This window comes from Myzus persicae, unplaced genomic scaffold, assembly GCF_001856785.1.
Source record: "Myzus persicae strain clone G006 unplaced genomic scaffold, MPER_G0061.0, whole genome shotgun sequence".
Lineage (NCBI taxonomy): Eukaryota > Metazoa > Arthropoda > Insecta > Hemiptera > Aphididae > Myzus > Myzus persicae.
In genome coordinates this window covers 1-64,760 of record NW_019103947.1, presented here as the reverse complement: position 1 = coordinate 64,760, position 64,760 = coordinate 1, and the positions used below count along the sequence as shown (strand labels likewise).

At 28.8% G+C, this 64,760-nt stretch overlaps 8 protein-coding genes across 10 annotated transcripts; 5 read left to right on the top strand and 3 right to left on the bottom strand.

The window, feature by feature from the left end:
* Positions 1-8,850: 8,850 nt before the first annotated feature.
* Positions 8,851-34,968, bottom strand: LOC111036754 (probable ATP-dependent DNA helicase HFM1). 3 transcript variants are annotated; one of them, XM_022318905.1, is made up of 29 exons: positions 34,884-34,961; positions 34,704-34,803; positions 32,222-32,287; positions 31,944-32,027; positions 31,095-31,223; positions 30,662-30,897; positions 30,526-30,603; positions 30,334-30,449; positions 30,088-30,232; positions 29,872-30,007; positions 29,299-29,418; positions 29,040-29,215; positions 18,267-18,495; positions 17,387-17,532; positions 16,213-16,403; positions 16,018-16,115; positions 15,723-15,937; positions 14,550-14,770; positions 14,337-14,455; positions 14,109-14,236; positions 13,798-14,023; positions 13,655-13,718; positions 13,463-13,569; positions 13,271-13,325; positions 12,574-12,740; positions 12,350-12,401; positions 12,094-12,252; positions 11,146-11,672; positions 8,851-9,203 (listed from the first exon to the last, which is right to left on the bottom strand). In XM_022318905.1, exons 2-29 carry the CDS (start codon positions 34,780-34,782, stop codon positions 9,124-9,126), a joined length of 4,149 nt encoding a protein of 1,382 aa, XP_022174597.1. In that variant the 5' UTR covers positions 34,783-34,803; positions 34,884-34,961; the 3' UTR covers positions 8,851-9,123. The 3 variants fall into 3 exon arrangements, with proteins under 3 accessions (XP_022174597.1, XP_022174596.1, XP_022174599.1); XM_022318904.1 differs by having other exon boundaries at positions 34,704-34,968; XM_022318907.1 differs by lacking the exon at positions 31,944-32,027 and having other exon boundaries at positions 34,704-34,968.
* On the top strand, positions 25,046-27,929 carry LOC111036757 (pro-resilin-like). The gene is made up of 2 exons (XM_022318910.1): positions 25,046-25,328; positions 27,271-27,929. The coding sequence occupies exons 1-2, from the start codon at positions 25,215-25,217 to the stop codon at positions 27,505-27,507; spliced, it is 351 nt and encodes a 116-aa protein (XP_022174602.1). The 5' UTR covers positions 25,046-25,214; the 3' UTR covers positions 27,508-27,929.
* A 244-nt stretch (positions 34,969-35,212) lies between the features above and the next one.
* Positions 35,213-41,301, top strand: LOC111036755 (WD repeat and HMG-box DNA-binding protein 1). Its single transcript, XM_022318908.1, has 17 exons — positions 35,213-35,319; positions 35,376-35,525; positions 35,709-35,820; positions 35,900-36,051; positions 36,113-36,221; positions 36,291-36,536; positions 36,662-36,910; positions 37,130-37,393; positions 37,491-37,675; positions 37,745-37,992; positions 38,061-38,275; positions 38,351-38,485; positions 38,547-38,690; positions 38,772-38,992; positions 40,354-40,439; positions 40,826-40,983; positions 41,067-41,301. The coding sequence occupies exons 2-17, from the start codon at positions 35,443-35,445 to the stop codon at positions 41,196-41,198; spliced, it is 2,739 nt and encodes a 912-aa protein (XP_022174600.1). The 5' UTR covers positions 35,213-35,319; positions 35,376-35,442; the 3' UTR covers positions 41,199-41,301.
* Positions 41,302-41,403: 102 nt separating this feature from the next.
* LOC111036756 lies at positions 41,404-45,871 on the top strand. The gene is made up of 6 exons (XM_022318909.1): positions 41,404-41,650; positions 41,719-41,881; positions 41,941-42,124; positions 43,660-43,816; positions 44,067-44,221; positions 45,002-45,871. Exons 1-6 carry the CDS (start codon positions 41,555-41,557, stop codon positions 45,033-45,035), a joined length of 789 nt encoding a protein of 262 aa, XP_022174601.1. The 5' UTR covers positions 41,404-41,554; the 3' UTR covers positions 45,036-45,871.
* A 1,692-nt stretch (positions 45,872-47,563) lies between these two features.
* On the top strand, positions 47,564-53,531 carry LOC111036760 (isoleucine--tRNA ligase, mitochondrial). The gene is made up of 17 exons (XM_022318919.1): positions 47,564-47,974; positions 48,039-48,161; positions 48,221-48,380; positions 48,482-48,633; positions 48,696-48,745; positions 48,812-49,128; positions 49,190-49,359; positions 49,432-49,668; positions 50,221-50,384; positions 50,446-50,569; positions 50,634-50,794; positions 50,869-51,003; positions 51,077-51,403; positions 51,474-51,616; positions 51,683-51,876; positions 53,113-53,353; positions 53,425-53,531. Exons 1-16 carry the CDS (start codon positions 47,813-47,815, stop codon positions 53,332-53,334), a joined length of 2,841 nt encoding a protein of 946 aa, XP_022174611.1. The 5' UTR covers positions 47,564-47,812; the 3' UTR covers positions 53,335-53,353; positions 53,425-53,531.
* On the bottom strand, positions 53,332-54,341 carry LOC111036761. Its single transcript, XM_022318922.1, has 3 exons — positions 53,846-54,341; positions 53,657-53,766; positions 53,332-53,595 (listed from the first exon to the last, which is right to left on the bottom strand). The coding sequence occupies exons 1-3, from the start codon at positions 53,864-53,866 to the stop codon at positions 53,421-53,423; spliced, it is 306 nt and encodes a 101-aa protein (XP_022174614.1). The 5' UTR covers positions 53,867-54,341; the 3' UTR covers positions 53,332-53,420.
* Positions 54,342-54,885: 544 nt separating this feature from the next.
* Positions 54,886-59,202, bottom strand: LOC111036762 (src substrate cortactin). Its single transcript, XM_022318923.1, has 10 exons — positions 58,830-59,202; positions 58,642-58,761; positions 58,458-58,578; positions 58,162-58,327; positions 57,978-58,099; positions 57,805-57,919; positions 57,417-57,655; positions 55,899-56,622; positions 55,561-55,616; positions 54,886-55,066 (listed from the first exon to the last, which is right to left on the bottom strand). The coding sequence occupies exons 1-10, from the start codon at positions 58,988-58,990 to the stop codon at positions 54,986-54,988; spliced, it is 1,905 nt and encodes a 634-aa protein (XP_022174615.1). The 5' UTR covers positions 58,991-59,202; the 3' UTR covers positions 54,886-54,985.
* Positions 59,203-59,377: 175 nt separating this feature from the next.
* Positions 59,378-63,067, top strand: LOC111036763 (cuticle protein 1). The gene is made up of 2 exons (XM_022318924.1): positions 59,378-61,762; positions 62,337-63,067. Exons 1-2 carry the CDS (start codon positions 61,748-61,750, stop codon positions 62,760-62,762), a joined length of 441 nt encoding a protein of 146 aa, XP_022174616.1. The 5' UTR covers positions 59,378-61,747; the 3' UTR covers positions 62,763-63,067.
* Positions 63,068-64,760: the final 1,693 nt, after the last annotated feature.

Here is a 64,760-nt window from a genome sequence, read left to right as displayed (position 1 = left end):
AAAAAAAAATGTATATAGTTCTGAATTTTTATTTCTTTCTTTTTATTGTATGTGTGAGCAAAATGCTTGATTTTTACTTATTTAGACGATTGAATGAAAGCTCAGTGCCCAATTTTTCTTTTTTTAGTACGCTTATTTTCTTATAATTATAATTTTTATTTTTTTTTTTTACGATGAAACCGAATCATTACACCATAAACCACGTATTATGATATCAAGCTCTGATGTTCGATGTTTACCAATATTATATAATCACATACCTATTTATAAATATGAAAAAAGTATACTCGTTTTTTAAAGATAACTCATCCGGTAATGATATCAACAGCATATACGTACACGTTAAACGCCATTGATTTAAAAACGTAACATCAGCTTTAAACGGTCGTAAAACGTAATGTATCGGAAAGACGTGTATTTTTATTTTTTAATTATATATGTATTATAATAACGCGGTAAAAGACAAATACGACAACGCGCTCGTGTGCGTGGAAAATAAATTTTGTAAATAACGTGTCTAAGTGATTTTTTTTGTATTGTAAATAATTATTTGTACAATTTTAATGTGTATTATAATAATATGTGAATCGCACTTAATTGTCATGTACTTTTTCGCGAACCCGAAAAACTACCACGCTGTATTATAGTAATAATGTCACTGTTTTTTTTTCCTCCATCCATTTCTGTATTGTTCAATCGACGTATATATTATTTTGTTTACAAAATACGCGTACATAACACATACTGCATACATTCGGAGTGTTAGTTTTTAAGTAATCATCTGTACGGGTCGGACTATTATTATTATATGATTTCACAGATTTTTGAAACATGATATTTGTAATAGCTGTGTGAATTATTATTTTAATATTTTTTTTTTTGTTAACATAAATAGAGCGGGTGATTTATTAAATTTTAATAATATATTACTGTTTTTGTTTCTTCTCGAGCTGCAACACCAACGATATTATTTTACTTGTATTCATGCAAACTTGTTTGCAAAAACTATAAGATAATATATTATTATGTACCGTAAAAACCGCGACCATATTATTTCAACGACGCAACGAATAACCAATAAAATAAAAAATGTCGTTTTTAGCTGATTATTTCTGTAATCCTATAGTGGAATTTTGCTGCGGTCGTCGTAACCAATTTCTTCTGTTCATGTGTTCATTATTTTTTTATACATTTTCTCGACGATCGAACGGCTTTTTTAATGGCTATTTTACACTTTCATTTTTTATGTGTAATTTTGGTCATGAAAGATTATTTATTTTGCTCGCCTGACTTGGCTTGCTCGCACGTATACAAAATGATGCCGCGCCCTATAAGAGACCAACACCCTTCCCCGTGCTGGGTTATTAGAGGGGTTTCTCTTCCGGACACGCTTCGGCTTTTGGCATTTCATCCCCACCTCGCTCACCAGAAAATCGCACAGCCGTCGCATTCGGTCTTTCGGCTCGATATGTGGAATCGCACTGATGCTGGCGAATAGTTTATCGTTTGTTTCTTTATATTTATTAAACTTTTAATATTTGTATGGAAAGTCGATGTAAAATATTCTTAACACGGGGGGAGGAGGGGTAAAATTTAAAATACCAATAACCATATGTCCGATTTATATTAAAACCAAAGCTATTCGAGATAGTGTATATCGGTGCAATACAATAGTACCTATAATACTATTACTATACCTACAAATGTAGGTATGTTATAATAAGAATAGTTTTGTTCGTATTTCGTTTATTTCCTTTATAAATTTCCATGCGGAAGGTGAGCCACCGACTTCTATGTGTTCGACACGGAACGGAAAAAAGGTCGTTTCACCGTAACTCGGATGGACAATATAGGTCGTCGTCTCTTTTTTAACTCTGACATACCGTTCGTCACAACAACAACAAATTATACCTACCTATTATTGTTGGATGGATGTCCCAATTTCTCTAACCGCACACTTTCACTAATTCACTTAATTCTCGGTCTGCACATGTGAAGCTAGGTGGAAAAAACGTAAGAACGAAGGACAAATTTGGCCCTCTCAAAACACGCACTGCAGGCGCCCCTCTGAAAAATCGAAACGAAACGTCCCAGCTTTGTGACGTCCATACTCGATAGAGTATAAATAGATCAATTCGTATGCACCGAACGCTCTGGTGATTTTTACAGACTATACAGGGGGATTATTTTAACATTCACTAACTCGAAACGAATTATAATACCTACGTTTACTTATAAAGTATACTCATAACTGTTATATGAGTTGTAAAAATGTCACGTATTTTTTTAGAACAAAATCCAAATCTTACAAGCGTGGGATATATGAGTAATTTGAGGGGAGGGGGTTAAACTATTTTTTGGAATGTATTATTCATAATTACCACGTAACTTAAATTTAAGATCCATTTTGTCACTTTCGTTTAGTATATAAAGTTCAGTAAAGCATGACCCAAAAATAACACAACTTTTAGTTTAGTTATGTTGAAAAATACGAAATAACTTATTTAAGCGTTCAACTCTCAATTGTGCTCCCCCCAAAAAAGCCCTTCCGGCTTTAGATGTACCATTTTTTTTACCTACGCGCCCTAGCCCTGCAGTGTACGCGCTTAGGTATATAAAAATATATTATAAGCAATATATCGAACAAAATCCACTACCAATTATGCCTCGAGTGTATTAACACGATATTAAGTAAGTTAGATATTATTATGTATAGGTAGGTTTTTTTTTAACATTGTATAATTAATCGACCCGTCGCGAATTCGTTGGCCGGACGCGCTATCTCCGGATCTATATATATAAACATATTATGTACGCACATCACAATACAATATGTTGTATAATCTATTATACGGCGGTGGTGATGAGATGTAATGAATTCCTCTGCCGATGGTACGCTAATAATGGTGGTTGTGTATAGTATATTACATGTGAAACCCCTTTTCCTAGGTATAACATAGTGTGCAGTAGTGAGAGATTTTCCGTTCTCGGGGGTCGGGAGGGGAGAAACAGCAATGGATTTACATAGAAGTATGACCATTGATTATAAATATTTATTGTTTGCTCTGTTTTGTAAATATTGATCAATATTTTACTATAATATTTATACTCAATTATATGACGCATTTGGTTAAATTTATACAAACTCGCGTATTGCGCGTCTCATTATATATGCCGATAATTATTCGAAATGTTTTATTATTTTGTATTTTTTAACATATTTCTACGTAATTATCATTTTGATTATGTGTCTCACTGTACGCTCCGTATTTTATTCCTTGATACGATATAATCGTCAAACCATTATCTCTCCGCAGTTTTCCCATGTAAATCACGTTCTATGTATCTATTATCTTTATTATTCACATATAATTTCACGAAATTGTATAGGTTTATTTGCTATTTGGATCACAATGATCACATAATATTTGTATACCCTGCAACACCAGCGTAAGAGCTCACTATAGTTTTTTTTCTCTGTATATTATATCATTATGAATATCAAAGCGGTGTTAAAAATTGTCGGAAATTAAATCAAAATCACATTTTCCAGGTACATAATAATATATTTTTGTTTATTATATTGCATTTATACATATAGTATTAAACGGCGTAGGAGATAGGCTACCTGTGGTGCACCTCAGTCGGGCGTAGACTGTTAGAGCGATTCGACACAAAATGTGATCTGTTTGTGTTATGTACCGATTGGGCGAGTGTTTATTCCACAAAATCTACTTTTTGGGTGAATAAGTATAAATAGGTTCAAGGGTAAATGGATTTATATATTGAAAATGTTCTATACTGAACATTGTGAATTAAAAAATAAAGCCACATAACAAATACATAATAAATAATTAATAATGAGGTCTTAATTTTAAAAATATAGGTTTAGTAATATAGAAATACACAGTCAACATTAATAAATATTTTGCAACTAATTAAACAAAATCATATACATAATAGAAATAACTAATAACCAACACTATTTATAAAAACGTTCGCATTAAAGTCATCGGGTTTCTATCTTGCACAAGTAAAAATAATTTCACTTGCGTAAAGGGTCTATTAATGGTTTGGTAAAAATTATTACCTTCACTCAAACGACCACCACCGCCCCCACTCGCCAGTACTTTTTCAAAGAATCTAAAATTATTTTAATATTTGTTTGATGCATTTCAATTGTTAAAGGTTAAACCACGTTTTCACGGCGTCACAAAAAACTAAAAACCTATGTATAAAAAAGTTGTATGAAAGAATTATAAATCTGTGTTAGTAGGAACTAGGAAGTCGTACGATCGTGGTTATTAAGGTACTTTATCGATTTATCATATAACATATATATATATAAGTACAGAAAAACTTCCCCTAATGGACACCTCCCAACAATGGACTTTTAGGAAACAAGGAGATTTTCATTACTATTTCCTATGAGGAAACCATCGAATAGCGGAGACCCACGTATTAAGTTTAATTTAAAAATAATGACAAAATGATGTCATCGACACCCACTCACACTGGATCTAGATGTATTTAGGAATTAGAAAATCGAAAAGAAGAAAAAAGTGGAGTTTAAAAATATGTCTTTAAATGCCTTTAATTGATTTAAAAGTCGTCTCGCATATTGATTTTTAATAACTATATGAGATGCATGCATATAGTGAGAGAGACCTTAGGTTGTGGGTTACTAATACATCTTCTACACTCATTCAGTGTTCCAATGTTTATAATAATAATCTGGTGGTTCCATAAACTATAAATTCATGATAGATACGAACCGAAATAGCGAATATTTCGAAGAGTTCAAACGTGTGCATATTGAGTTGACCGCGGCAACAAGTCTCGTGATGTATAAGTATAATATAGATAGGATCATTTAGTCTAGATGAGAAACGTAGATGAGTACTCAGTGGCGTATTAATTGCGACACGGCAAAGGTATCAATATCTCCCCCCAGAAGTGCCACTTTTTTATTAATGAATTCTCAAGTACCAAATATTAATTATTGTTTATCAAGATGGGTATTGGATACCTAACCTACTATACCCACAATTTATTTCTAAGCCATAAAATGAGTTTTAAGACTTGTGTAAAAACAAACAAGTACGTATAAATAGAATAAAAATGTATTTAAATTGTGGTGGGAGGGAGGGCTCGGGGTTTTTATTTTGGTTGGTAAATTATTTTTTATACCCCTAGTTATTTACCCAGCTACTCCACAGTATATGTATGCAGACCGTGTACACCGTATTGAACAGCAGCCACTGTACACTGGCTTGAAGACCACACAGGTCCCCTGAGGCCTGTAACAATAATAAATTATCGGGTTCGGATAGTTAATCTGATAAAGTAAAGAATACGTAAAGCATTCATCGAATTATTCAGATCCATCGATGGGCTTAACATTGTATGGTATCCGAGCCTTCAAAGTATAACTATAAATATCCACCGAGCCGGACCTGACTATGTACATTGGGGAGGGGGGGGGCTTAGTGCCACGGCCCCATCCAAGCCCGTATTTAAAAAAAAGTTGTATATTTAAAAAAAAAAATACTATAATGTCGAAAGTTTTCTAAAAATTATGACTTGCGTCCCCTCCTCCCAACAATGTCTCTGAAACCGCCCCTGACTGTGTATCATAATATTATATGATGTGGACGGACGGATAGGTGAATGCCACTGTGGACATCCTGTATAATATGTAATCGTATGTGATACGAAGAAAAATATGTGATTTTATTTATACACCTACCTACAACAGGTGGGCCCGTGTCTGTGCCAGCCAATAATGCTGCGATCGAAAACGTCCACTCAACTACGCCGCCACCGCCGTCATACACTCGCACACATTTCACAAAACGTTCGCGCGAGCGAATCATATAGGTAATATGATTATGTGCCTATAGGTAATATTGAATAATATAATAACGCACATTTTACCAGCCCTCCTGCCAATGTATTTTTGTCGGATTTGCATAAAACCCGTTATCTCGAAATTGACGAAAAAAAAACTTCTAACTTTTCCAACTTGGGGCACCCGGGTATAATGTGAAATTTACGTAGGTATATTAATAATCACCGATGGAATATAATGATACAGAATACTGTGACTGAGACTACAACAGGAGTGGGCTGCAGCAGCAGTGTATGTTAATTAATTGGAAAGCCAGGCACTCTATACCTACCTAGTTCACGATATTGTGTGAATATTTAAATGCAATATGAGTACAAAAGATGCCCTCCATGATTTTACCACGACTCACAACAAAAATCATTTTTGAATAATATTTTTTTGTAACATGTTATAATATAACAATCATGGTATCAAATTATTATATGGTTTTATCTTACACGCAGCTGCCAGCTGACGTATTCCTTATGATCTTTCGATTCTTTCAGTTGTTAGCTATTTTTAAAGTCGATTGGTCGATAAAGAACAAAAAAAACTTGAACGACGCCCTTATTGCAGGACTTGCAGCACTGTAGCAGCAGTCAGCAACAGGTAGGATTGTAGGAGGGTGCGAGGCACGCAGTGCGTTCGTCAAACGAGAAATATATTATTTTGTCTTTCGCACAGCTTTACCTACGATGAGCGTCTGTAATGCACAATATAATTATTGATCAGGTACCTATAGAAAATGAATACATTAATCGTTGTCATCATAAACGACTGCAGTCGAACACACTCGGAAGAGCAAAGACGTAGGGCGATGCTGAGAAATGCTTATCACACCTAATATCACGTTTCGTTTTTTTTCTTTTTTTTTTTTTTATAACATGTAACAACCATCGTATGGGGGGGGGGGGCAATAAAGATGGGTTTAATGGTACCTATACAGACACCGCAATACTCACGTCGTTTACTATATGACGGTACCTAGTATACAGTGTCAAGCGGTGATATAATAACGATCACAATTATTATTATTTCATTTTATAAACGACGACGACGACGACGACCGAGACAGTGTTGAGTGTTGCGCTATGGTATAGACCGCAGCAGTCGTTGTTGTTGTGTAACGATATATTGAATCCGACGAGTCGGCACGCAATATAACAATATAACATAATATTATAGCCCACGAGCGGTATCCCACCGGTATACACCTATATACCACCAGTTTACCTCTGTAACACGTTGGCACCGCGTCGCGCACAATTATACGTGCGTCGTCTTCCAGCCATAATAATATAACGGTACATCCAACACATAGTGTATATGTGTTATTGTATTTCCTATAATATAATGTGTATATACGCACGCGCGTGTGTGTCGTTAATTTTATAATAACACGCATAGGTATAATGTGTGTAATGTATTACTTCCGAGGTCCCTTCGCGGCGAACCTATCACCCATATATAATACCAAGTGCATATACATATATAGTGCATAATATACCTATATATGACTATAACTACACGCGGAGAGTTGAAAGGTTATTGATTGTTCGTGAGCGATATCATGCAGCACTATTATGTATCCCGACGATACAATATTTATATGTATATATATATATATATATATACGTGTGAGTATATAACATACGAGCGCGTATCATCATACACCCACTGCAGCAGTAAATAATATATTATAATTTATATTGTGAGCCTGCCCGCCATTTTAGACGGCGTTTTATTATGCACGCCGCGGTCGTATAACATTGACGTGTTGTAAGACGTGTGCGGAAAATCGTAAAAACATTTTTTCGGCGCTCCGTGTCGGTTGCGCGGGCGAACAGGTGATTGTTCCCGACACGAGCGGCTGCAGATCGGTGGCTGCTAGCGGTCAGTGTTCGTATGACTCGCGGACGCGACTAACGAGTAAAATAATAAGGCCGAAACGATGGCGGTAAAAACAGTTAGTTAGCTGCAGGTATAGTGAGTACGGAAGGACCAAGACACGGACCGAGCAAAATGATAGAAGGTTTTAAAAAAATAGGACGCCTCATCGCTCTGCTGACAATCGTACGATATTAATACATGTCGAGTTTACCCGTCATTTAGCATAAATGTGGCGGCTGTAATACACAGGGTTGTGTTGAATTTGAATTCGATAAAAAAAACAATATTCACTGTAAGTTGTCCGGTAAATAATAATTTCCGTACATAGTAGCTGGGTACCGAATAAAAGTTTCAAGTCCCTACGAATTATATTTTTTGAATTATAATAAAATAACAGATATTTATCATTATTATATATCAAATGTTGCCAACATTTGTACCCAGAATGCCTTTAAAAAAAAATTATGCATTTGTAATGTTGCTATTTTTAGGTATCTGTAAAATCAACCTTAGAAAATCCTTGTATTGGATTTCCGAGCCTTGGCTCATCAATAATTACCTACAAAATAAGTAAGTAATTTGTAATGTTCTTGATTCTGACAAAATGTATCAATATTTGAAATTCAAATTTTTATGTTTTGAGAGAATATTGTGCCTGTGTATTTTTATTAATTTTAAACCACTATTATGTAGAACTTAGGATGAACCTTGTATTCAATTTTAAGACTTTTTGACCAATCATAAATATGTTTGACAATATTTAAAGAAAAAATTGAAATAAATTGAAATGCCTTTGAATAGCTTAAAATAGTCATACGTTATTGCTGTTGGTGTACATTTAGACCAGTGTTTTCGATGCAATGTGAAACATAATTAACTATATAGGTATTGATCATTCATTTTTTTGCATAACACAGTTTATTTATATTTATATAGTATTTATTGACTAATAATTATAGTATAATACAATGTATGCTTAATATAGTATACACTTTGCACACAATAAATTAAGAACTAGTTTTCTTTATGTCATAACATAATTATTCCTAGTAATTTTAGGAGATTAAAAACAAAAAATATGCATCTTTTAATAACTTTTAAAATGAACTTGTGATGTAACAAAGTACACGAATAAACTAATTTTAAAAGTAATTATGTTAATATACAAACAAACAAACAATCTGCTGGTAAAACTTTGTTCACGTGTTTTACTGAAGCTTCAATATACTTGTAATAATATTACATAGTAATATAATTATTATATATTTAAAATATATTATATTGTCAAAATTCTTCACATGTTAAGGGGCAAATAAATCCGGTCAAAGGCACGGGTGTTATTTTCATAAGTTCTTAGAGGTCGACTGAAAATAACAACGTAAATGCTGTGTGGTACTGGTGTCACGCGAGTCTTCCAAATTGTCTAAAACAATACAAAAGACGATTATTAATTAAATAATTAATGTAGTACTATACTTAACACGCGTTTATGGTTGAAAGGTACATGCCCATGTTCTTCATCGACTGAAGAGCATAATCTAGGGGTGGAACACTGATGTTTTATTTTGGTTTAATTATTTATTGATTCGTTTTTATTTTTTCAATAACGCGTACTATTCTATTATTATTAAGCTTTTATATTCTATTAACATTTCAGAAGCACACTTTATATTGACACTATTGTTGTTACTCGATATATGTTTATGTTAATTTAATACAATTAAGCTACCTACTGTCTGATGACCTTTACTTTTGTAAATTAGTTAGGTCTTAGGTCTTCATGCAGCGTCTGGACGCAAATTCTTGTCAGCGAGTAGATGCGGAATGAGAGTGGCTGTATTATTTCACTATCCGTTGCAAAAAGACGCCAAAGGGGAAACGGTAGCAGTACAATATATTTATAAACTCGAATGTATATTATAGAAGATAATATGGAACTTTATTATTTATTTGAACGAGCTAATTCAATTATTATAAACAACTTGAACGATATCAAAAACGATACAAATATCAATTACAAGTATAGGGACCTAGAGATTGTAAAATATAACAAAATACAAATGAGCCCCTCCCCCCTCGGAATTACGAGGTAAATGAGCCCCTGACATAACATACACGTTTCAGCACTACATCACATCATAATCGTCAGTTTGTGCACCAGCTCTTTCCTCCTATGTATACGATGAGTATGATCCGCACAGCTTGTAAGAACGATCAGAATACATCCGTCGCGAGAGAACGGTTAAAAACAATATCGGAGATGCCGCAGTCGGAGAAATGATGAAAACAATATTCATCGGGGCGATGGTATCGCGAAACGTTGTAGAGTAATATAAACATTCCTTTGATGTCAGTAAACCGGCGGAAATAACGTTACTATTACGGCGGCGAAGAGTTATATACGTGAATTACATAATCGATACAACTATGTGTATAGTAGTCTAGCTGAGTGTATGTGTGTCAGTAAATTTATTTGACTTATTATTATTATTTATTATTATCATCTTACACCTTTTAAACGTTATTAATGTCATTATAATGGTATGTGCTGGAAAATAATAACCACTAAATTATAATGATGGAAACACGCCTGCGCCTGCGTCATGGATTATGGATTATTGCAGGCGAGATAATAATACATCTGATCACTCAACAGTTCAACACCCATCAAATCAATTTTTTTTCCTTGTGACACCGCTGCTTGGAGATTGAACTGTTTGCACATTGCTTGGCCCCCAGACAGCATTGTTTATTGTACAAAAAAAAAACGGTGAGAAAAATACAACCCGTACAACGGTGTATTTTACCTCCATGCCTTTAAAATACTTATTTGCTACCTACATAACATTGAGAGGTGATTATTGTTTATACAGTCCGATTTTAAATTTCAACACGAAAATTAAATAATCTTTTATATCAAATATGTTAAGTTCGTGCCAAGTAGTTCGAAAAAATGCATGTTCAATTCGACATAATTTACCAAATACACTCGCAACAAGTGTTGATATTTTATGCATTTATTCAAATATATAGGCAGTGTGCACAATCAGTGGCGGGACATAAGGCTCAGTGTTGCCGCAGCTGCAGTACCTAGTCAAAAGTGAGGTGGCAGCGGCTAAACGGCACCGAAGCCTATGCTAACCGATCTCTTTCGGTCACATTATATTTACATTAAATTTTCGTTATAAATAATATTATATATTAAAGTATAATATTGTGGAGTGCCGGGCTTTGGTGGTGGTAAATAAATAAATATGAAATTGTGCAATTTAAAAATTTAAGTTCAGTCCGCAACCGTGCACAATGACGAGAAGTAACGTGTGATTTTTAAAACGGACGTATAAAATATAAAACATAACACTCACTGTTGAGAAAACTGTTTGGGAGAAATAGTTTTTCGTCCCCGAGGCCTGCAGTCCTTTGTTGCCCTGCTGGGTCGTACGACGGTCTTTCAACATGAGTTTTCACGTTTGGTGTTGAAAACCTTCTGAAATTTAGGTCCCGTAGCCGTCGTGAAGTTTTGGCCGCTCGGAAATACTTGTCCAGCGTCGTTTTACCACTAAGTCGATCACTGCATTTGGGCGCACGGGCGGTCGGTACCTTGAAAACTCTTACTTCCGGTCTCGTCTGCTGCACGCCACCATGATCGACCGGAACCAATGTGTCTGATGAATATTCGCTGCGACGGATTTCAGTTACTTCAGGCAGATTTTCCGAGCCCCGACCAACTCGAAAATCAGAAGGGGCCTTCAAATTGTTTTCTATTTGGCGGGACAATCGACCCACAACCGCGTCGTCCCTCCGGATGGAGTCAAGATTTATCGTTGAGAAATTCCGTTCAGATTTCCAGTCCAACGGATTATCCCACTGATTCCACGTCGCCGGCGGCATCCTAAAAATGAACATCCTTACATTTAATAATAAATATATAGTTTTCAAATGACGGAAAAATAAAAATTTCTTATTTCAAACAAATAGATATTTAAGGAAAAAGTCCAGGCTAGGGCAGAGCAATAATAATAACAACAACAACAACAACAACAAAAACTATGCATTAATTTCATTAGGTAGCTAGTCTATTCATATAGTATAGCATCTGAAAACTATTTTTTTTTAAATATTTTGATTTTCCAACAAAATAAATGTTTGTGCTATCGTTCCTATTCGTTATATCCATAAATACTATAAAGTGCTTTTGGGCATACTTTATAATTTTAGAGTATATTCACTCCCCAATATGCACTGAATTTAAACACCATTATTTTCTTATTTTTTTGATAGTATTGGTGTAACACCATTATGATAAAATATACCTGGAAGGTGACAAGTGACATTTTTTATTTACACTTTTTGAATCTTCAATAAATCTCTGTTTCGCGTCATATCCAGTGGTCGACAGTACGGAAGAGGTTTCACGTTTGCCCTCATCGTGATATTTTTGTAGAACACCGAATGTAAAGCGTTTTTTCGTGCTGAAACGCAGTGATAAAAAAATTATGTTATTTTAAACAAGAATTAAATATATTTATTGTTTTTATGAGTTTAGAAATAATAATAATATATCCTTACGGTGGTTCCAATTTGTAAGGATTAATGTTTTCTTTGTTTGTCAGCAATTGGTCTGTTGGAACATAAAAACCAAATATAATCTATGAAACCCTCAAACTTAAAAAATTAATAGTGGCACTAGGTGGGTATTCATTTTATTGAACTCCATACGAGCTTTTGAAAAGTGTACTCATATTTCTATTTAATTCACATTTTTTGATCTTATATTTAGAAAATAACTTTACCTTCCCTGTAGTATTGATTTATATTTGAACGAGCGATTCGTTCAGATTTTGGGAGACGGACACCTACCACCGTTTTAGTGTCTCCCATTTTTTCTTCTACTGTCGATTTATCATATTCAAATTTCTCATTCGAACAACTGTCTTCTCTGGGACATTTTAATTGCATGCTGAGAAGTATAAAAATAAAAAATACACAATGTCTCGTAGATTATAAATTATAATAAGTTATTAAGTGACAATGTTTTAAAAAAAACCATAAATCGAGTATTATTAACGATGTTTAAAAACGGTAAACTAAAGACTAAACGGTTATTGTTTTATAATTAATTGCACAACCTATATACATGTACCAGGTACCTATTGTACTCAGTATATATTATATTATTGTTCCGCATTCAAACGAATAAACTGTGATGATATGGTCTACGTTACGGGAGCAGTGTTGAGAATAATTGCAATTATTATCACGGCACTATAATGATATAAGCAATACATAATAGTATTGCATAAATTACGCATCGTGTTTGTTATACCTATGTATATCGTATATTGTTATAATTATGTACTAGATAGTGCAGGACTGCAGGAGTGCAGCATCAATGATCGAATATCCCGTAGCAGTAGCAGATACCCAACCACAATAAAATACTAATATGTTATAGTGACCAAAACAATTATAATAATTGATAATACATACGGTTCGATAACTTCGGTCCGAATTTTATTTTTCAAATAATTTGTTTGAATCGTACCTAAACCAGAAATATTTTAGCCTGTTAAATTTATGTACAATTTATGCACGGGTTTCAATGTAAATTTTGAATACAAAATTTTCAGCAAACAATTATTTTTTTAACAGTAAGTTGGGTATCAATTAAAAACAACTCACTTTCTCTGAAACAATACTTCTCTATTGCCGAATCAAATGCCTCAGAGATGACATGATTATTATCTTCGGGTACGAATAAATCACCGAATACGTCGTCATTGATTAACCTTTGATACAAAGATATGCTTTAGGCAACAGTGTTTAATTATATAATAGTAGGATAACACTATATTTGAATACGTAAAAACTTACTCATCGTAACAGAAATAGTTATTTAAATCGTCTCTGTCGAATTTAAAATATTCATTTAACTGTCCTATAGTAATAATAACAGCAGTTTTATTATTGAATTTAAAGATTTCAAATGTTAACCAGTAATAATTTAAACGTCCTACTATTGTTTCGGCAATAAGTTTGTGTTTCGAACATATCGCCTGCAATTCTATGTGTTGCAACACTACTTTCATTGGCATAACGCTTAACATCAGTATCCTCTTCCACACGCAGTTTATTCATGACTTTAGGGTCCTGATCTCTCGAAGGAATGTTATGCAAATATTTTTTAATATTTAATTGTATTTTGTCTTTATTGCCTTGTTTTGTTACTCTCGAAGTTCGTTTCTTCAAATGTGCAACAATAATTTGATAAATTAGAAAAATATATATAATGCCTAGTCGCATAAAAAAACATTAATTAATATAATACTTTTTTCTGTAGTGGAGAGGGAAAATTTTTCAACGGCGATTCATCATTACAATTTTCTTCACTCATAGATTCTTTAACATGTTCTTCATGATCGCCTGGTTTGAACTTAATCTCAATATCGATTCCGACTACAAACAAATAAATAAATAATCTGTTATAAATAGTAATATGTACAAAAAAAATATAAAATTATTAATATATTGTGTTATGTAAAAACTAAAAACCCACCCCAATAATCACTTATTAAACAAATAGTGATTTCGTAGTTGTGTTTATCCAAAAAAAATTTATTTTGTAATGATGTAATGATATTTATGACTCCTCCTTGTTCCAAAAATTCTTCATTACTAGAAAAAAAATGATAATTTACGGTACTGAAATGTAATTATAATAGGTACTAATACCTATATGGGTATATATATATTAATGATAAAATACTACCGTATTTGTTGAACTTTTAGCAGACGATTTTCAGAATCACCCACTAAAACAGTTACGGTTTGAAGTAATACATTTGCTGAAATATTATGGTGATCAATTAAAAAGAGTGTTACGATAACTTGTTCTAAAATTTCGTCAAAAGTTGTAAGCACTTTATATTTTGGAATCTGTCGAATAAATTCGTGTATGTGGTTTCCAAACGGAGGTTGTCGGTTGAGGATCTGGGAAAATAGTAACATTTAATCGTTACCCATTAAAAAAATATGTCAAATACTAGCATATTGATTTTTGTAGTATTTTAACTAAGATTTATGTAAGTACGGTGGTTTGGTAGCAAAATCATTATTTTTTTATGCTTCTGAAAATATACTTACAATGTCTAAATTATAAATTTAATTGATCATATACCAATTTAGAAGGTACTATTTTAAAATTCAAATATTTTTTACTCAATTTGTGTGGATCATTATTATTATTTATATTTTAATATTTATGTAGCTTAAAAATGTGAACACTCGTCATCCTTCTTACAAATTACACTTAAATAGCCTTTTGTCTTTACTCATCAAAATTATATCTATAAAAAATATTAGCAACATTTCGGTTTGTGGCTATTGGTTTGTATTATGATGTAAATCAACATAGACCGTATGTTAAGTAATTATTGTTCATTACATTTTTAAGTTTTAAAATTAATTTTGTCATTTTTCATTTAACTTATACCATGCAAGCGGTTTGACTCTCAGGTCAAGGATAATAAAATAAAAAAAGATGCGTCCTATAAATGTGGTGTCATCATTACAACTTCTATGCCCATTTATGGGTCTATACAATATATGCACGGAAAAGTTACTAGGTTATAGGTACCTATGTAAACATCATATTCATTAATAAAGTAGTCGAAGGATGTAAATAAATAGTTAAAAATGAAACTTGATTATTTATTTTTTCAGATATTTTATTTATTTACCCACGAGAAAGCTTAAAAGTACTAACAAAATCAATAATTATTATTTTGTTTACCTATTATAATAAATGTATCAATTAATTCATAAATTTAATAATAATATCTCTATAATTTACATGTAAGAAATTATTTCAAAGCATTTATTTGAAATAAAATTTAATCCACATATATATAGGTACTATATGAGCGTAAATTACACAACTTACCCGTTCTAAATCTCTAGGATCTGTATCCCTGATTGATTTTAATGTAGTTTTTCCATTTAAAACAAAATCTTCTGATAACACTTGACCTACTCTTGGAATAAGCTTTGATACAAACTTTGATTGCTCCCATAATTTCGTTGTCACACATTTGGCTAAAATGCACGCGACTCGAGCTATTTCGAATTTTTTACCTTTGAACGTGATATCCCTTAAAGCTGAAACATATAAATATCTTAGTCACGTGTAACACATAGAGACTACACATACGAGTATCACTGTAGCTTGCAGCCTGTACCCTTAGTTAATCGTGTTGAAATTAAAATTATTTTACTCGCGTCTTGTGCTAGCGAACTGTCCGTAATTTTTAACGTCCCTAGGGTTGCTTGTAAAAGGCTATAAATAAAGGGCAGATGCATTTGAAGTCATATACAAAACCAATTGAAAAAAATATCAAACAAACTACCTATTTTAAATATAAATAAAAAGTTACCAATTGATTTTAGTTTCTCGAGTATTTATTCCTTCTTTGATGGGAAATCGTAAAACATTTGCACCAGGTAATTTATTTTTATTCAAAATATTCAAAGCTCCTTTTTCAGATCTTCTCAGTTTTATGTACTCGAATTCTTTAGAGAGAGCCAATAATTGTATCATATCATTTAAGGTCTCAGTTCCTTTTAGCTAAATAAAGGTCAACAAAGTCACACAATTACAGTATTCGTAATTTAACAAAAACAACACAATTATTTTTCACCGGCTCAAATTATCATTATTTTCAATCCCCGTATTGGTAGACATCTTATTTTAGTTTTATAAACTCAAAATTAAGAATTATGAGTTCCATAAATAAATGATTGTACGATAATGACGAGTTAATTTTACTAAGTGTTCAAATATCAAATGTTAGCGTAGTCATAACTGTTACAGTGTAATCCGTATCATTGTACCACTTTTTAAAAGTTTAAAAGCAGGCACCCAAATTAACAAATGAATAGGTAAGTCACTTATAAGTTATTTGACTTTTAAAATAATTTCGATTCTTGCTCAATTTTATTTCATAAGCTAAATAAATGGAGGTCAAAATAAAGAAATATTTTTTATATAGATGCAGACAACTATTTTAATACTATTCATGTCTTGATTAATGTTAATCATATTATACAGGTTGATTTATAAGTATAGGTATGCTCATCCTCAATTTTTCATCTAATTTAATTCTGATTTTTGGAACTTTTAAATATACTTAAGGACTCTTTGTCTTGTGGAAAAACGTATTCCTGTTTTTCAAATGAGATCCCCTCCTTTTTTTTATACTGTACATTATTAAGCCGATAACTTATCTGAACATTTTGGCATATCAAAATCTTAAGTCGAAAGTTTAACTGTATGTGCCGATGATAATAGGAACCATGATAAGAGATTTGGAAGATATAGAGCCATGGTGATTTAAATATTATAGTAATTAATACTAATCTATCAACATTCATGATTTGTAAAAATAATCCAATTATTATGAACACTAGCTCCAATATTACATATATTTTATATCTTTGTAAAACCATTTTTAAGGACTATTATCCTTAATATAAAAAATTGAATGAATATTCTGTTGAATCTCTGTATATTTATTGATAATATTAATATTGGGAACACATTGAACATACTTGCATATATTTTTTCATTGTTACAAAGCTTATTGAATACTTAGCCATTATTTCGCATTCTGGTTTTGAAGTGATTTCATTATTCCCATCGACAAAGTTGATTAACCCCGTGCATGCTAGTGCTTTGATTTCCGTTAAACACAAATCTGAAATTGTAAATAACTTATTTGATTTTTAACTAATAACTAAACCATTTTTTTTCTGTTCAAAAAACTGAAAACGGGTGGTAACTGTTTAGCACAATACTGCCACCCGGTCCCGTGTCGTTTATTCACCAAATACACCTAAATTATAATTAATTATACACACGAGAGAGCCTCTAACCACCCGAAAAAAGCTGGCCATCGACCCACAAAATAAGCACATTTACCTATCCGTCCACCTCCTGCCTGTCTGATGTGTTCTGCTGCCTCCTAACTAATAACTACCTCTAAGTTGGTTTTCAATACAATAATGCCTACGTCATAAAGATAAAATGAATAGACAAAAGGTGAACAAATTTAAGTATACGCTGTAACAGTGAGTGTTATCCATATTGTTTATTAAAATCGATATTGATTATCGTCGCTTCAATTATTTTACGCACTTGCAGTGCCTAGTATGAAATGCATTTGTGCATGTCTAATAAACGCATATAAAAATTTTTTTTCTTCTTATACATTTGATTTTGCACAAGAATTTATTATTAATGCAGATTTTAATAGAAAATCCTCCATAAAAATAAAATATATTCAATGTAATATCAGGCATAAGTACGTTATATAAAAAAAAAGATTTTAAATAAGCTTAAAATTCAACGCAAGACACAACCGTCTGGTGTCGGTATTGTGTTTAGTTAATTAGGTGACCAATATAAAAATCAAGTATTTGAAACACTAACTTTGTAGCCTGTTTTCTATTTCTTGGACATTAAGGTTTTTGATCATTCCGTAATTTTGAGGCGATTTACACGCTCGAACATATAAAAACGTTGACCTTATCCAATTCATTGCAACAGTTACATTGTAGATTGTACCCAAAAATATCTCTGCATTCAAGTGTTCAATCAAGTATTTATGAAGATGACTCTCTACAAATTGGTTTCCGATCAATATTTCTTCGTAACGACTCTATATAATAAATAAATGTATTAAAATTAAATACTGGGTAAAAATAGCCAAAATGTGATAAAAACTTTATAAAATATAAATATATACTTATAAGGAAACATTTTTTTTAAAGAACTAGTTTATTTACTAATTTTTACAAAAATAATAGATACATGTTTAATTCAACAACAGACTTAATCTATTTGTACCATAATTACTACGGCTTAATATCAATATCTCAAACCTTTAATAACTCTCGTATACAGATATTTTTTTCGTCCTGTAATTTGGACCTATATAGTATAGTATAGTATAGTATACTGCAGTATATAATTATGTGGCCTGACCACACAAACATCATCCGAACGATTTATGTTTTTCGATCTATCCGTCTCAGTGTCTCATCTTTTAAGTTCCCTGGAGCATAACTAATAAATTACTTAACTGTGACTTACAACTTACAACAATTAGAGAAACTTTTAACCGATTCTCTTATACAAAAATCCACGACAAACTATACACAATTACATAAGCAAAGTATCAAACAGTGGTCTACACACCTCAAGGCTCGTGTCTAATAAATCACTTCCAGACATTTAACAAAGCCTACTGACCCAAAGATCTTCACTGTGTGCATATGATTGAAATTGAATGAAAGTCAAATTTTCAAGTGGCTGTATAATAGCTCAGAGAGATTTATTTCAAACCGTAATTTTAAAACTACAAAATGTTAACGTCAAAATATATAGCCTCTGCACGTTTGATATAGATTGTACATTTTTTAAGATTAACGTATTCCTAAAAATAATGATTGTCAATAGAGATTATTCACATAAATTTACTTAAGTTTTCGATATGTAATAATTAATAAGTCATAATAAATACCATATCGTAATTACTAGGTACTAGTTATAAGCAATTAATTTCACTATAAAAATATGCATAGATACTTATATAGAAAACAATATTTTACCTAGCAGTATCAAATGATTGAAACATGTTACATTACAGCATACATAGATAGTAAAACATAAAACATATATGTTGTTTTTCTTGTACTAAAACATTTTAATGGCACGTTTTATTCGTATTGCGTTTATGATCTCTGGTCCGTTTCGAAATAATTTACTATAATATGTAGGTACATAATGTCAATTGATTAATCATTTTTGACCCCTATCAATTTTAATTCAAAACGTGCTGAACGTTCAACAAAATAAATTATTCTTAATTCTCTATGTAATGCCAATAAAGTAAATACATGTGACATGTAGATATGTAAATATAATACCACTGATGATCCAATGTTTTTACTATGAGTAACTGAGTAGATAAAAGAAGAATGAATTATCGGTAATTAATAATATGATAATGAATATTTCGATTTGCGGGTCCATTAATTGTTAAAATTTAAATGCATGCCCTCTACATTTACATGTAAAATTCTGTCTTCAGCTCATGTATAATGACTCACAAAACACTGATCATGAAATTTTTTACTGTACTTTTACTTAATCATATAATATATCACTGTTAGAATTTTACTACAATTCGTTATTTATTTTTATTTTTTCGTAAGGTCATGTTTGTCTATACGAATAAATAAATAAATCTATAAGGTTATTATGTAATATATTCTAACATAAAGGACATCTGATGATTTTATGTATTTATTTTTTCTAATTTCTTATATATTTACGCAATTTTTTTGAGTAACACATACAATCTTGTCTTGTTTTTCTAACGATTAAATCTCAATAACTATTGATGGCTTGTATTTATAGATTTCAGCATTATAATACCATGGATTTTAATCAAAAGTATTTAGGTAAATACATTACTTCAAATGATATTTACAAGTATTAAGTAATCGATTTTTGCTATACCTTTAAGGCTTTAACATTATCAATTTATTCGATTGTCTATTTAAGACTTTACAGTATATTACTCATACGAACGATAAACAAACATACTTTTAACATACCATAAATTATTTATTAAACAATATTTATAATACCATTTTTAAATTTGAAAATATCACAAACGTTTTTTAGAACGTTCAATCACTAAACATTTTTAATTAAATTTTTCTTTTTCAAGAACGATTATTACGTTTATCATGCGAACCTACGTGTGTGTAGAACACATAATATGTATAATGGGACTACACGTGGAAACTTTACAATGAAACACTCATAACACTCGCTTACATGACATAAGTATGGATTATAGACTAGTTTTTATTTTTGTATTATTGTTATTTTTATAAAGCGCATTGTTGACAGATAGGTGTGTATGATCAATCTACTTTCACAGTAATTCTAAGAAAGGTTTTGCCATTCACAAAGGTCACACAATAACCTCTGTGGGATATTATGAACATGTACCTACTTGGAATACCTAGTTCTAACTGATATGGTAAATACTATATAGTATACACCTATTTATGTATAATAAGTATTAACATTTTTATAGAATTCTTATGGAAAAAAAATAATCAAAATAAATAGAGCTACAAGTTTGGGTGTTCGATAAAAATGTTTTCAAAGCGTATACAACTATTATTGTCCTGAAATGGGGTTTTGAACCTAGACACCTAGTATTATGCTTAAGCCGAATTCACAGCTACGTCCGCGTCGTTTATTGAGCCGTGTACCTCTAATCGATTCTGATTGGCTGTTATTGTAATCATGGTATCAGTCAATAACCATGATCTACAGGGAAATTTCCAGAGTTGAAACCTCGAATTTTAAATTTTTGACATTTCACATCAGACGACGTAGCCGTGAACCCGACATTATTCGTAGAATTTATCCATGAATAATAGAAAATTATATAAAACCATGTTTTAAAATCATAACTGTTTTTTATGCAAGTATACCTATAAAACAAACCGGGTAGATCGACCAGACAAATCTGCAAAGTCTTGTTTTCGTAACTATAAGATAACACGTAATTTTTCTCTATTGTCATACTATAATAACTGTCCATTATATAAGCAAAGATCGTGTTCGAATTTAATTGAAACCCTCAAAATGAATATGTTACTAGAAAACAATGGTGATCCAGCTTTATGTAGTTGCCTCCTTATAAACATATAATAATTCACATATCTCAAGTAAACCGAGTATAACCAATTCACAGTTATTTTTTATCTTTCGGCTTCATCGCAATACCAATGCCCCGGAGTCCAGACTTATTTTCTTGGACCATTTCCTAATGCGGCGGAATCTATACAACATATAATATGAGACCAATAGCTTACAAATGTAATATGTAATATAGCCAGTGATTACATATTGTTTGCACAGTATATTATAGAGTAGACAATGGAACGTTTTTCGTCCTTTTTATCCTACTACTAGATACAAGTTACCGATCACAAAAGAGTAGAAAATAATGAATGAATCAGCAAACGTTCCATGTAGGTATGTTTAAATTGTTGAATGTACGTGATCCCGTCTCTTATTGCATGTATAAATTGCTACAATATTTACACAATAAAGTGTAATTTAAAATAATTACATACACCTATGAATACGTGTAATGTATTTAAATACATTAAATATTGATATACAACAATGTTTTGTCATTAAAGAAAAAATCGTAAACCATACTATAATATATGTTATAAATTATAATAGTTATTAGTTAACACTATTACCTATAGGTCTATAATGCACTGTTGAGAACTTTCCAATAATATGACTGGGATTAAACAGTAAATACATGCAATCTATATTAGATATAAAATAAATTGAATTTTTTTTAATTCCGGATATTATTCTAAAATAATAGATATTTTAAATATAAGAAAATAAAACTGGCAGGGATTGCATAAGAAATGTATACGCCGTAATTCTTCTCCAGTTTTGTCACACAATATAAGAGTATAAAAGACCCTACAGTAGTATAGAATCTACATATAAAGTAGATCGCATACAGAGACACAGAGTGATTTGTATACTTTGATTTTACAGAGATACAAGATAAATACAAAATATATTCTATAGAATATTAATATATTATTCCATAGTAAACTCACTATTTTACATTCTTAAACCTCTTATGCTGTTACAACTATCAGACAAACTATTCAATTATACAGTTTTTATTTCAGCATACCTACAACAAAACGTAAATAATAAGAGATTGGTTGGACTATCTATCAACGCTAAAAACTTAAACATAAGCTCTATAAGGGCACACTCCAAAAACTGAACGTCCACAGTTTAATATCATTATAATTTATAACAATATTCCAGCACTTCAAATTCATCAAGTTAATGCCGTGGCGTAATACAATTTAAGAGAGTGTTAGACGTTTGTGTACAAGTGTTATTTGTTGTTTTATTATGAGTTATGACATCTTTAAAAGATCAGGCTAAGGAATAATAAAGTTGAACTTTGCTTTTATAATGCATGATAATTCAAAATGTATATAGCTCCCGGTTATTTTATTATGTTTATTACATAAATCATTCCTTTACAGTAATTACTCATTTTTTTGACAATATGTCGACCATAATATTTTCACACGTGAAAGCTTTGAGACAAGTTCTTACTTCTTAGTATAAACTATAGGGGCGTTTAAGTTTATTTATTGTTTCATAAATGAATTCAAACTTATAAGCTTAAACGATCAATTTTATACTTTTATTGCTTTTATATAATAACTAAACCAATTACTATAAATGACTAAGTCTGCCAAGTCCAATACATTTTTACCAAAATGTATGAATATTAACAAAAATATTGATTTAATCTTTGTAAAAAAATAAACTCAAAGTCAAATATTATTTCTGTTTGAATAAAATCGTATTAGTTTGTTTAAGCTTTAATACTTGGGTGTTAAAAACGTAAAACGTTTAATTTTAAAATACTAGATTTCTGCTGCTTGTAAGAAAATATTAACTTCAAAATTATAAGGTTGTGGTGGAATTTAAAAATTATATTCACTTAAATATTTCCGGACAGACAGTTTTTTGTCAAGAAGGCTACCTATTTTGTTAGTGTATTTAAAAAGAACGGCGAGCCTATGTAATTATTACTTAGGAGCTTGTTTGCAATGTTGGTTGCGCGTTGAGTTCAAAGGTTAACATTGCGTGTGGATTCGACAATGCGAAGAAAGCATAACGTAATATCCAACGCTAAAGAGCAATCACTCATTCATTCTTAGTGTATGGACACAGATAATGGATTACGTTAATTGCACATTAAATAAGATTTGGACTGAATAAAGTAAATAGTAAATACAGACTATACAATAATGAATTTGACCCATACAGTCAGCTTTTACAAATATACGTGTATCAAAGAAATATTTAAGTACCTAGGTAGTAAATAATATAGGTTCATATAAACAATGTCAAATGTTTTTAAAAAGAAAAATGTTAGGCTTCCGTTTTTGAAGCGTTTAAAAGTAAATTCATATTAGATTCATATTATATACTGTAATGTACTACAAAATCAATGAAATGCAAAACTCGGGATCGGTTATTAAGTAGTTTATACTTTATGTCTATATGTATTGAAGATACATCTTACAGGGATAACGAGGGCACAATCAAGGTATCCGATAATTTTGATTGCTGAATAATTTCTTATTACCTAATTTAACTAATATAAATTCTAGTGTATTTTAAATATTTAAATATTGTAATTCTATTAGTAGAGTAAATACCTACCGGGTAGGCAAGGTGGGCAATTGATGAGGGCCCTAGCCTATTCAACAAAACCTTATTATTTTGATATTTTGAAATAAATTTTAACATAAAATACTAAAATAGTGAAGAGTTATGTTTTATTTATTTTAAACATCTAAGGGGCCCCAGAAGATTTTATGCCACGGGCCCCTAAAATCCTAGTTCCACCAATGAGTCTATAAATATCTTAATAATTTATAAAACTACTAAAATAAAAACTCTGTTTACAATTTTAAAATGAAATACATATATTTTGTAAACTGCAGGTAAATCTTCATTTTCAAGATGACTGAGTGTGGCTAAAAACACCACTAATTAAAATATTTTCTTGGCTCTAAAACGTTTGTGTAGACGAGGGATAAAAATTTAAATAAAAAAAATTAACAATTTAAAGTACTAAATAAACCTAATATGGCCTAAAATTATTTTTATGAGGTCTAAAAACATGCTTTGTAAAACTTTTGGTTTTTTTAGATCTAGAAAAAAATCTCAAATGACAAACTTCAAACTTTTTAAAAATAAAATCAGGAATATTGTATTAAATTTGTATTTTAATGAGTAATGTTTTTTATTTATATTTATTATTAATTGATATAAATTTTAATGAGTAATTTTTTTTATTTATATTTATTATTAATTGATATAATAAAAACAATACTTCATACAAAGCGAGTTAAAATGCACTGTTATTTAAAAATAATGTTTCATTTCCAAGTACATAAAACATTAATATATTGGAGTAAATGTTTTAACATTTTTTTTACTTGCAACCGTACTTTCCTTTCAAGGCGGAGCAACATTTTACTATAAACTCTAGGGGGGGAATAAAAAGGGAGAGGTTTATATTTAAAGGAGACCCAAGTCGGTATGAAATCAATTACAAAAATTTGATATCGCTGTAAACATATAGGCTGTACCTACTGTAAAAGTTTAAATTTTTTTACCTATAGTGTTGTAAGATATTACGTTTTTATTTTAATTTTAAAATATTTAAAAGTGCAGTATATATAATTATATAAACGAAAATACATAAATATGATGTTTGTAAAAGAAGGATTATTCTGTTTCGTTTTATTTGCATCGATATTGCTGATCCAAGGTCGTCCTCAAGGGGACTCCATGACTAAAACTTCAGAAAAACCAGAACCAGTAAGTACTAAATAGATTAATTTTAATTCAACCACTTAACATTTCATATTCAAAATACTCACAACTATAGTAAACAACATTAATGTAACAAAAAATATAAAATACAATTCAAACTAATATTATTCTAATTTAATTATTTTTCATTCAAATATTCATAGAAATTAAAGAAATATTAAATAATTTAATACTTTGTTTTTAGTTTTAACATTGTATCCAACAACAATTTCATACTTATTATGGGATATCTTTATAAGGTTTTTAAGAAAACAATAAAGTTCACAAATGGTTGTTTAAATATATAGAAACTATGAGATAGAATATCAATAAACCACTGTCGAAAATGTTTTAAATTTAAAAGCAATGATAAATCTTTACATTTTAAAAATAATCCAGAGTGAAGCTAGGGTTATCCACCAAAGTAAATGAAGATTTTTTAAACAGCAAAATTATCTGCCTGAAATTAATCAGTCCAATAAAGAAACCAAACACAGATTAAAAACTTCTTAAGTACTGTTTACAAATGTTTAAACTATTCTACTGTATCTATTTTATTAAAAGATATACATACATTCTCAGGAGCTTAAATATATTATATATACGTTTTAATATTTAGATTAGTTTCAAACAATAATTTCGTTTAGCTTTATATATTATCAATTAGTCTTAGAACATCTAAAATAATATAATTTAAATATATATGTATATTTATTTTTTATGAAGTAGGTATAGTATAATTTAAATTGCGTTGAATTTTGTATACATATATACATTTTTGTTTTATTATAATTTTTAATAATAGGTTATTATAATTGACTTAACAATGAATACATTAAAACACATGATATAACAAATAGCAATAATATTATTTCGTACCTCATTACATTTTTTTATGTCTCCTAATCTCATTAAGTCATAACAATAGACATCCGCAATTAATTAATGAATTAATTATTATGGACATGTATTATTTTACAATACATAAATGGTAGGTAGTTACATTTTAAAATAGGCAAGAACATTTTATTTTAGTAATAATTATACATATTAAATAAAAGGCTACATTTTAATATTTAATCAATATTTTATATGTACCTGATATAAAATATTAGTGAAAGTTTAAAACTTTTTTTATAAGTAAATTAAAACGCCCCGCAACATATTTGGAATGCATTATTATTATTTTAAAATACAATTAAGACTTTTCAACATAAAATCCCATTTTGACACATAGGTTCATAGGTAGGTACTTTGACTTGTCTAAATAAAATATAAGTACTATTGTAGTATTGTACCTACAACCGTTACACGCTAACACTAATTATACTAATTATAAATACTTTATAATACCTATTTATTCATCTGACTATAGTTAAGTATTTAGTCCCTTAGTCCTTACCTTATAAATATATAGATACATTATTCGGGGAAGATAAATATCTAAGTGCTCATTATTTTCTCTTTTATAGTAAATTGAGTATTTCTACTAGTGTGCAATAAAAACTACTTATTAAACATATTCAACTCCAATATATAACATCTTACTTTTGTTTTTATATAATATTGGATTCACAAATAAAACTTTAAATTTACCTAACACGAAAATCTATGGATAATACTATTTATCTTAAATACATTGTATTTTAGAAAAAATAGGCTCTATGGTGTATATGATGTTACTTGGGGGGGGAAGAGAAATCTCACGCAATTCTATTCCACCATACATAAGTTATCATGCCAATACCACACTTAAAAAAATAAAAAAATAAAAAAGCTTACTTAATATTTTTAAAAATATTAGAAGTACGAAAACGTATTTTCATTGTGAATTGTGATAGATGAAAGTATAGAAAAAAAGTTTTGAGTAACAACCTTAAGAATAATGACCTAATATTTTGATCTCCCCCAATTTTTCTTATATTTACAAATATTTAATTATTTCAAGTACGAATACCAATACAAAGTGGAAGATAAACCAAGTGGAAATTACTACGGACAAAACGAAGTTGGCAAAGATACGGGTCGCATAGAAGGATCGTACTTTGTATATCTTCCGGATGGTAGACTCATGACAGTCACATACTACGTTGATGGAGAAAGTGGTTTTGTACCAAAAATCACCTTCCAAGATAATGCTAGTCCTTTTGGCAATACTGAATCAAATTCTATTCAGAGAAGATAGAACAGTTTAATGAGTAATTTGTATTGTCTTGTTTAAATATTTTCCAGAATTAAAAAAATCATGCAAACTATGAACATATATCATCGGCACAACTATATAATTACCCATAGTACTGTATTAGATACTAAAGTATCTTAGTACCTTTTATACGTAAATATAACGTAATTGAAAAAAAATATTATTGTTATATTTGTTTGTATTTAATAAACTTCAAAATTTATCTTAAAATTACTGACCCCTCATTATTGTACACAATTTAGAGAATGTATCCACCATGTATACACACTACACATTTTATTTACATAACAATGTATGTTACGTAGGTACCAGGTATATAGGCAGATATTTTAAGTACTTTTGAATATTTTTTAATTAATGGGTATATACTATTATATACTATGCTGTTTTAAATTGTTAAATTTGTTTTTCTATTGTTAATTTTAAAGCATACTATTTTGTATAACTGTATAAAATGAATAAATGCTTATAATAGCCGTAATATGTAATATAAAGATGTTTGAGTTGTTTCACTGTTTTTGCATGTACAACCTTAATAAATTACAAATAATTGTTTGACAATTTATGTTTACAACCATTCTTTAAAATTTAAATGGATTTTATATCTTGAATTTTTATTAAGAATGAACTATGAATATCTAATGACAGACTCTCAGTTTATGCCTTCATTGCCAAGTAAATATTTATTTTTATTTTTTATAATTTACGCTAGACAGAAATGTCAACAAGGTGCTTTTAAAAATCACAAACTAAATTTAGAAATAATACTGTAGAGTAACAGATAGATTTAGAAATTAAAATTTAAAACAAAGAATAAGATTCTCGGAACAAAATTAAAATTTAATATATACCTACATTATCTGCCAGAAGCAGCATTCTATGAAAGGAATTATTATGTCCATGCTATTATTAGGTTGTATTCTAGAGTTATAGGAAAAGATAAGAACTGTAAGAGATCTAGAAAAAGGATCATCCATTGAATCATTAAGGAGGGAAATAAATAAAGTTGGAATAGGCGCCAAGGCACCGAGAAAAAAAGTAAACATTTTAAGGGCATTGCAAATAAGGGAATAATTTGTGAGGAAGATTAATCTTAAGAATGGAGGAAGCTTAGGACAACAATTTATTTTGAACACGCTCTAATATTAATCAGTCTTTCACAAAATATGATTACGTTACCAAACGTACTTTAATATGGATCACGCCAAGACAAAATAGTGGATGCGAAGGCGGCTATAGCAGAGGTATAAGTTTCATAAAATATAATAATTATATTTAATATTATATATTATATATAAGCCATACGATGATGGTGATCCATTTGTGTCTTGTCGACTATAAATTACTCATTATTACAAAAAGTTTTAACTTTTTGAAACATTTCTTTATCGACTTAAATTAAAAGTAATAAGGTACTTGTCAAATTATGTTACACTTTAAGTAATTTCAATAATAACAATCTATACACTGCACTATTTAAGAAGAGTACTCACTTATAAATTATTGTATCATACCTTCATTGATGCTTTCGTCATAATGATAACAGTAGCAGTACTATCAAATTGAGGTCTTCCAGCTCTTCCAACCATTTGTAATATTTGACATTCGTTGTATTCTTTATAGCCATTAAACGAATAATATTCAGTAGATTTTATAATAACTAAATGTGCTGGTAAATTAACTCCCATTGCTAAAGTAAATTATAATAAATTCAATATTAATTTATAAGATTTCTAAAATTATTCGTTGGCTAGTTTATGAGTATCAATATACCTAAAGTACTAGTAGCGATAAGTATGTTTAAGCATCTATTACGAAACAAATTTTCTACAACTCTTCTTTCATTAATAGACATGCCAGCGTGATGAAAACCAATGCCGAATCTAAACATTTCTACAAAATATATACAGTCTAGGTAAACAATAATACTTTATATTATACACATTATAATTTTTAATATTTATTATTATTTAGTATTCTATACAGGTTTACTAAAACTGTATTATTTCTTTTAAGTCTAATGGTTAAAATTCCAATAAACATTTTTTTTTTGAAGTAACATTAATCACAATAATTGATATTCCGTATTCGTAATATATAACTAAAATCTATACATACTAGTAGTTTAATATTTATATAACATGTAAAATGTATTTTAATTATTAATTTATAATCCAAACTCCCAATGTATAAAATACTAAAGTATTAGTAAAAATATCAAAAAGATACCTAAAGGAAAAAAGAAGATACACATTCAATGAATTTTAATTATTTTTTTTATTTTAAAAACAAGGTTTAAGAAATACTGCAAATGCAAATTTATAAACCATAATAATTTTAGTATACCTTTAATTTTATTGTTATTAATTTCTTTCGAAAATTCGTTGATATAACTTTGTTTGTCGTCAGGTATTGCAATTGTTGTGTCTTTCACTAAAATACTACAAGTAAACTCTACGCTTTTCCTTGTAGAACAAAATATCTATGATTTATTTTTAATGTTAGAATTTAACCTAAAAATAAAGTTTATATATTGGATTTATATGGTAAGTATTTCCTTACTAAAGTTGGCCGCCCATTTGAATACTGTCTTATTAAAGGTTTAAGTTTATAGGTTAGATCAAAGTCAAATTTGAAACTACTTGTCTTATAGTTATAACCTAATACAATTTTTTGTAATTTCACAGGTCTTTCGTCTTCCGTACTTCTGTGAAATATTGAGTATTATAAAATAATAAAAATATAATAAAATAATTCGCATTTAAAAATGTTTATAAAATGTGATTGTATCATATAAAGTATGTATACTTCAAGTAATGGGCGGGATAATTTTGATCATTAGATAACCATTTTGCAATATCTTCAATATTTGTCACTGTAGCAGATACAGCCACAAAACGTAATGTAAAATCATTTATTTTTGTCTGTTGAAAAAAACAAAATAAAATTACTATTTTGTTTATTTCTACGTATGTTTTTATATAATATAAATGTATTTACAACTTTTGGAATTAGTTTTATGCGACTGACAATAGTTTCTAATGTTGCACCACGAGTCCCATCGTTTATTAAATGAACCTTTGAAATGCATGAAGTTTAATTAAGAATTTAATAATATAATTCGATAATGACCTACCTCGTCGATCAAGAAAAGTTTGACCATGTACAATTGATACTTAAATTCTTTACATTTTTTCGTCAATGAATCCCATTTTTCCGGAGTAGTTATTATTAACTGATGATTATTTATTAAAGATACATAATCTGCAACTTCCGAATCTCCAGTTATTTCAATACATTTAAGTCCATGAACTGTAAATTTATTTTTCCAATCTTCATAACGTTCGGAACACAATGCTTTTATTGGAGCCACTAATCACAAATAAGTAATAATCAACTTTGTTATATTTAAATAGTTATGTTATAACCACATAAACATATAAATACATGCAAATATATAATATGTAGAGTTTGAATACATATCTATTTTATATATTATAATTTACAATATATAGGTAAACTAAACGTATACAAAATAAAAAACATAATAAATAAATACATAAATTTACCGTAAATTATTTTAAAGTTTTGTAAATTATAAGAAAACTTGTCGAGCGTTTCTAAAAAACGTATTATAGCTAATTCAAAAATAACTGTTTTTCCGGATCCAGTTGGTGAAGACACAACGACTGACTTATCTTGAATATAAACACAATTATAATTGATAAATATTAGTCGTATTATGTTTCATACATTTCACTTTGTATTAATTATTGAGCAGGATTTATACCTACCTTTGTAAATCATATAAATCATTTACATATTTATTGTTAAAATAGGAAATTACAATCAAGTTGCTCTAACCACTTTTGATTACACATCTAACATAGAAAATTAATGTACCCGCACTACCAAGCGTTATTTCCCAACGTGAGACACTCTTCAAATTCCAAAATAATTGCTCCGAGACTTATATTCTTAGAATCTTAGGTACCTACAGCTTTACTTATGAACCAAATCTCAAAATAGCATGGTACGGTTGACTTAGTTATGGATTGCTTACACACGCACACACACGCAACTTGCCTTTATTATTAATACATAATATTATGTATGGAAAAAATTATACTCATATCAGCAACATTTTTTAAAATTTAGAATATAAACTTCAACCATACACTTTGAATCTAATATAATATAATAGCAGTTAGGTACTCACACAAAAATTTTACATTTATATAGAATAGCTTTATTAGCCTTAATTACGAAACATACTATACAGAAAATTATATCCAATAGTAAGCGTACATCAAATCGTACATCCTCCTGGAGCACATGCAGTTACAGTATTTGCTTACTTGTCTGAGCGCCACTGTATAGTTAGATACCTTACAACTAAAATAATAGTAGGAACATACCAGTGTTGAAAATAGCGTCGATTGCTTTTGTTTGTATTTTATTGAAGTACGTATAATTTGAAAATATATGTCTATATTTTTCTGCTAAAAATGATCAACCAAAAATAATTATTTTCATTTTCATTTAATAAAATTGAATTGATTATTAAATTTACATGTTTGAATTTTTATAAAAAAAAACGTTTCAACAAATATCTCCTCATACTCAACTCTTGGACTATTCTTAAACTAGTTTAAACTAAATATCAATTTCTAAATTAATATTGCTGACGACTCACGCAATTTATTTACTGGATACAATTGGTTATCACAAGTTGATGAATTCATATCTTCATTTGCATTACCTTTAAAATGTTATAAGTATTTAAATTTAAATGAAACATTTATTTATTTAATATTATAATAATATAGATACGTGCAGGCTACAATTTACAAATAAACCATTTACAAAAACAAATATGCAATCCCTGCGCCATCCAGTATTCAAGTATTCAATAGGAATACTATTATGTGTAGGTACTAGGTACTGTAGTTCTGTACATACTATACGTATGTACCTATTACCTATATGATTAAGACTTGAGACCTAAAGGTACACAGTAACTCAATAAGTTATAACTTATAATATAGGTTCAATAGATTCAATCAGATATTTGTAAAATCAAATAATAATATTTAACAGTGCAAAACAATATTTCAACTGTATATCATACTCTATTCAGAATTAAAAAGGTACCTGGGAACCTGGCGACAACCAGTTTTTTTCACAAATGCTTCTACCATCAACGCTAGCGAGCGAAGCGATCCACGCCCATGCGAGCAAGTCGGCTGCCCAGTACCTCTCTTTTTCTGAATAGAGTATAAACTATAAAGGTAAGTGAGTTACTGTGTAATATATTGTTTTATTTTTTTTTTTTTTTTTTTTGGGGGGGGGGGGTCCAACAATTTTTAATTAAAACATCTTATAGGTATTTAATATTTAGAATAGAAAATTGTTATTTATTTAATGTTATACTTAACGTCTTTGTATTAATATCTAAATTGTATTATCATATTATATCAAATTAAAATTTCAATATCTTTAGTTATCCTTTTTTTGGGTTCTAGGGGGTTGAGTCAAGTACCCCAGTACACTCCCCCCACCTCCGGTAAGTACGCCACTGAAGTTATACACTAATATATATAAGTATAACCTATAGTTAATACTTTGATAGGTTTAGGTACCCAACTATTTTATAATGTAACATTGTTATTTTGCATGTTTTCGTCTCATATTTTAGGGACTTATTTACAAAATAAACTCTATAGGGTCTTAACGCATTTTTACTAGTGTATTTTAGTTTTTTTATTTATCTAGTTGTTCACAACCCTGACATAGATACAAGTACACAAATATTATTTAACATTTACTGATTCACTAATAGTTTGTTTTTTTTACTAATACCTACGAAACGTTAAAATGGGTGCTATATTATACATTTATACCTAGGTATTTGTTCAAACTGTCCATTTAATATTTATCATAATGAGGTACCTACTGAATACTTACTATATGTATAATTATCTACATTAGATATCGGAATTTTTCCCAAATCAAAATTCCTGAACGGGAAATTTCATGAGTGGTGATTTTCCCTAATGGAATATTACCATAATAGTACTTTGACCGCAATATCCTTTCCCGAACTCTTTTACCGGAATGTTATATTTCCCGAATAAAAGGTAATATTGTTCGAATTGTAAACATTACTTTTTTAATCATACTTATTAGTATGATCGTATTGTAGAATATCTATATGTTCCTTTTACTGAAGAGGTGAAAATACTATATAGTGTAAATAATATTTCAAAATTAATTCATAATATGTTATGCAGAATATATACACTATCAATTACAGCCTACAGGTAAAAAATAAAAGTAAATCCTAAATAAATAAACATTAGTAATAAGAAATTTTAAGCATTTTATCAACTAATTTTCGTGTTTACCTACAGATGTCAGCTATTAATTTAAAATTAAAATACATTTTTCATTACATTTATATCGCTTTTCTCAGAACCCAAAAATGTACAAGGAAATTGGTTGTACTATAAGGGCTAAGCGTTCTCAAATTCCTTGTAATTCTTCCCAGTAGAAGTGGAGCCAAAATCCCCAGATCTCTACTATGGGTACTTATCAATATTTTTTTACTAAAAATATTAATTTATATTAAATAGTATTTGCATACAGAAAAAAATACATACAATTCGGGATCTAATCTACTATTTGTGAAAAATACCAAACTGGAAAGAGGACGGAAGCGATCAAAGCATTATTATCGAATTATCGATATTCGATAGCACTAAAAAATAAATTGTATTATTTTTAGGTTGTTGGATAGTAAGTACTCATAACAGTGCAGTAGTCAGGATTTTTTCGGCGGTGAGGAGGGAGTTGTGCGTTTAAGCCCTTGCTCAAAATCAGAAATTAAATCAAAATATTTTTATTTTCTGCAATTCAATTTGTAAAAAAAAATGAAAGAATTAAATTAGGAAGCAGTATGGTTTACTAAATAAATATACTATATTACTATACCCTGTAACCGCGAGCAGTTTAATATGTAAGTATATAGATAACTAATAATATAGGTAGTTACCTAAGTTGATTAAGTTTTAGTCTTATCTCGAGTGAGGAGCTATCTATTAATTCATTACTTCCGCTTAATAAAAATTACCAAAAAATGAAAAAATCATAATAATGTTGTCCTATATGATATTTACCATTATATTTTGAACAATATTCATTTGTACCAAATGTTGAAAAACAAATTCCATCGTTGTTATTATTATTGGAGTTCATGTTTGAACAATGTTATACAAACTTCATCAAAAACGTAATAAATGGCCTTTATATTTTTTTAAATAATAAAAGAAAAATATTTAGTTTATAGAATGTATTACCAGAAGTCCAGAACAGTAGAACACCAGATGCGAAAACTATCATAAATATATTTGTGAACTTGACTTTTTGGCGGTCAATATAAAAGTGAGGTTAGTTTCATAGTTTTACGTATCAAAAATAATAATAATTAGAAAATTTGAATTTTGGATTGGACCAATGACTTTGATTATGTAATTGTTATATTTTTACTTTAAACAGTACTATAGTATAATTCAAATAATTTCAATACACATAATTATTTATTTAATTACTTTCATATATTTCATAGGTTATGTTATAAAATGTATTTAGTTTGCCGCCAATTTAATTTTATCAATTTATCGACCGTTGTTATTTTATCTTCACTTTTTAGACTTCATATTTCAGGAGATCTGTCAAGCTGTTGTCTGTTCCGCAATCTTCAGTTAATCGTCACAAGTCAAAATTATAGAAATAGTAAATAATATATTATTTATTAATGAATTTTTAAACTAACAATTATTTTTCTTTAGCGTTTAGCTATTCAATTTAATACTTTAATGTTTTTCTTTAACTGATATTGCAATAAGACTTACAGCTATGTCTGAAACTAAAGAGTTAAATTATCCACGATATGCCCATGTAGAAGGGCACACTGACGTATGTTACTCGGAAGATGGACGGTAAGATTAACATGATTACACGAAGAATGTTATTGTACCTAATTAAATAAAATGTATAAGAACCTACACGAAGGTATAATTCTTTACTTTTAGAGGAATAGCTGAACAAAGTTACATTAAAACAACTTGTCAACTGATTTTTTACTATCATAAAAATAAAAATAATTTATATTAATTTGACAGATATTTGATTACTTGTGGTCAGGATGGAGACTTAAGAATATGGGATGGTATTGAAGATAGCGATCCTATTGAAAAATGTGTTGGCAGTGAAGCATTTGCCGTACATCAATCAGTAATATCAATTTAAAAACACTGTTTTCTTTACTTTCATCTAACATTTTTATGCAATTGTAAATCCAAATTATTTTAAGGGAGATGTGCTATATGTTGGCGATGATCATCATACACTTCAAGTCTACACATTTCCAAGTGCAGAATTAATAGATACATTAACTCGATTTACTGCTCCAGTTTGTTGTTTAGATTCATCTAAGGATGGCAAACTAATTGCTGCTGGTGGATGGTAATGTATATAATATAAAATAAAACAAGTAATAATAGATATATAAATATTTTTATTTCAGTGATTCATCTATTCAAGTTGTGAATAAAGAAACCAAAAATGTATTGAATTTTAATGGTCACAAAAGTCCAATTTTATCTATTAAATTTGATGCATTAGCTAAGTTTTTGGTAAAAAAATAAATAAAAAAATTTCCAATCATATACACTTTTAATTAATAATATCTTAAATGGCTGCAGGTGTCATCAAGTTGTGACGGAACTGTAAAAATATGGAGCATAGAAAACAAATCTGTTGTAAAAGAATGGACAAGTGTGATACCAGTAAGCAATGCATTTCAGCATTCCAAGATCAAATGTACACCTGCGTGGGATCCTATAAATGGAAACTTACTAGCTATACCTTTTGGTAAAGAAATAAAATTGTTCCAAAGTGGTTTATGGAGAGAACTTTACACATTACATGACTACCGATTATCAGAACAAGTAATTATATTCAAATACTTTTTTATTTTATAATTTTATTTGAATGAGGTTCAATTAAAAATAAAAATTATCAATTGCTATAGCCTGATATTCTTTCACAATGTGATGATTTAATGTTATTTTAGGAGATCACTGTTATGAGTTGGTCAAAATGTGGCAGATATATAGCTGCTGGAACAAATACAGGATTTATTTTGGTATGGAATGTATCATCTCAAGTAATTGTATTACATGCGGAGTGTAAGGAACGATATTCTATAAGAAGTTTAGTCTGGTGCCCTAAAAATGATGAACACACATTAGCCTATTGTGATGATCATGGTCAATTAGGTTTGGTTGAAAATGCTAGATCAGATGATTTTAGTATAGATACAGTAAGTTTAGGTAATATTTAATCTATTTTACTAGCAATTGATCATTTTATTAAATTATTATTAATATTTAATGGTATCAACATAAATGATCAATAGCTTATTTGTATTTTATGATTGAAATGAGTATTTACGTACCTAAGTGTCTTGTCATGATACAATCCTGTAAGTGGTGAACCCCATTATAAATTACTAAAAATTACCACTCAATTCTTCTTTTAGACTAATGACAAGGAAAACATATTAATGACAGATGAAGAGTCTATTGATAATGTTATATCATTAGAGCAAATAAAACACGATGTTGAAGTTGAACTTAATAAGCAAAGAGGTGTATCATTAAATGATGTTGACGGTTTAGAAATTGATGACGATAACAGCAATTTGTCTTCTAAATATATTCCTCCTACTGCTGGTTTCACTGTGGATCTACAAAGTCCATTTCAACCTTGTTCAACACCTGTTCATCTACAAAGGCGCTTCATGGTAATCATTTAATTGTATTTAACTTATTATAAATATTAAGTTATAAGTTAATTTTATTTATTTGCGTATTAACTTAAATACCTTATAAATGTTTAAGGTTTTCAACGATGTTGGTTATGCTCGTCAAACTAACACTGCTGATGAAAATGTTATTGATGTAGATTTTCATGATAACACTATCCATCATGCTTTTCGTATCAAAAATGTCTTAGGGCATACTATTGCTGCTATGTGTCAAGAAGCATTGGTTTTAGGTTGTGAAACTCAAGATAATACACCTAGGTATTTAAAAAAATTATGTACAATACTTACCTTAAATGAACATTAAATTAATAATGACAATTTAAACAGCAAATTGGTTTGTGTACTACTAAATTCATGGGATGGTAAACGTGAATGGACTGTTGATTTACCTGATGATGATGATATATGTGGATTAGCAGTTACTGCTGATTGGATTGCGGTAGCTTCAGTATCGCGTTTATTAAGATTATTCACTCTTGGTGGTGGCCAAAGAGAGATCATATCTATACCTGGACCTATAGTAGCTATACATGGATCCAGAGACCGTTTAGTTGTTGTGCATCATTGTGGGGCCCGTATGTTTCAACTTCTTTATAATACAGTAGTAAATATTTTATCAAATTGTTTTTTTATTTTTATTTAGCTATACCCGGTGAACAAAATTTGAGATACTGTGTGTACAGAATTGATAGCCGTGTTGAAGCCATTTGTTCCGGTTATGTGCCACTGTTTCCAAAATCAACCCTTAGATGGGTTGGTTTTTCTGATTATGGATCTTTGTGTATTCTAGATTCTGCGGGAACTTTACGAATGTTGATTAAATCCTATTGGAGTCCTTTATGTTATGTAGATAATACGGTAATATTTACATAAACAATACTAGGAAATAGTAATTTAGATATTCAATTTTTATAATCATTCAAAACTTTATAGTGGAATGACACAACAAATCATTATTTTGTCATTGGAGTCAGTGAAGCACGTCAAGATATACGTTGCATCCTTTGCAAAGGTTCTTATTATCCTTCAACAACACCTCATCCTTTTTTGAATGAAATACCCTGGCAGGTTATTATTTTCATTATTTGATTAATTAATGTAAATATTAACTTTGTTATCACTGTTTTAGATACCATTGTGTGATCTTAATCAAGAAAAAGGTGAATTAGAAGAAAAATTTTGGAGATCCAATATAGCTGTATCAATTTTACCGGAAGAAGATGGACTACAGTATGATAAAGAATTAAAAACTACATTTTTAAAATTGTTTGCTGTACGTATTAAATAAATGTACTTATAATGAATCATTTATACTAACAAAATTAATTAATTCAACTGTTATTGGATTATTTAGATGGCATGTAAGAGTGGTCACGATATGAGAGCATTAGAGTTATGTAAACTTATAAGATCTGAGCAATATTTAAATTTAGCCCTGAAATATGCTATGAGAGTTGGGAATAGTAGTTTAGCAACAAAAATTACAACTATTATAGAAAATGAAGCAAAAGTAGATGATGATCCAAAACCAGTAACATATTCAGAATTATTTGATGGTCCATCGACCTCATATAAGTAAGTTATACAATTTGGTCATTATTTTTAAATAAATGTGGAGCTCTAAAATTCTGTTTTCTAATTTTTATGACTAAGTTCAAATATCAATATCAAATAATACCAATTATCTTAATGAATGTATAATTCCATAGAGTTAGTTAAATGATTAAGATTCTGCACAAATTGATAAATAAATAAATTTCTATTTATTTTAATAAAACTATTTAAATAGTAAGATTGATTTTTATCTTTATAATTTTATAAATATGTTTATGTACAAGGTTAATATGCAATAAAAACTGTACAAGGTGATACACCAAGCATGCTCAACTCCTTTTTTTCTTCAATGATGCAGTTATTCATATTCTTGAGATTTTTTATACTACTTAAAGAATGTTCTGTTGACAAATGTGTGCTATTTTTCAAATGAAAATCCCCACTTTTCTATTTTAAGTTATTTAGTGGATCATTTTTTAGAAAATGTTGACATATTAAGATCAAAATTTGAACAATTAGTTTTTGAATTTTTGAATTTAGTGTATTAATTATAATAGGTCCATGTTAATGAGTTAAGGATATTTGGGGTCTATAATGATGGGATCATACATTTTAGTCATTAATATTAATCTATCAAAATGTATGATTTATTAAAATGGTCATACTTATATTAAACACTTAATCTAACAATAGTATTATAAAAATAAAATATCAAGTGTGTTTAACCCTTCACTGCTTCAGAAGTACTATTACTTCTTCAACATTTATATCATTCACTACTCCAAGCTTAATATTATGTTCCAGTAATTTATAGTATTATCATTTGCCAGTAACCATTTAATTTTAGGAAACCCTGGCTCGCGTTATTTTAAACTTAAATAATTAGTTCATATAGGTGTCAAAATTAGGTTCCAGAGCATAAATAGTGTAGCAGTGAAAAGGTTAACTCAGAAACATAGCCCTGGTTTTTTTTTCGGTTGGGCTTTTAAATGCCAACCCTAAATAATACATTTTATATTTTTGTAGGACCATTTTTAGTTTCTATTATCCCAAACATAAACATTCGAATTAATGGAAAATTACTCGTTTGAATTTTGAATTAGGTAATCAAAATGTTCAATACAATTATCCACAAAATAATTTACAAGATAGAGGGGCTATCATTTGAAAATGGATAGTTGTATCGCCATAGAATAATCCTTATGAAATAGGTGTAACAAATCTTAGGAGTTTGAAAATATGGTCTTAAGTAGGTATTTTTAAAAATTCCAAAAATAAGATTTCTGATAAATTCATTATTAGAAGAAAAATAGTGGTGAGCATGCTTAGTTGTATATAATATATTTAACATAATTATAAAGTAATTAATTTAAAATTTATAGCAAGAATACAAACTCTACTTCACAACAATCGCAAGATTTATTTTCTGAAAAATACAGTCCAAATGATAGTGAAGACAATAATAGAGGTAAGGCTTTAATTTTATTTGTTATTTCAAATGAATTTATATACTATTAAGTATTAACCATATACATCTTTGTTTTAAAATCTGATGATTCATTTGTCAAATAATATTAACAGTATTGGTCTTACTCCACTCACCTCAGTTCAAGCATTGTAGTGTTTGGATATAAAATTCAAAAACTAAATTATTTTATTCCTAAAATTAATTCTGAACAAAGCTTTGTAAAACATTTAACAAAAATGTATATTTACTTTTACAGAAACTATTTAGACTATTACTACCCGTAATTTAATTAACTTAATGTATGGACATAAAGTGAAAGTTAAATATATTACTAAAACAAAAATCTTAACAATTAAATAATTGAATAAAATATTATTTGTTGGTAGTTTTAGAATCATCAAGTATTTTAGCAGTTATTAAAAAGAAACAAGAATCTGAACTGATGAATGAATCCAATGATATAGATCGAGCCTTTAATCCATTTAAAAAAAAGAGTGGCGGACAAGCTAATATTTCAATTGGTACTCTTTCGCCATTAGATCAAGTAAATTACTTTTTATTCTATACATTTATTTTAACATTAGGTTTGAACATATCTTATATTTTTTTAATTATAAATTGTTTTAGACAAATGAGCCCTTGAGTGACAATAAAAGAAAATCTGATTTAAATGACAGTTCCGGAGACATCAATTCAACAAACAAATCAAAAAAACCCAAAGGGGTTTCAAAGTTATCATCTTTTATTTTTAAGAAATAATTTCTACTTTTATTATTAATAATTTATTGTTTCTATCATTTTAACTTCTAAATATGTGATTGGTGTATATATTATGTCCTAAATAAATTTTAGTCAAATTGTATTTTATCAATTATGTTACTCACCAGGAAAAAAAAATTGAAATACATGTGTATAATGAATCTTTAAATCACTATTTTATAGTACCTTGACCCCTTGCACGTGTTATTTTGTTACCTTAGGAATAAACTTTAGTAGTGGTAGAAAATAATCAATAACTCATATCACCCCTTCTTTAGCTTTTAAATGTGCTATAAATTACATCTATTGCACTCCAAACTAGTAAACTTTACAATATGTAGTACTATTAAAACACTATGGACTTTAAAATAACTAAATACTCACCAAGATTTAAAGAAGAATTACCACCAATCAATAGGCCAACTCGTCCAACTAGTAGTAATATAATTAAGGTAAACACAGAAATAAATATTCATAAAAAAAATAATTATTTGTAATATGTATATTTATATTATTTTAGAACCTTAAAACTTCAATTGAACAAACAGAATTATTAAATAAAATTGATCCACTAATATTGGTTGCTCAGTATGAAAGAGATATCAATCGCATAAAAATTAATCACAACCAAATGTTAGAAGAACTTTATAAAGAAATAGAAATATTAAGGTCCAAAAATCGAGGTACTATGTAAATTACACTCATTGAATAATTTTTAAGTTTTATTTAAATTATTGTTTAGACCTTTTAGATGAATTGATTATAATGAATGGTGGAAACTATTGTTGCAAGCATTTAGAAAATTTGGGTTTTGAGATTTTAAAATCTAATGCAAGCGATAATCAAAAACAACTGAGTGATGTACTAAACAATGCTAAAATGCATCAAATATCTACAGAAGACATTAAAAATGATACAAATTACAAGTAAAATATCCTTTTTTATTTCCTATCGTCGGTGTTCTAAATTAATTTTTACTAGTGATGCTGAGTTCATTTAAAATTGGTGGCTTAAGTATTTAAATGCTTTTACACATTTTAAATTATTTTCTTAATTTTGATGTAGCATATAGAACAAATCCATTCCGCATTTATTTATTGACACACTTGTCACTTTGCCAACACTTATTGGCTACTTTAATTGGTTTAAACACACTGTGTAATTATAGTAGGTTGTAGGTAGCTAGCACCATTGTTTTTTTTCCATCAATTTATTGGATTATGGAAACCATAAGTTACTATTACAGTAACATTCAGTCAAAAATAAAAAACAACTTTGATCGCATATTCGTTAATACTTAAATAAATAATTAACTTATTATTTTAAATATTAACATTGAATATTTTGATTCAGTGGCATCATTTGGGGGTTGGAAAGGAGGGCATTTTCCCCTGTCTGATTTTAAAAGCAGCCCGATGGGTTGGTACCTGATTGCTTCTGTCTAACCATTATTATATTTTAATATAGCAAAAAAACATGCCTATTTTTATAATATTTTGAAAAAATATTATATCGTGTGCTAAGAAATTGTTGTCACAATAATAAGTTGGTAATTAATAGTTGGAATATATTTATATTTAGACGCATGCAATGAAATGCATGAAAGTGGTGTCTGTGTGTGTGAGTTGTATGGAGGAAATAGATTATAATGTTCAATTGCTGCACGAAGAACAATAATAATAATTAATATCATAACCCTATATAGTTTTATTTCTAAAATCTAAAATTCATTAAAATTTTACAAATAACCGATTGGCTCTATTATTTATCATTGATTTCAGACTTAAGATAACATTGTGATTGTCATATAGCGTGCTGTATTCTTTATTGTGTTAAGTTTAGATTAGTGTATAAAAATTAAATTTTTTGTCATGTTTCTAATAAATTTTTTGTTATGAACTAATGTCTTTAAAGTATAAATGGGCGGTGTGGCCATAAACAGATGTGCCAAGAAAATTAAGTTAGAGCACATCGTTCAAGACTCTCAAATAATGTCTAATGCAGTTTAAAAAAAAATAGACAAAACTTAAACCAGTTAGCAAGCAATAATAATAACATATTGTAAATTAAAATGTTATCAGTTTACAGGGTCTTAATCTGTATGTACAGTTATACAATTGTTTTTATAAAATACCTGGTACCTTGTATAATATTTCTTAGTTAATAAAAAAAGTTGAAACAGTTAGAGTAAAAAATATTAAACTTATAAGTAATTTGATCAAAATGTAAGTAAATGTGTGATTGCAATGGAAGTGAGCTGTTTTTTTTTTAAATTACCCATTTTGGCTGGTCAAAATTTCCTCCCCCCCCCCTCTATTGAAAACTGAAATGACGCCACTATTTTGAACATAAAATTATGTTTTATATCAATATTCAATATCAGATAATTGCATTTGTGATTTATACTGTGAATTGAATGACTATTAAGTATTTTAAATTAATATTAAATAACTTTTTCTAGCTATAAAAAAGAACTGCCTGAATTAATAGCTGTAGGGAATAAGTTCATAAGTAAAGATATTGAAAATAAATCAAATTTACTTTTGCAAGACCAATTATATGAAAGCAATAAATTGATTGATGTACTTAGACAAGAAAATATTCAACAAAAGGCGGAGGCAAGTTTTTATAAATATAAAATAGTATGATGTACAATGGTTTTATTTTGTAGTAATATAATATAAGTAGTTGGTTAAATAAAATAACTGAAACAAAAATAATTCTATCTAGTTACTTTAAAATATGCTGAAATATAAATGTATATGGACTAAAATATTATAAATTGATGTTAACATATAAATATATATTAAGTACCTAATAAATAGATTTTAACATTGTCAAGTTATTTAATTCTTACTTTTTGAACAGCTAAATTCATTAAATTCATTATTAAACAAAGGCTTGACAATTTCTGGTGTTGGATTGAATAATGGCCTGATCAGAACAAACTTGAATTCTGGTAAAAGATTTCTATCTTCGTTGTCTCATCCTACGATTTCTTACATGGATTTTATCAGTTCAGAGTAAATATAATTATTATTGATTAACAATTTAAAAAATAATGTATTATTGTAAGCTGGGCTGGGAACTTACAGCATTTACTGATTTTTATGGTTTGGCATAAAATCTAGCAGAGTGCTATGGAAGTGTATGTCATGTTACAAAACTTTCAGTTATGAAATTTGAAAGTGTTTTTTTTTCCTTCTCCAACTGTTTTTAAAAAAAATATTTATTTCCAGTTTTCCGATTATTTTTGTTTTTATGCATATTTCTGCTGATATATACATCCTTGCCTGGATATAGATAGCATCTAGATTGGCATCCACTGACAAAAACCTAGACATTTTGGTTAATTTCTGTTTTGTTGTTATTTTTGTTCACGATTAACATAGAACTAAAAATAATTTTTCAGCAATAAACACTGGAACTCACATTTGCTCTCTTATCTCCCACTTGACCAAAATAATACATTTTTTTCGGTTATTAGAAAATTGTTCAAAAAATATATGTGAAATTTAATAGAGAAGTTAAAATGTTTTCAAAAACTATAATATATTGAAATAGTATTCTTAGAAATAACTATTCGATAGTTTTTGTTTTTTTTAATATTTTAAAGTGCGCATTTGAGTGATCATAATGAAATATTTAAATGCTATTTTCAGCTCTTAGTTTGATGATTATAACTTACAAATGGTATACCTACGTCCCAAACCCCAATTATAAGACTTTATGAAGTTACTTGCTCAGTTTGCCTCAAAACATTAATTTAATAAATTATAATATTTTTTTTTTCTAATTTTCAGGGAAAATGTACAGTCAATCTCTAGAAATGAATAATTTGTACAATAATACATTGAGTTTGCATGAGTTTAACATGTATACTATTATGTACAAGTTACCTAGGTATTTAAGATTTGTGTACCTAATTATGGTTGCTGGAAATCATAATATTGGATCATTTCAAAAAAATATTTTTAATGATTACCTATATCTACTTTTAGAATATTATTAAATCATTACTATAATACCTACGTTTATGTTACCTGTCCAAGTATTTTTTAATTATGATAATTGATAAGTGTATATAGTACTATTATAGAATAATTTACTATTGTAGTGAATTATAGTGATAACTATTCTTTATATCAATTATTATTATTTTAATATTTATATTTAGCTATTCCCTGTGCCTAATAGTATTACTAAAATTGTATTATAATATCAGCTTTCAGGCAGCTAGGAGTGCTAGGACTATGTCTCAGACCCCCTTCGTTAGCTCTGTCAATAAATCGCTGAGATTGGATATCAATTTCGGAGACAGGGTCTTCGAGTTGTGTATAAGTCGCAAGTACGTTTATCAAAACCACAATTAAAGATACCTACATCGCGATTTGGCGGTCTCTTTTCGAAAGCGGGTATGTTTGAAAGTCGAGGTGACTGTGTGAGTGTCTAGAAATCTCTCATGGCCAGTGAAAATCGGTAATTGAACGGGCTTGATAGTTGATACAGTCGCCTCGGCACATTTTTGAACCTCGGAGAGCTGGATACGGTCCAGCCTTGTGCTTTTATGTAAGTCAAAAATAGTCATCACCGGTGTAAAACAATAGATACCAAACTGAGCCAACATGCTGCGGCGGATAGACATAGAAAAAAAAACTGAAAAAAAAAAAAAATTAAAATATTCGTGATTTTTACGTATTTTGTCAAGATTCGAATATTAAATGTTTTAAAAAAAAAATTGGAATTATGTATTTTTATATTTTTCAACCGTCATTGTAACAATATATAAGGAGTTTTGTATTAAATTTACAACATTTTTGACCCAACGAATAAAATTTTATCGACAAAAATTAAAAGAAACAAATAAAACTTTTTAGTTATTATCTTATATTCTTATGCCTGTAAATATTTTAAAAAGGGTCGCAATATTATGAAATGTTAAAGTGCATAGAACTTGCTAATATGAACATTCAGTGCAAATGCCATAATCATTAATATTTAATTACAAATTTATACTTTATACTAATAATATAATATTGTGTTTTATAATACCTACTGCGATAACCTAACCTAACCTAACCTATGAATAATTCTGTAAAATTAAACAACTAAAATAATTTTTTTTTAGTTAATTAATTTAGGTTATTTTCTATAACATTTTGATAATATTATAAACTATATAAGAATTAAGAACTTAAAATGTCACATAATGGTGTAGTTCTGTAGTGTGTACCTTATTATGTTTAAATATGTATTTAAGGTACCTTTGATAACGGATTTTTTTTTTTACTTTGAGTCCCTACATTTACTTTTGATAATTATTTTTATTTTATAATATTTTAAATCGTCGTTTCATTCAGAATCTAAAATAATAAAGGTAAGAGATGGCAACCGCAGTCTGCTATCCCAGATTCTTGAACAGAAAAACATTTTCACAACAATTAGGTTATTAATGAATGATTAATCGGTAAAAAAGATGGTCGTCTTTAAAAATGTAGGTAGGTATTTAAAAAAGTCAGTTATAAACTTATAATAATGAAAATATAATGATGGGATTTTAGTCATTTTGTTGTAAATTAAAAATAGTACTCATGGCTGTATGAAAATGTTAGTGTATACTATTATAATATTTTTTACACACAATGAAACTTTCAGATGTACCTAATTCTTTTATGAAAAATGAAGTTAACCTACCTACTGTAGTATTAATTTCTAATAGCAAAATAAATTACTTTAAACACTTTAACATCATCAAATATACTATATTTATAAGTTTTATAATTAATATTATAGACTGTCAGACCGTCTAAGCTCAGAAACATTTTTCGTATAGGTACAATGATTTTATATCATTGAATTCAAATTTAACACTATCCATTACAATTTACAGTGACCCACTTGTAACCTACTGTACAGCAGAGCACAACTTGTGATTATTTTTGTAAAAAATTTTTAATCTTTAACCAGCTATTTAGTGAAGCCCAGGACCTGTCGTAATCAAGAGCTCGTGGCCACAGAACATACCACGAAATAATATAATATATCCATGACATTATTAAGATATTATAATAGTATATTGGTCCAGTTGACACTGACTAGGTAGGTAGTATATGATCTAAATTCTAAGTTAGTCCGTGATTTATATTCTCGTTATAACATGTATCACATTTTAATCTTAATTATTATAATAACATAACACCTTAGATCATAAACCTACAAATATACATCGAGCAAGACCATATTAATTATTATGACGTATTAATGTATTATTATATTGTATTATTCTGTGAACATATGAATATATGATACAATGGATACCTATTATAAAAAAAATATTAAAATAACACGTGCTTATGATAACACTTATCATGCGATCCGGCTCGTAGAGTCGACCGCTAACTGCTCAGAGACTAGAGAGTAAAAATGTTTTCCTAATAAGTTTCCAAAAATGTACTTTTCTGGTACCTATTCTAAAATATTCTTTCTATATTTACAATAGTATAATTTGCTTTTATTGAGCACTAAATAATAAATATGTATATAGAATATTGTACGATGTCTATTAAATGTTGATAAATTCTATTACTTAAATTAAAGAACAGACAGCAGTTATCATGTATACTGTTACCAAATATCTATCTCGTTTTCATTCAGTTAAACGCTTTTATTCTGATGACACAACACGTTTAAAGAAATCTATATTCTTGCCAGTCACAAAATTTAAAAGTCGGTTGAATGCTGATCAAACTATTCAAAGAGATAGCCATATTTTTAAGGTAAATCTCAAATAATTGCTGTTGTAGTACTTACCTACGAAGTATAAAATTATCATTTTTTTAGACATGTGGATTTTCTGAACTGTATTCTTGGCAAAGGCAACATTTAAATAATGAAGAGTATATTTTACATGATGGACCACCTTATGCTAATGGCTCAGCACATATGGGCCATGCCATAAATAAAGTAGTAACTTTATAAACTGTATTTGATTTCTTGAATAATTTATTTATTGTTTTGTACAGATACTTAAGGATATTACTATACGTTCTAAACTTGTAAATGGACAAAAAGTTAATTATATACCGGGATGGGATTGTCATGGTTTACCCATTGAGTTGAAAGCTGAAAAGATTCACGGAAACAAATGGAAAAAATTTGGCCCATTAGAAGTACGGAAAAGTGGTGAGAAATTATGACTTTCAATAAAATTATGAAATTAAAAAAATATTTGGTTAATATTGAAATTTCAAAAAAATTAATATGAATGGATAAATATTTTTTAGCTAGAAAATATGCCGCAAAAGAAATAGAAAAACAGAAATGTGTTTTTAAGTCATGGGGTATACTTGCTGATTGGGAAAACAATTGTTATTTTACCTATGATAAAAAGTATGTCCAAAAACAAATTCAACAGTTCTTTGAACTATATAAAAAAGTAATTTTATATATGACATTTTCTTTAAAATTTTCAAAATACTAATTATCTATTATTTATAGGGACTAATTTATAGGGATCTCAAAACAGTTTACTGGTCACCTTCGTCCAAGTAATATTTTTTTCAATTTAACTCTTAGGCACTTAATAATACTAAACTTACCTTATAATTTTGTAGAAGTGCACTTGCTGAAGCAGAACTGGAATACAATCCTTATCACCAAAGTAAATCAGTCACTGTCAAACTTGAGCTTTGTCTATCTACTCTTTCAATCGATTTAAATAATCATAATAGTGAACCAATTTATGCACTTATTTGGACTACTACACCATGGACATTACCAGGAAATATTGCTGTTGTGTACTCGCCTAATTTATTATACTCTTTTGTAAAAATTCAAGATACCATCGGTATATATTTGTTAGCAACTGATTTAGTTGACAATTTAAGTACCAAAATAAAAAAAACAATCGAAATAATCACAACAGTAAAAAGTATGTCGCATAAATTAGTTATTAATTAATTTTCATATACATTTATAGAATAGCTTTATAGGTCAGTATCTCAGTGGTTTAAAATATAAGAGTTTAAGAAATGGTGAAAGTGATAAAACATTTTTGGAAGGTGACCATGTGACCACAGACAAAGGTACGGGATTAGTTCATACTGCACCGGCATATGGACATGAAGATTTTTTAATTGCATTAAAACATAAAGTACCCATTGTGAGAACCCAAAATTATTTCATAACTTAAATTTTATGAACATCTGAATAATTTGTAATTCATTTTTTTTAGGAATGCCATGTAGACGAGCATGGCATTTTTATGCCACAAACATGGTCAGAACTTGTAGGTTTACCCGTTTTAGACATTGGAAATGAAACTGTGTGTTCATTGTTGAGCGATAAAATATTGCACACAGAAATTTATGAACATAGTTATCCTTATGATTGGCGTACCAAATTGCCTGTGATTGTTCGTGCTAGTAAACAATGGTTCTTGGATACAGCAGCGATTAAGAGACAATCAATTGTAAATATTTATATTTATCTAATACAAATTACGAATAAAGTATTTTTTTAATTTTTAATTTAAACTACATATTTATTAACAAATATGCTTACGATTTGTATGTAATCCAATTTATTTTAATTATTTTTTATGAAATTTTCTCTGAAATAATTTAACAATGTCCCAAAGACCAAGATAGTATTCGTAGATTAAAATTATCTAAGCAATAAACATGGTTTAAGTTTAAAAACCACTAAAAATAAATATTTTAATAATTTATTAATTCAGGTAAATAAATGATTGAACTGATACTACTAAATACCATAGTAAACTGATCCTACAATAAATTAACTCATAAGAGTAATGTTTTTTTTTAACATTTCAAATTTGAAATCTAAAATTACTAGGTATTTATTTAAATTTTGTTTTTTTATTCATCTAGTCATTATTTTTAAAATAAAAATATCCTAAATACATGTGTATTAAGTTAACACTGCCTATTTTTTTTAGAATATATATGGTAATATATTACTAAATTTCAAAAATTTATTTTACATCTTTTCATAATGTAAGGAATGTTTGAAAGACATTAAAATTTATCCTGAACTTGGTGGAAGTCGTAATGCTCTTTTAACACTGATTGAAAAACGACCATATTGGTGTATATCCAGACAACGTTCGTGGGGTGTACCCATACCTGTATTATATGACGAATCAGATAATACAATAATAGATGAGTAAATACTTTAATTTCTATATTTTTAATGAAATTCTATACATTTTACTGTCTTTTGTCAGAAAATTGTTGGACCAATATTATGCACTGTTAGAAAAAACAGGGGAAGATTTTTGGTGGATTCATGATGTTCAGAAGTTGGTTTCAAACACATCGCACAGTCCAGAAAAATTAAAAAAAGGACTTGTATGTTCATATCTATTAATTATTTTAAATTTTATTTATATATTTTATTATTTTTACTTAACAGGATATTCTAGATATCTGGTTCGATAGTGGAATTTCGTGGAGCTGTGTATTAGGTGATAACAAAATTGCTGATTTATACATGGAAGGTGTGGATCAATGTACTGGTTGGTTTCAGGCATCTCTTATGTCATCAATTGCCCTTAGAAATGTTTCACCATTTAAGTAATTAAACATTCTGTATATACATTTTCATTTTTAAGCTGAATATTTAATATTTATTCAAACATGTTTTTTAGATCTTTGTTTGTACATGGTTTTGTTGTGGATAAAAATGGTAGAAAAATGTCTAAATCTATTGGGAATGTAATTGATCCTCAAGACATAGTAAATGGAAATTATGAAAAATCAATTAATGGAATTGACATACTCAGGTAGACTTGATAAAACCAAGAAATAAGTTCTTTACACAATATCTTTTTATACTTGTCTGTACAAAATTATTAGATGGTGGGTTGCTAAACATGGATCACATCAAACAAATATTCCAGTTACGAAAGAAACTATGGATGATAGCAAACAATCAGTAGATAAGCTTCGTCTTATTATACGTTTTTTACTTGGCTCACTTAATAATGTCAAAGATAATAATTTTATGCATGGTACTAATCACCTAAGATATTTAGATAAATATATGATGTTGGAACTCAAATCATTTGAAAATGAAACAAATAAACTATATAATACATTTCAGTATAATAAAGTATGTGCTAAACTATTACACTTTGTTACAAATCAAATTTCTGGATTATATGTACATCACATAAAAGATAGGTACAATAAAAAAAAAAAATACAAGTCTAAAATAAATTCAACTGTACTCATTAAACTACCTATTATTTAGGCTCTATTGTGATCCTATAGAATCAGGTGATCGACTTGCATGTACAGCGACATTACAAGCCATATTAGAAACTCTTCTCAAACATATAGCACCAATTTTACCTCATTTAGCAGAAGAAGCATTTTCCTACTACCCACTGAGAAGTATTTTCAAATCTTATTCAATGGTCATTTAGAAATATTAATTTTTTTAAATTCTAACTATTTTAGGAAACACAACATTTTTTAAAACGTCCATCACAAATCTTGATCAAATAGTCATTCCAGATTCAGAACAAGTAATATCAGTTATGGAAAATGCTTTAATGGTTAAAAATAAAGTATCAAATGTATTACAAGGAAAAAATTCACTTGAACAATCACTAGTTATTGCAGTACCTGATGAGACATTCAATTTATTAAAGGTAAAAATATATAAAAAAAACCTAAAATAATAATTATTGGAAATTGTATCAAAAATCATAATTGAAGAACTCACTCTGCTATATTGTACGTACTGAGTGTACCCCACCATGGTTCTATGTAATTAATTTATTAAATTTAAATGCAATCATAAATCATTACATATTATGTAAAACAATTCTGAGAGACTGACAGACATCTGTCTGGAGAGAGAGGCCGCCATTCCCCTACCAGGTATGGCAGAAACCTATTGGGCGCAATTAAAATTCTGCCAAACACAAAACACACACGTGTTAGAACCTACCATTCCTCCTCCTACAAACCTTGGTCATAAAAATGGCCATAATTGCCGAGCCTTAAGTTCAATTAAAAAAAAAAAAAAAAATTCTGAGTGGAGACCATCTATCATCCTATTTTTATTATATATTAAATGTTTATTGCTTTTATGTAATAATTTATTTGTATATAATAAATACAATAAATTAAACTAGCTTTGTCAAAAATATATTAAGAAGTAATTTATTGTTATAATATAATATCCTAAACAAAATATATAATTATTAACTTATAAGTCAATAGCAACATAACATAGATCAGTCTGAATAGGTCCATGATATAAATAGCTTAAAATGAATCTAAATATTTTTAAATTTCATTGTGCAAAGTAAGAAATAATATTCATACTGCCAAAATGTTTCAAGTTTTTTTCAATTATTTTTTTTTATAAAATAACATATTGTTTAAGGATAAATCATTTAATGGTTAAATACCCAATTTCCTCATATTTTGAATTTTAAACGCTCATAAAAATGAGACTACTATCAACTTTTAAATTTGAATGAGAAAATCTTCAGCCTAATAGTCAAATTAACATTTGACTAGGTTATTAATGGAGTTTCTGGGAGGTCATGGTCATCAAGTATTCATAACATGGCATTTAACATTAATTCTTCATTGAAGATTATAATGAATAAAATGAAGGCCAGTTATAATTAAATTTTATCCTGTATTTCTTTGTTGAATTATTTAAGTTCAATAAATTAAACTTTAAAGTATTAACACATTTTATTGTGTACAATTTGTATTAAAGTGTTGTGTGTTACTCCCAAAATTTAGAAAATTATGTTTCATAACATTACAAAAACATATCTTGTTAAACAATTGATGAAAATGAATATATAATTCATTTATATTTGGCATAAGTACATAACATATTTTGATTTATGATTTTGTTTTAGATTTTACACCCTAAAAACAATACTAGAAAATCTGACTTGATCGAATTACTTCAAGTTAATTCCATTGATTTAATTCTTAATGATGCAATTGATATAATTGATATAAAAACAAGTGACACAAAGGGAATTTTATGCAAACGATGCCGTAGATGGTCAGCAGAAAAAGAAGATGATTTATGTAAACGATGTGAAGAAACAGTAAATATTTTTTATTCAAAATAGACGAGTAGATAATTTTAATGTAAGTTAATTATACGAGTACAAGTAATATTGTATTGAAAACTTATAAAAATGGTATTTATTGTACATTAGGCTTTTGATATCCGGAAACCTCTTGTGTCAGCTATCCAATTGTATGTAATGAGCCGCCCATCGACATTTGTAGTATATGAACCCCGTTGAACGAGAATAGCGTCCTCTCCATTGTTGTTTGACAATAGTTTACCCATCTTCTCTTCTCCAGTACCGTCATCCAACTTATATCTGTATGATATTTAATTAAAAGTAAAATAACCGTATTATTTTATAATATTAATTACTTTACCGTGATAAGAATTGACCAGAATCATCTCTTTTATTTGTTAGAGACACTAACTCTACTGGGTTGCATTCAATTAGATTAAGCACAGTACAACCAATTACTAATAAAAATACCTAAGAGATACAATAATTGAAAATTAAATTTGATTTTTATTAATTATATATAGTCTAAAAGTATAAATAAATTACTCACGAGTTTCATTGTAAACGACATTAGTATCGAATAATGTGGAGCTGATTGTTTAAGCTATTCAACCATAAGAAGACTGCAGTGTAGAATAAATTCCTTCTCACTACTTTTTATTTTTATTTTTTTTTGTGCCGTGTTGTGCTATTGCCTTGAAGATTAAACAATGAATTATGTTTCGGGGTGTCAAACTGGTTTTACTAATGTATTCTTAAATATACATATATTATAAACATACAAATGTATATATATATATATATTTGGCAGTGTTCGCAGAACATCAATTATCGTTGGACAATTTGTATGTGACAGAATTAAACAGTTCTTAAATGTTTAAAAAATGTATAATGCAAAAGTAAACGGATATAAAGTTATATAAATTATAATGTCACATTTAAGGTAGTATAAAGTTTTATTAACATTAACCTGTTCTACTACTTTTCTTATGACCTTACACTTGGTTATTTTAAGTTAATATTACATTAAGTATAAGTTATTGTTATTCTGTAATTATTGAATAATAATTTAAATTATAAAAAAATGTGTATAATTTTGATTATTTAACAAAAATATCACAATAAAAGTATCAAAATTTAATAATAGACTAATATGATAAAAATAAAATAAAACATAATACAATAATATTGATAAAATTTACTAGATAAATAAATATTGAAAATGAATTATGTTAGAATTCAAAAATTAATTTTAGCACATTGAGCAGTTAAGATAATGTAAAACAAAATACAAAAACATATATATTATTTTATAAATTACTTTAATAATAGGCAATACATTTTACTTTTTAAAATGTTGAACACATTTCATTAATAAATTGTTTTGTTCTAACTTAATCTGAATTTTAGCTATTTATAAATGTTTGTGATTATCAAATGATTTTTTGTTTTTCATTTTGATTCAAACTGAAAACTTAGAATGAAATAAACAATATCTTGGAAACTATGCATTAACTGTTAGTATAAAATACTAGTTATTGAAATTAAATATTAAATTTAAATTATATATTGAAAATCAATTTATATATACCTATTATATAATATATAGTTTTTTTTTGATGGTTAGACTTTACATTATAACTCGCTCAATCACTTAAATCACTTAAATATAATTAGTGGCAACATTATATTATTCAATAATTTCTACATAATTGGCTGGAAATAGACCATATTGGCCTTTGCATAATCCTCTCCACCAACCTTTATCGATCTGAAAAATTTTAATATTATTGTCATTTATTTATAGAATATTTAAATTAGTATCTGTATTAAATGCACATTTAATTTAAATTTAAATTTACTGTTTATATGTACAAAGCATACAGTTAAAATGTAATTAAATTATAGTTGTGCACACAGAGAGGTACCATAAGTGCCTGGTCACTTTCTGACATTTTGTATTTAGAAAAAATGTATGTTTCAAAATCAGGGGCCATACTTTATATAATTTTACAAATAATTAATTAATAGTAATAAATAAGTTCATATTATGTTGATTTGTATTCAGTTATTAATGGGGTAATAATTTAAGTAAAAGGTGTAGGTATGTTATTATAATAACAAAATTAAAGTAATATACTTCAACATAATTATTTATTTAAGTTAATTGACTTATCAAGAGGACCCAAAAATATATTGGGTACTCCCCAAACCAGATCCATGCACACTTATAAATTATAATATAGTATACATATAAGTTTTTACCATTTCAATGTTTGTCACAATATCATCAGGATCAAAACTTATTTCATCATCAGCCGCTAAAAAAATATATATAAATTACAATCATATACTAATCATTCAATCTGAATTATTTCTAAATAAGGTTTACTTTGTGTAAATTATTTATAAGCCTGAAGGAATACATTTTAATTAAGTAGATTTAAATATAATTATAAACTTTGGAGGCATTTTTAATTTATAATTTAAGTTATCATGTAACAATTATTGTTAATTAAAATAAATGTATAATACTCATATTGAAAAACTAAATAAATAAAAAACCTCTAAAACATATTTTATAGAATAAAATCTACACTTACATGCTTGATAATCATATAAAGCCACAGCAATATATCCACCTTCTGGATCTTCTTCAGATACTGCTCCATTCTTAAGTTGCTCGTGCAGTTTTTGTTCTTCTAACTGTCTTTCTTCTTCGAGTCTATTTTGCTCTTCTTTTTGTTTGGCCTCTTCTAATTTAAGTTTAGTTGTCTCTTCTTCTAGTTTTTTTTTAGCCATCTCTTCTAATTTTTTCTTTGTTAACTCTTCTTCTAATTTTTTCTTAGTCATCTCTTCTTCTTGTTTTCTCTTGATTGCCTCTTCTTCTAGTTTTCTCTTGATTGCCTCTTCTTCTAATTTTTTTCTGGTTGCTTCTTCAGATTTTTTCTTATCTTCTAAAATTTTTTCTTCCTCTTCTTTGTTTTTTAATTCAGCTTTAGCCAAATCTTCCAATTTTTTCTTCTCATTCTCCTTTTTTAATAATTCTTCATTCATTTTTAGTTGTTCTTCCAATTGTTTCCTCTCATGTTCTCTCTTTATTTCTTCATTTATTTTTTCCTCTTCTTGCTTCTGTTTCAGTAAAATATTTTCTTTTTCAATTCTAGATTGCTCTTCTTTTCGTTGACGCTCTTCTTCGTCTGCAGCAATTTTTTTTAACGCTACCTCGTCATTTTTCACGGATGGTTGAATAGTTGCACCAACGACAACAGGAGGACGAATGGATTCGTTAGATATGGATAGCTCTTCTTCATCAGAATCAATTTTCTAAAATGTCAATTATCATAATAATTATCAATTAATCAAAAAATTACAAATTCTAAAATAGCTTAAAACTTCACAAACAAATTATTGAAAAAGCATATATTAATAATAATTATTATTTATTATATATGGTGAGTATCAATTAAAGGTTTACAAAAAAGGATTATTAAGATAATAATTACTTAATAAAAACAAAAACCAAATATGAGAGTTGAGAATGGTCAATATTCTCTATTGGTTTAATCATTCTTATTTTTTGTTTATTCAGTATATAACATTAAAACACCATTACGGAATTTTGTATTTTTAAGTGTTGGAATAGCAATTCCAACAGAACATTATTTGGCGGAAACCAAAACTTGTCCATTCAAAGTTCCGTGGTGGGAATGCACGATTAGGAAAGTGGAATAATTTTTTAGTGGTTTGTAGGTATTTGAGTGGGAGAAATTAAGGTACGAAACAGTGGAGCTCGTCATTTAGATGCACAAAAGCATAGCCTTTTCTTGGCGGCCGGAGTATACACGACATAATCATTTTATTTATAGTTTATTATTGTTAAATATAATCTGAAACAATTATAGTTGAAAAAGTAAAATTGTAATTATTATTTATATTATTAAAATTAAAATTAAGCCCTTACAATACATTAAGCCTAACTAGTAATTACTAGCCAATCTACTATTAATCCACTTTGTTTTAAGTACTGGTATTCAAAATTTAGGGAAATTATATCCATTTTTTTTTTGATATTGTTTTATTTCTAAAAATTACATTTAAGTGTTCTTTATAGTACTTACTGTAATTGGAGTGTTTTTCTTAACTTGTTCTGGACCATCAAGAAGTTTCTGTTTTTGTTCTTCTCTCTCTTGTAATTCTTTCAAACGTTTTTCTTCTCTTTCACGAGCTTCTTTTTTTTCTTGTAATTCTCTTTGTTTTCTTCTTTCTTGTTCTAATAAACGCCGTTTTTCATTTTCTTCTTCTTCTTGCTTAGCCATATTTTCAAATTTTGCTCTAAGACTTGATGGTTTAATACTTGCTAAAAAATAATGACAGTAGAAAAATATTATTTTTTTAAAATACAGCTCAAAAAGAAAATGGCTTAAATTTTTTATTTTATTTAATACTAGTTTTAAAAGATAAATTTTAAAAAAGTAACTCAAATATATAATATAATTGAATACATACTTATCTCTGGTTTCTGTTTTTGATAATTTGTCCCAACCTGACCAGAACTTTCATTATAATTATGAGCAGATTTATCTATCCTATCATTTTGAACACCAAACTTTCCTCCAAAACCCTATGCATTGTATAATTATTTAATATAAAATGTATTTATTTAATTAAAAATAACTTACTTTACTATGGTCTACTTGACTTTGATGTTTCTCAACAGTTTCTACACTATCCCACCCTACAGCAGACTTATCTTGACGATCTGACTGTACACCAAATTTTCCACCAAAACCAACAGCGTAATCTATAGACCATAAACATTTCATAAAAACTAATTATTTAAAAAATATTTATGTAAAATCATACCTTTTTGAGACTCATGCTTTTGTAATTTTTCCACATAGTCCCAACCAACAGCACTCTTATCCTGTCGATCAGCTTGCACACCAAACTTTCCACCAAAACCAGAACTATAATCTTTCTGAGATCCATGTTTTTCCACTTTTTCTTTATGACTCCAACTCACAGCACTCTTAAATAATAAATAAAGTTGAGAATAAAACAATTTTTAAGGACGTGTCCTATTACAATAACTGTACTATATTTTATTTGTATTATTTAAAAAACAAATAAATTTAAATAAAAAATAAAACTGCCAATACCTTATCAATTCGATCTGATTGAACACCATATTTACCACCAAAACCAGAACTGTAGTCAGTCTGTGAAGCGTGCTTAAAGTGAGGTGCAATATAGTCATGTCCAACGGCAGATTTATCCATTCTAACAAAAACACAATCATATTAGTCTACTATAAAAAAATATTTAGTATTAAATTAACCATACCTGTCAGATTGCACACCAAATTTACCACCATATCCAAATGCTGCTTGGGGCCCTTCTTCCATTTCTTTTTTTTTTAAAACTTCATGAGCTTTAGTCACTTCTTCACGTAGTTGACTCATGCTAAACGAACAAAAACAGTAAATGAAATTTGTACAAATTCCAAAAAAATTATAACAAAAGTAACCAACTCGACATGATCTAATACACGTCCAGAACCAGGAATGGTGCGAGAGCCCCATCTTTGTTCTTCTTCGCTCACGTCGTTCACAAAATCTGGATCAGTCTCCCAGTCATCATCCGCGTTCTCGACCGGTATCTCAACATTAACTCCAGCGGATGACTTCCACATAATGCTCTTCAAAAACTCTCCTGTATTCCACTCTACAAATCCATGTAGGTACAAAATTGTTTATTTATGTAACATATGATATACTAAAAACGTCTATATGGAAAATTAAACGATCACAAAATTCGAAAACTGGGCCACTTAAATAATATCAATATGACTAATGAGTAATATAATTATTATTATTTATTAGTGTATAGATAAGTGTATCTAATGAATACAGTCAGTGAGTGGTCGTCGTAGTCCCATCGTCTGTTATCTAATCAGAAAAAATTGCCATAAAAAAAAGATGACAACAAATCATGGAAATAATATTCTTCTTTATCATTTTTTTAAAAAAAAATAATAATTTTTTGCAACTACGATTTCGAAATCAGAGGGCAGCGTCTGCGCCCGGCAAACGATAAGGTTTTGTAAAAATGACAAAACAATTTGTGGTCGAACCGGTTGTTAATAAATTGTAACAGCCAATTACTATTTCACATATATTTTTATCACAACAATTATTATTTAACTGAAGTGTATCATAATATCGAGTGTCATACATATTATCATAATATTATATTGTGCTCACCGACGCGCGCAAAGGTGCAGCTGCTTTTTACGGTTCGCACCAATCACACCCGCGTCGTTATTGCGGCAGGGCGTCGGTTTGGATGTTTCGACTCGTTTTCGGTCTATTAATGAAATCCCGGGTCGTGACGCGGTCGCATATTATTATTATTATTATTATTATTATAACATGTACACTGCAATGTGTGGGTATGAATGGTTGGTGTTAACGTTATGCACCGCGATCTAAACAATATTGCGCCCGTATTGTTTATTTGTATATTGGTATTTAGATCTTATTATTGACAAACGCGAGCGTGAACGTTGCGCGATCGCATCGATCGGATATCGTGTAGAAAACGGATTGCAATTGACCCGACACGTACGTCGTAGATGTTATAATAATATACTGAGTGATGCTGCAACTATACAGTCATGCTCACCTCCCATTTTTCCTTTTAAAATAAATTTATTTAAAATTTGATTTTTGGGATATTTAATAGGTATTAAGTACCTATATACTAACCTATACCTAACCTACCTACTTAGAGAATATTTCCAAGTTATTGACACTTATTTGTACCGGGTTGGTCTGTGCAGTATAACAAACATCTGATTTTCAAACGAGGACCACTCCCCCCCCCTTTTTAATGTACATTATTTAGCGGATAACTTTTTTGAAAATGTTGATGTCCCTCATCTCAAACGATGAAACGTGTATGCGTATTTTTCTATTATTAATACGTTTATACTAAAAGATAGTCCTTAAAAATAGTTTTACCAAAATATTTAAAGTATGTAATATTAGATCTTCTACTGAATCTAGTATTTATCCTGCATATATACTTAGAACAATTTTACAAATTAAAATATTGATAGATATTAATAAACAATAACTTATATTTTCAAATCACCATAGTCAAAGACTCCAATCCCCATGAATCATAATTACTCCAAAACTATTATTGTGGACCTTAGCTCTAAAAGTTACGAAAACTTGTTCAAATTTTTATTTTGAAACATCGAATTTTCAAGAAAATGTATCCGCTAAATAATTCACAGTAGAACATTGGGTTGTCATTTGTAAATACAGAAGTTTGTATCTCCACAGGACATTTCTCAAATATGTAGTGCAAACAATTTCAAGAGTTTTAGGATCTTATAGTATTTGAGTACATATTTTAAAAAGGTCAAAAATCAGATTTTGAGTAACTGCAGTATCGAAGACAAAAGAAACGAATCACTCTATATTATACTATATAGTGGGTAACATAATAATTATATTGTATTATATTTATCCATTTCAATTTCTATTGCTTATAACGGGTATACAATATAAGTTAGGGTCGGCAAGTGGGTGGCAGACATGGACCAATTGCTAGTAAAACAAAATTTGTATTTTAGGGTCAATATATATTATACCAATAATTACATTGCCTATAATTTAGGCCAGTGTACAAATTGCTTGTTTATTAAAAAAAAATTAGGAGCCCCAGAAGATTTTATGCTGCGGGCCCATAAAATCTTAGTTACGCCATTGTAATATAGGTAATACCTATAATAATTCAGGTATAAAGTAAAAAAGTATATCATAATCACATTATTGTGGTGTTCCGGTCGCTGCTGGTCGTATTATTATGTTACACCTGTATGGTAAATGCGCACCACATTGACCACCGACTATGGATTTGCGTCAATTATTATATATATTATTAATATAATACCTATTATGATATTATATCGTTATGTTATTGTATCGCGTATTGTGTATCTCACGTGTGTCGTTAGTTGCGGTTTTTTCGGTGATTATGTGGGTGGTGGGTGCCGACTGTGATTATTGCAGTGGCGACAGCATGCGTAGGGATATCTTAAACCTTTCGACTTTCGTATAAATAACGGCCGCGTCCACAACAAACGTATACTTCACCGTCGTATCTCCACAGATCAACAACAGCTCGAGTTCAATATAATATTTTAACAACACATAATATTATATTATCATCCAATTTGTTGTTGACTTTTCGACTCTCGATTTTGTCTAGCCGTCGTTGTACGTTTGCGAAAAAGTTTATATCTTTTATACTTAACTTACCTATCAGCCGCAGCTACAGTGTCTTAACTTTCAACTCCGCGCACTTGTTGGATTCGTCGAAGCATTCTTCAGTCAACTCTAATACTATATATATCATATATATTCACCAATTCATCATGATCGGAGTACTCGTGAGTTTAATTATGTATTTATATTATGATGCAATACCTTAACTAAAAAGTAGGTATATTGGTAATTCAGTTACCACATGGCACAAGTCGTCGAACTAATATACAATATAGAGTATAGATTATATTAGTATAATATATAAACATCAACTTTTGAATAAGATATATTTAATTTGTACCTACAATTATTGTATAATATGTCATTTCGAATATAGGTAATTTATTTTTGCACTAATAATGCCATGCCGTATAATAAATGTTTTATAGACATTTCGAATTTAAAATTCAAAGACAGGTTATTACCTACATATTATACTTATAATACTTGGAAGTATATAACAATTTAAATTTCAATACATATAAACACTGTGTACTATATTATTGTATAATCCGTTGTTTGTAGTTATTTACTTCCATTAGGTTTCAAAAAGCTCGTGTGTGGCTGCACACCCATTTTATAATCACGACCGCATGATGACTATATTATTGTTTCAAAAACTAGTTCACTGCATATTTTGTGTATTATTGTAAAACGAAGTATCGTGATAAATCGTTTTTGTTGGTCTGTTGTACTCAGGCAATTGTTTTCGCGGTCCAAGCCACGGCGGTGCTGGCCGGCGGCGCCCGGTACCCGTCCGGACTGAACCCGGCCCTATGTCCCAATTATCCGCACTGCGACAACGTGCTGTTGGCCGCGTACGCCCAACCGGGAGCCGGCAACGATTACAACGACCATTACACCAACAACAACAACGCCGGCCAGTATTACGGTTCCGGTTACCAGCACCACCCGTCCGAGGCGTCCAACTACCACAACAACCAGCCACATGTCCCAGCACCGTACACCGAGCCCGGCTACCCAGCGGGCCTCTCGTCGTCCAACTGCCCTAACTACCCGTACTGCTCGCACCAGGTGCCGGCCGAGGCGCTCAGGTACGCGCACAAGAGATACCCCGCCGGCGTCAGCCAGCAGAACTGCCCCAACTACCCTTACTGTCACTAAAGATCCGTTGCCTATAATATATTATAACAATAATATTACTTCAAGGGCGATATATGAATATTATGTATAATATTATTATCATTTGTATTTAGTAATGATGACGCTCACCCTGCAAGCACCGAGTTTATGTTAATTTTATATACCTACAGTAGATTCTTATTATTTTGACGAACTCAATTGAAATCCCCTTACAAATAATATTACCATTCCAATAAAACTCGATATTGAGCAACTTTTATCTGCAGTGTCTCTTGAGTTTAGACATAACGTGTGTTTACTGTATATAAATACATTATACTTCGGTAGGTACATTGTGTTTATAGCTAAACCCAATACATATATCTATATGGCTATATATATCATCTTTAGGTACATATTGTACATTAAACTCCCGTTTATTCGATTAATTATAATTATATAATTCTAATATTATACTTAAACCCTGAAGTGCTAAAGCGTACCATATCACACTATATTATTAATATTAATATTATTATATTATATTGGAATACGTATCACGTTACTCATAATAGTTTAATATTTTAGCCATAATTAATAAGAATTATATTTTTTTGTTTTGAACAACTTTACCTAAATGGCGATGTATAATATGATATACCTACTATATATACAATATACAATATATATTATACATAAGACATAACACCATATATAATTATTACAACAGAACCATTGATTATGTCAACTGCGCTTTATGATATATTGATTCGTTTAAGTTAAACGTATTCTAAATATTTGTTCTTTAATTTTATACAAGCTTGAAAAATTCAACAATACATTACATATGAATAATAATATAATTGTGTTATTATTTCGATTTTAAGATTCAAAATAAAAAAAATATTACAAATTTAATAGAATTGATATTTAAAAATAACAATGGGAAGGGGTGCATCAGCGCCGGCAGGCAAATGAATTTTAAGAATCAAATTTAAAAATTGTATAAAAAAATGTACATTAAAAATAAATGTTGTAGACTGCAGTTTAGAATATCAATATTCCTAAACTCATAGCTTTATTTTCAATAATTAGATAATGAAACAATGAATTATTATATGGTACTAACTTGCTTTCAAAATTTAAAAATGTTTTTATAAATTTGAACTAGAGTTAAATTATTCAAAAAAAAAATTTTGAAGGGAGGCATGGGCACCCGCAGGCAAATGAATTTTAAGAATTAAATTTAAAAATTGTAAAAAAAAAGGTACATTAAAAATAAATATTGTAGACTGCGGTCTAGAATATCAGTATTCCTAAACTCATCGCTTTATTTACAATAATTAGAACATAGAACAATGAATTTGAGTTAAATTAATGAAAACAAATTTAAAGGGGAACATGGGCGCCCGCAGGCAAATAAATTGTAAGAATCAAAAAAAAAAGAATATTTAAAATTTAATATAATTGAAATATAAAAATAAAAATGGGAAGGGGGGCATGGGCGCCCGCAGGCAAATTAATTGTTAGAATCAAAATAAGAAAAATTTTTAAAAAAATGTACATTTAAAACAAATATTAAAGTCTGCAGTCTACAATAGCAGTAATCCTAAACTCATCGCTTTATTTTCAATAATTAGATAATGAAACAATGAATTTTTGTTTGGTACTAACTTACTATCAAAATGTAAAAAATGTTTTTATAAATTTAAACTAGAGTTAAATTATTCAAAAAAAAAATTGGAAGGGAGGCATGGGCGCCCGCGGGCAAATGAATTTTAAGAATTAAAAAAAAAAAATATTAAAAATTTAATAGAATTGATATATAAAAATAAAATTGGCAAGGGGGGCATGGGCGACCGCGGGCACATGAATTTTATGTATCAAATTTAAAAATTGTATAAAAAAATGTACATTAAAAATAAATATTAAAGTCTGCAGTCTACAATATCAGAATTTCTAAACCCATCGCTTTATTTACAATAATTAGAACATAAAACAATGAACTTGAGTTAAATTATTGAAAAAAAATTTGAAGGG

What these genes read in the sequence shown, in the direction of transcription:
- LOC111036757 (XM_022318910.1), top strand. Translation starts at nt 25,215, where the DNA reads ATGATGTTTGTAAAAGAAGGATTATTCTGTTTCGTTTTATTTGCATCG. An exon ending in CTTCAGAAAAACCAGAACCA is followed by an intron (nt 25,329 to 27,270) that starts GTAAGTACTAAA and finishes AATTATTTCAAG; the next exon opens with TACGAATACCAATACAAAGT.
- LOC111036761 (XM_022318922.1), bottom strand. Translation starts at nt 53,866, where the DNA reads ATGTCGTTTACAATGAAACTC. An exon ending in TGTCGTTTACAATGAAACTC is followed by an intron (nt 53,767 to 53,845) that starts GTGAGTAATTTA and finishes TGTATCTCTTAG; the next exon opens with GTATTTTTATTAGTAATTGG. An exon ending in TCTGGTCAATTCTTATCACG is followed by an intron (nt 53,596 to 53,656) that starts GTAAAGTAATTA and finishes AATATCATACAG; the next exon opens with ATATAAGTTGGATGACGGTA.
- LOC111036760 (XM_022318919.1), top strand. Translation starts at nt 47,813, where the DNA reads ATGTATACTGTTACCAAATATCTATCTCGTTTTCATTCAGTTAAACGC. An exon ending in TCTTTGAACTATATAAAAAA is followed by an intron (nt 48,634 to 48,695) that starts GTAATTTTATAT and finishes TATTATTTATAG; the next exon opens with GGACTAATTTATAGGGATCT. An exon ending in AATGGAATTGACATACTCAG is followed by an intron (nt 51,004 to 51,076) that starts GTAGACTTGATA and finishes CAAAATTATTAG; the next exon opens with ATGGTGGGTTGCTAAACATG.
- LOC111036754 (XM_022318904.1), bottom strand. Translation starts at nt 34,782, where the DNA reads ATGAACTCCAATAATAATAACAACGATGGAATTTGTTTTTCAACATTT. An exon ending in CGAGAAACTAAAATCAATTG is followed by an intron (nt 16,116 to 16,212) that starts GTAACTTTTTAT and finishes CTTTATTTATAG; the next exon opens with CCTTTTACAAGCAACCCTAG. An exon ending in AACTATTTCTGTTACGATGA is followed by an intron (nt 13,570 to 13,654) that starts GTAAGTTTTTAC and finishes TTTGTATCAAAG; the next exon opens with GTTAATCAATGACGACGTAT.
- LOC111036762 (XM_022318923.1), bottom strand. Translation starts at nt 58,990, where the DNA reads ATGTGGAAGTCATCCGCTGGAGTTAATGTTGAGATACCGGTCGAGAAC. An exon ending in TTTGGTGTGCAATCTGACAG is followed by an intron (nt 58,579 to 58,641) that starts GTATGGTTAATT and finishes TGTTTTTGTTAG; the next exon opens with AATGGATAAATCTGCCGTTG. An exon ending in AAAACAGAAACCAGAGATAA is followed by an intron (nt 57,656 to 57,804) that starts GTATGTATTCAA and finishes ATTATTTTTTAG; the next exon opens with CAAGTATTAAACCATCAAGT.
- LOC111036755 (XM_022318908.1), top strand. Translation starts at nt 35,443, where the DNA reads ATGTCTGAAACTAAAGAGTTAAATTATCCACGATATGCCCATGTAGAA. An exon ending in ATGCATTAGCTAAGTTTTTG is followed by an intron (nt 36,222 to 36,290) that starts GTAAAAAAATAA and finishes AAATGGCTGCAG; the next exon opens with GTGTCATCAAGTTGTGACGG. An exon ending in TATGTTATGTAGATAATACG is followed by an intron (nt 38,276 to 38,350) that starts GTAATATTTACA and finishes AAAACTTTATAG; the next exon opens with TGGAATGACACAACAAATCA.
- LOC111036756 (XM_022318909.1), top strand. Translation starts at nt 41,555, where the DNA reads ATGGACTTTAAAATAACTAAATACTCACCAAGATTTAAAGAAGAATTA. An exon ending in ATTAAGGTCCAAAAATCGAG is followed by an intron (nt 41,882 to 41,940) that starts GTACTATGTAAA and finishes ATTATTGTTTAG; the next exon opens with ACCTTTTAGATGAATTGATT. An exon ending in ATGGATTTTATCAGTTCAGA is followed by an intron (nt 44,222 to 45,001) that starts GTAAATATAATT and finishes TCTAATTTTCAG; the next exon opens with GGAAAATGTACAGTCAATCT.